The sequence below is a fragment of the Vidua macroura genome, chromosome 1, assembly GCF_024509145.1.
Source record: "Vidua macroura isolate BioBank_ID:100142 chromosome 1, ASM2450914v1, whole genome shotgun sequence".
NCBI lineage: Eukaryota > Metazoa > Chordata > Aves > Passeriformes > Viduidae > Vidua > Vidua macroura.
This window is the reverse complement of record NC_071571.1, coordinates 107,086,287-107,158,088: the sequence shown is the minus strand read 5'-3', so window position 1 is coordinate 107,158,088 and position 71,802 is coordinate 107,086,287. Positions and strand designations below refer to the sequence as shown.

Genomic DNA, 71,802 nt, shown 5'->3' with positions numbered 1-71,802 from the left:
GAGAACAGATCTTCCAAACCTGGAAATGGGCATTTTCTCCTGGGTGGTTAGAGCTACATTTTGAAATGTCCATTTGTACTTATTTGGATAAAAGGAATAGCATGAATTAAACAAGGCTTTCGAATTCATGACTCTGTTCTGCCTAATTGATGAATTTTTTTCATAATTTATTTTTCTGTGCAGATTGAAAGACTCCAGCTTTTCATGTCTGGCTGAGAAATGTGGATCCCTAACTCCTTCGCTATTTGGTCATGATTTGGGCTCCAGGCCTTTTGGTCCTGCAACTGCAATCACATGGCATATGAATGTATTCAAAGAATGAGGGCTAGATTCTCAGACACTGGAAAAGTGATAACTCCATTTCAGCCTCTGACTTTTGACATTTATTAGGCAAAATGCTATCCTTAGTTAGCCAGCTGACTCTCTAAAATGGAGGTCTTGAAGGCCATGAAATACCATGTAATGGTATAATGGCCATATAATACATAGGTAGAGTTGAAAGCAAAACTCCTTTGCAGTAGCAGCCAGCTATCTTGCAGCCATGGATTTTCCATTTCACACAACCATGCATGTGTGTGGAGACCTGTGAAAAACCTCTCCTGAGTTGCTCTTGATACAAATTACTTCAGTTTGTCTGGGAAAAGACGGCATCTGAACAAAGCTCCCTCATTAAGCCCTCAGTGATTAATCACTGTAAGTGTGTGGGAGGAAGGAGCTGAATACTCTGACACAACCCTACCCAGCTACTGAGCCAATGAACTGGGGGACTGGACAGGGAACAAGGGAACAGGGGGGTTTCTGCCCACATCTTCATCCCTGAGATTTATGAAGAGAAGGTTTGAGGTACGAAAAGAAAATGCCAGAGGACAAATAGGAAAGATTACCCAATGCAGTCTGACTAATGGATTTGCACGGTAGCACTCGCGATCCATGCTCTTGGAAGGGCATCGGCCGTGTGGAGGGGAAGAGGCTGACATTTGGAGTTTGCCAGCTTTGTGCTAGCAACTGAGCCAGCACCACTGTGTGCAGCGGCCCAGCAACAGGGCTGCCTGCTCACACAGAGGTGTCAGGTGGGAACAGCAGAGTCTGGACCTGCATCCGTACTCCTGACCCCTGTGAACAGCCTTAACTGCTCAGGCTAGGGCTGTTCATGTGGCTGCGTATACACATACCACTAGAAAGAGGCAGAAGCAAACATTACCAAAGGCAAAAAGAGAAAGCCTGAGAAGTCTGGGATCTGGGTGGATCTCTGGACCAAAACTGCCTTTGGGATGTAGGACTTAGCAAAACTGGTTGAAGTCTCACCGCAAAGGCTAGTGAGGACTCCCGCATGCTGTGCGGAGATTGCTGCCTTCTCCTGGTGAGCCGGGCAAAGCACAGCTAGAGAAACCAGCCCAGCACATCTCAGAGTCTTGTTTTGAAAGGCCTTGTTCCCTCAGACTTTCATGCCCTTAACATGGTCCATTTTCATGTTTTGTGTAAAAAAAGAACTACCTACAAACTTGCAATACTAAATTCAGCTGCAAGTATGCCTTGGATTCTATTGTTGCTCCACAGAGAATATCCCACCAAGTTTGCTCCCCCCACCCCAATATGACTAAGGAGAGGGAAGCAAGTAATACCCACCAAGGCATCAAGGCAAGGGAAATGAAGAGGGCTTTGGAAGAAGAAGGGTGTGGACATCGATTGGTTACTAAGTGCTGCTTTTCTGCCAGGGCAAACAGACAGAAGGGGGAAGTGGATGAGGGAAGCTTCTCTGCTGGAGCTCCCTGCTTGCTACAACTGCTCCCAGAGATAAGGAGTGGATCAAGAGAGATAGCACGCTTGGCTTGGCTCTGCTGGGCTCTATGGAGCTCTGCTGAGCGGAGCCCAGCCAAGCCCAGCGCGTGCAGAGCTCCCTGCGTGGAGTAACCCCACTGGCAGATGGACACCCCAGAGAATTTAATAGCGATTTTTCTCCAGAAGTACTCTCGAGATGAGTTTTTTCGCAAACAGCCTTGCCTCAGTAAGAGCATCAGAGCTCTTCTGGAGAGCCCTGCTGAATGCCAGGGCCTGGCTGGGCCGGCAGGAGTTTGGGATGGTGCCCCCAGGCAGTGCTGAGCCTCACAGCTCTGGCTCATCCCACCGTGGCCGTGGCGAGGCCGTCGGACCTGCCCTCACTCCACAGCCCCAAGACTGCCCAGCGCCCTCTGGGAGACCCGCACCCTCTCCCGTCTCCAGTGCTATTCTTCTGCCATGACTTTTTGCTTTGTGAGAGATCAAAGGAGAATAAACATCTCCATCTTCCCTCCGAACATATCCAGCCTAATATGCGTGGTATTTTTATTGTGGAAGGGAGCGATTTGTAAGAAGAAATGAAAATCTCCAGCGTGTCAGCTCATAGGAGCTAATGATGTTTACACAGACATACCACACTGATGGAATAGTCCCAACATCCCCTTCTGGGTTGGGGGGGGGGGGGGGTGTAGGAAAAAAAAAAGTAGCTGGGGAGGGCGAGGGGGAAGAACGGGGGGAAAAAACGGAAAAAGAGAAAGGGAGAGACAGCGGCGAGAGGAGTGACCCAGGCTCCCCTCCCCCGGCTCTTTCCTGCGCAGCAACCTGTACTTGACCCTCCCGAGCCTGGCTCTGCTCAGCCTCCATCCCGCCCCGCCGGAGCCGCAGCGCTGATACCAGGCAGCTGATGCGCCGCCTCATCCAAAACACACACTTGGGGGAGGCGCACGCCCACGCCAAGCTTCGGGGGGGCTCCGGGGCCGCGGAGGGACGCGGGGGGCCGGCACCCACCTTCCTCCCTCCCTCCCTCCCTCCCGCCGGGCCGGGCCGGGATGTGCCGGGCCGCCGCCGCTGTTTGCCAAGCACTACAAGTGGCGGGGGAACTGGGTCCACTTCAGGGTGGAAATATTTCAAATGCTTCCTGCGACGGAGATGGGGGAGAGGCCGCCCGGCCAAAATTTGCGGGAGGAGAGACCGCCTGCCCCCGCCCGGCCCCCTCAGCCCCTCCCAGCCGGTCCATCCGCACCCTTTTGAAGTCCAAATTCATGCTTATTTGGGTGAGGTGCCTGGATCACCCTGGGAACCGGGAGCCCTGGGTGCCGCTGCTCCCTTTGCTTTCCTATCACGTCCTTTCATCCCTCTGTGCACCCATGGATGCCTTAGATCACCTTTGCTGGGGGCACACCCCAGTGGGTGCCAGCTTCCTTGTCAAGAAACACGGGAAGGGATCCCTAGAAGACTTTATGCAGTTATAAAAGGCAGAGGAAACAGAAGGTGAAAGGTCTCAGAGTTTAAAAAAAAGGACTTTATGAGTCAAATTTTCACATAGTCAGTGTCTTTCAGCCTTGTTAGTTCCAAGTTGTTGCAGTGTTGTCTGATCCCTGCTATCCGTGCTTCTGCTGCAGCTCAAGGAGGAAGCCGGAGTGGATAAGTCCAACAGCAGCCACTCTCTACCTGCCCAACTGTGTGTTTTCCTCTCTCTTTGTGCTGGGGAAGAACTATTAAAATGCATTTCTCTGAGTCATAAATTCCACTGTTAAATATTTATTTTAAATGCCTGTGATTTACAGTTTCTCTTTCTTTCTTTCTTTCTTTCTTTCTTTCTTTCTTTCTTTCTTTCTTTCTTTCTTTCTTTCTTTCTTTCTTTCTTTCTTTCTTTCTTTCTTTCTTTCTTTCTTTCTTTCTTTCTTTCTTTCTTTCTTTCTTTCTTTCTTTCTTTCTTTCTTTCTTTCTTTCTTTCTTTCTTTCTTTCTTTCTTCTTTTCTTTTCTTTTCTTTTCTTTTCTTTTCTTTTCTTTTCTTTTCTTTTCTTTTCTTTTCTTTTCTTTTCTTTTCTCTTTTCTTTTCTTTTCTTTTCTTTTCTTTTCTTTTCTTTTCTTTTCTTTTCTTTTCTTTTCTTTTCTTTTCTTTTCTTTTCTTTTCTTTTCTTTTCTTTTCTTTTCTTTTCTTTTCTTTTCTTTTCTTTTCTTTTCTTTTCTTTTCTTTTCTTTTCTTTTCTTTTCTTTTCTTTTCTTTTCTTTTCTTTTCTTGTTTTAATTTTCCAGTCCGGTTGTTTCCTGAAGTACAGGCTTGCTTTTAGCAAGAGACCAGGACTCTGGTCTGACCTATTTCTCTCAGAGCTAATTCAAAGCCCCTGGTTGGGTCAGGGCACCAATGGAAATTTCAGACTGTGCACAAAACAGAGAAAGGCTGCAGGGAAGCCAAAGTAATAATTGATTTATTTTTTACAAAGCACTATGGTAAAACTGTGTGGAGTAGCTCCTCAGCAATGGAACTGCCAAACCCTACACACCTAAGGTAGCATTGATCACTTTGTAAGCCTCTGATGCTGGTTCATAGGCCCACCTTGCAATGATACTGCTAGTAGAGAAATTGATCCCAGAGCAGCTGGGGATTGGAGGGGAAATGTTTATACCCAAGCCTTGTCTGAACCTGCTCACAGAATGCATTGTAGTGTTGTGTTGGTTTTGCAAATGCATTTTGCATGTGAGATAGCTGCTTTTCCACACTAGGAGGTAAGAAGGTTGCCAATCTCCTGAGCTTTGGAGCCGGGCATTATTTAATTTTTTCCTCATTCTCAGCTTCTATAAAAAACACAGATTTTAAACCCAGCCTCTGTCTTGAGTTACTGTTGTCCTGGTGCATCCCTTAAGATACAACAAGAGAAACATATAGGAACAAAAGGCCACAGAGGATCTTACCACAGTGTATCCAATCAGTCCTCTGGCATGGCCAGGTGCAGGTGGCTGTGAAAATAGGTTTTGAGGGAAACAAGTATTGCCCAATTCCCCTGGGTCTCAGCATATGGCTGAATGGTTTTATTTTCTCTGAATTCAAGAAACTGTCCTCAGCATTCAAGCCTGTATTATGTTTTTAAAACAATATTGCTGAGGGCTGGTAACCACATCGGATGGCTTGGTTCTGAAACACCACAGAGTCACAGGGTGGTGAGCTTTGATTGTATAGGGGATGCAACCACAGCAACTTTTGTAGGCTGTCCAGTGCTTTCTGATTTACCTGAGTCTCTGCATATATTTGCTAAGGAAAAGCCTCTGGACTCTGGCTTGGGAAAAAAGAGCAAACTCATCTGGCACTACAAAATAATTGTTTAATTAGCATTGTTTAATTGCCATTAATAATTGGCATTATTCTTTTTCTCCTTAAGAAATGTCAGCAAATGTATGCCAAATGCCCAATTCTGTGATTGTAACCATTATAATAATGAATGCCCTTACAGAAATAATGTGGTTACTGGTCCAGTTGTCTGTCTGTGATTTAGTGCCTCATAGCTGGGCTTTGCACTTCTTTAGAGTTCTCCTTATCCTTTCCAGTTTTTTCAGATTTTCTAAGTAAATACACTCCAGAGTAAAAAAAAATGTCAAGTAGTCCTATTTTAAAGGTAACCCCTCAGTAAAACACACTTAAAATGCGATAGATGTAAGTGCTTTGATTTAAATCAGATCCCAAGGCTCCTGATTCTCCCTTCCTTAGACACATCGTAGGGCGTCTGTCCATGTGAAGTGTCCCAGTGTTGTTCACCTCACTGGTGAATAGCCTTGATTTTGTGCTCCACTTGGAAGGAGGTAAAATCACTGTAGTTTTTCTCATGTAAGAAGACATCATCCTGAATGAGGTATAGGGAAATAAACAGACAAAAAGCTCCTTATTAGAGAAAAATACTCACGTATCAAGTTTCTCTTCCATTTAGGACCTTGTTTTCAGTATGGAACCTGATGCTGGATGCTGCTTGGATTATTGTAATGGCTGCATGCAAGGCTGAGGAATACCTTGTTTCTACCCTCCCTATTCCCCACTTTTCCCCATTTTCACCTTTGTCTTCTATTTCTTTCACTGCAGGTTCATAAGCTCAGTTGTAACTTACGTTGTTGACATTACATGTTTGCCAAGTTTGGGTATTACAGCACTCATGCAGCTCCAGTTTCATTCAGTTTTCCCTGTGTGCTTTATCCCTTTTATCTTTGTCTCTATTAATGTGATTGCCCTGTGACAACACTTGCTGGAATACGTAGAGGAGGGCTGGAGCAACCCGCATTTCCCAGTGGCTGCTGAACGAACGCTGCCTTCCCAAAGGCACCGGTACCCTACCCCAGCAGGCGAGAGCAGGACAGCCCATGCTGCTCTCCTGCCCCCTTCCCACACAGTTATCCAGCTCAGCTCTGCTCCTGGCACGGATATGTGTGTCTTTCTTAGGGAACTCAGCTGGCCCTGTTAAGGATACCCCAAAGCAGCCCAAAAAACACAGACTTTTGCAAATGGGCAGGTTTGCCTTCTATTTATTTCTCCTTTTATCCTGCTAGTGAGGGATCATCAGCATGCAGACAGTATCTAACACTCCCAGATAAACTGCATCTGTACAGGCTCATTCAGACACAGGCTATAAATACCCGCTGCCTGTGCACCGACTGCCGCCACACTCCCTGGGTGCCTCTTCCAGAGCAGCCTTTCCAAAAAGTTTTCGGAAAGATCCTCGTGCAGTGCCCAGACCATGCTGGGACGAGACCTGGGAGCTGTGCTTAGCAGTGTGGGAATGCTGCTGTGGCACAGGCACCAACCACTCACCTTCTCCATTTGTACCTATATGGTGTCAGAGCTGTGATTTAAGTAGGCTCCCTGTCAGCTGGGACATAAATTACAGCCAGCACTCCAGCACGGGGCTCTGGGAGCCATTCAGGGCATTTCCCTTTCCAGAGATTTGTTTCCTCTGGGGCAACTCGCTAAAGTAATGCCTTCCTTCTTCCCACTGCCCTCGGCTTCATGTTAAAGACACTGTTAACCTGGTGCTGCCCTTCTCTTAATTCTGACATAGAAAAAAGGATCAGGACGTGAAGGAAGAGTTAAATAATTAATTTAGAGGTATCTCATTTTCCAAATCTTGCCTAATCCAGCTTTCCAGTTTAGCATTCATTTTCCCCACCCTTTTGTATATACCAGTTTCAGCCCTTTATCTCTCCCACTTCTAAATATTTTACTGGGGTTTTGTTTTATACAGCTGAGAGGAATGCTGTTCTGATAAAACAGGGCTATAATCTCCTCAGGCTGCATTTCCTTAGTTCCCACTCTTCATCTGTAGCTTTTAAACAAAAAATCTTTACTAGATGAAAATAAAGACGGTGAATTTCAGTGGTACATTTAATAATTCATAAATCAAATTAAGTTCAAACAGGTTCAAAGTTTAAAAGTTTAAAAGTTTTGCTGAAGCTTTAAAGTTTAAACTGTCAGAGACTTTGACAAAAAACTTTTCCTGTCTGGAATATTTAAGATTGCTAAACCATATTACATGCATGGCTATTGCTACATTTTTTCAACCATAAGTTGTCTTCTAAAAGAATATTAATTTTGCAATGTCTTCAAACAACTAATACATATGCAGTATAAAGAAGCATATTATTAGTGTGAAGATCACAGCTATATAACCTGCATATTACACACATTTTTTGAGGCTAACTTACTTTGGCCAGCAAGAAATCACTTGATTTATTAATGCTGCTACATGCTAGAGGGGTAGGAAAGGTCTCCTTTTAATGGCTTGGCCATTATAAAAGAAGAATTCAGACGAGTATACGTAACTGCAACGTCTGAAAAGCATTAAGTTTTATGCATGGTGTCCTTACAAACTTTGGAAAACTCTTTCTGTTCTTGCCTATACCAATATCAATATCAAAGTCTGAATGCCACTGAAACCAGTGAGTTTTTATGTGGTCTTACTTATGCTGACTTAATTTCATTAATGTATTAAAGGATGTTTTTAGTTACATTTTAATAATTTCCAAAGCATTTAAAGTATTTTCAGAAATATATTAATTTCATTTATTGCATTTCTGAATGTAGCTGTAGCTCTAAATGACATTCTGTGAAAGAAATATATCATAAATAGCACATTAGGCAGATGCTCCTACCTAAAAAGAGGAACCAATTTCCCTTGGGGAAAAACTGGCATGGCATCAGAGGAACCGCACCAGCATACAGTGGCTGTGGCCCAAGCTCAGCTCAGATGCAAGCACCACCAGTAAGCCTAGAATTTGACATCTTTCCTTCAGTAAAAATAACACACACTCTGTCATTCTTAGCCTCTAAAATTAATTTAGTTTCCATGAATGAGCTCATGAAGTAAGCTGTTTGTTATGGCAAAAGCAGAAACATTAATAGCTTTAAATGGCTTTAACCAATAAAAGTCTGATAGATGGGGCAAATGGAAACAGGCATCAAAAGTGCCTTAGTTTCTCAGGGAAATCAGGATTGGAGAGGACAAAGTAATGGAGAAAGTCCACGGTTCCTGATGTAGCGTAAAGTGGAAATAAGAAATGTATGTCTTAGAGCACTTGTAAAACAGTTATTTTTTGACTCTAAAGCAGACCAGTTGCAATGCTGAAAGTTCAGCAGAGAGCAGAGTCATGTTCTTCCATCAGTCAGGAGTCCCTTACTCCTTCTAGTAAGCGCAGATTTCTTCCAGCAAGCAGCAGGGAATATTCTGCACATGTCACAAGACTTGTCTCCAGCCTCTCCAACTGCCTCGCCCTGGCTGAAGTTAACTGTGAATAAAGGATACTTTCCCAGCATCCTACTCCAGTGGATTTCCATCCCCCCCAGGGCTCACTGGGTTAACATGTGAACTGTGCTGTGAATGAACTGCAATATGGGCTTACAAAGTGTTGTTTTGCCTACCAAGAGATCATTCACAAAAAAAGTCAATAAAAGAGAGATACAAATGAAGTTTTCAAACAAATGAAGATACTTCACCAAATGAAGTTTTTTAAAACATGCATTCATGGAATAGTGTTCAATCAATGCAATTAGAACCTTGGCAAGCATCCAGACCTGGGTGCCCACAAGTACAGGTAATGAGTAGTAGTGACAGAACCCAGAATGCAGAATTAGGGGTTAAAACTGAACATATCATGAGGGATGTACTACCAAAGTGCAGCCCAGAAATCCCTCCATGCTGGGCTGGAAGATGCCTGTGGGCAGAAAGCACTTGCACAAGGTGGATTCAAAACTTAATCCACCACCTCCCTGCCACCCAGGGAGTTTAGACATCCGCCTTAGGGTCAGTGATAAGAGTGCTGCTACCCCCACAGAGACCTGTTGAAGCTGGGTGCCTGCAGCTTTTCAGTTATGGGTCTCTAGCAGTTTAGTACGTTTTCCATGCCACAATTTCAGGCTTAAAAGCTTGAGATCTCTTTGCTCATTTTGGAGATGCCACTTCAGCATAACAACATGACTTGGCACTGTCTCGCCCATAATGATTTTGATCTCATTTCAATGATGGTTTAGCATCATCAACTTGGAACTGACTCACTTTGCTCTGCTAAATGCGAATGAATTGGTGAATGACCCTTTTATAACTTGCTGCCTGGGAAGAGGCAGTGGTCATCTTATGACAAGGGTATAAATGAATCACAATTCATGATTTCTGATAGCTAAAGAGCAAACATAAATAGGTTCGATAGAGCTTTGTTATTTCAGGGACTAAATGGTATGGCCACTACCCCAGATGCTCCATGCTGATTTTTGCAAAATGAAAAGCCTCCACATGCCCTGCAGCGAATTGAAACACATCAGCCATAAAAACAACGCTACAAGATATCTTCTGCCTAATTTCTAGGCCACAGCTCTTTGGGGACTTCTCTGCATTCTTCTGGTGACTTGCCTCTTTAGTACCCTCCCTACTCTGCACATCTAGGGAGAAAAGGGGCTCTTTACTGCACAAAAATGGGTAGGGCAGCATCAGAAGGGACATTTTCACCAAGGACCAAGCTATCTTCACTTGGTGAAAGGGGGAACCCTTATATTCCTTTTTCAGATTCCATCTTATTTGGTTCCTACGTTTAAAAATTTAAGGCACCTTGTGTCCAAGGCAGAACCAGGAGAGTGCACTTAAGTCCTGTGACAGAAAGCACAGAAAGTGTGAAAATAGCTGTAATTGTTAAGAAGTTCTGACAACATGACTTGCAATTGTTACCAGCCTGTGCAGGATTCTCAGGTTGGGATAGGGATCCAGTAAGGTCGGGGTTATCAATTTATGCATGAGTAAGTGTTGGCCCCAAGAATTGTTACACAAATTACTTTTGTTCAGCATGTTGGATGAGGAGACTAATCTGGTCAATCTTGGAAGAACAAGTAAGGGAAGTAGCTTCCTATGTGCTATCCTGGGCCCTGGTACCAGGCTGAAGAAAAGAGAAAGCAAACACTTGTTTGCTGGCTCAGGAGTGCTCAGTTTCCTCTGGGAAGTGTTTTTCAGGAAGCCTGGAAGCTCTATCATCATATACTCCCTGCTTTTAACGCTGGTAGCGCCCACCTAATGAAGTGTGATGCTGCAGGAGGACAGGACTAGCCCCCCTGCTGGCTGCATTTCCCTGCCTATTTGCAAGGGCCAGATCCAACGGATTTCACCAGGTCCTTTACCTTCTTGTAGCAGTGGTTTTGTAATGCTCCCCAGCTGCTGATGCAGCAGGAGAGCAGCAGGAGCCAGAGCCAAAGTGGTCCTTGAGTGAATGTTTTTGAGGAATTCTCCTCAAAGCTACTCTACTCACAGTCGCCGCCGCTGGAGTGAGTCTGGGAATGTTCCCTGCGTCCAGGTAAGGAGCAGGAGGAGCTCAGCTGCACACTTGCTGCTGGAAAACTTCACAGTGCACAACTCTCAGCTGGCTCCTGGCATTTAAAAGAGTTGAGGGATGGGAGAGTACGAAACTGATGAGGCTGCTTTGGATGTCCCATGAATGTGTCCTGTTGCTCTAATGTCCCAGCAGAAATTGGCAATTAACTGAGAGATTTATGTGATGTGGGCTTTGGAGTGTTGCAGTCTTTTCTGCACATTCTGAGACAGAGCTGTGCCTTCTGACTACTTTCAATTGAGAAAATGTCTGAGGTCTTGCTTTGCAAATGCTTAGCCTGTTTTAATATAGCAGACCTCTGGGTTTTGAAGACAAAAATGTTTCCTGGGAAGAGTTTTGATTTTACTGGGAAAGGAAAGGGAAGGAAAGGGAAAGGGAAAGGGAAAGGGAAAGGGAAAGGGAAAGGGAAAGGGAAAGGGAAAGGGAAAGGGAAGGAATTTTGCATTTTGTAACTACTAAGGTGACAAAGCCAAACAGAAACAAAATCCCCAATACATTGAGAAAAATCCATCAAATCTGAGACAAAGAAGAATGCAGCAAGAGAGTTTTTGGGATCTGGCCCTCAACCACAATAAAGCGTGGGGTGTCTTATTATACCAGCTTAAAGTATAGTATTTTAGCAAGGAAATTGTATGTAGTGGTCTTGAGTTAGGGTTTCATTTTTTTGGTATATTACTGCTGCAGGGGAACCCTACTCATCCCCAAACACCCCTCTGTCATGAGACATTGGAAGAAGCTGAATTAAGCAGAAAAAGGAGCCACAGAATTTTTGTGTGCAATTTACTTGACTGAGCCATCAGAATGAATAAGGAGGTGTCAGTGAGCACAGCACGGTCTGAACTATCCCACCAGAAATACCCTGACCTGTCCCCAAAAGGCTGGTGCACAGGGAACAGCACAGAATTTCTCTAAGCCCTCCCCAGATCAGTAGAATTCATCCCTCCATTACATCCTGGGGGAAACAAGTACCACCATTTCATTCTGAGTTTCTACAGGAGAAAAAGGATCCCCTTGTGTTTGCGTGCTGCTGGACTTTTCCCTGGGTGTATTTGACAAGGGGTTTGTACTGCCATCTGCCTGGGAGATTTCACTGCTGTGGAAGGGTGGGCAGGCCTCAGCATCTTCAGGGAGGCCACTAGGACAGTGATATGCTGCCCTTCTCCCTGGCCCCAGCCTTGGCCTCACACAAGCTCAGGAGGTGCTCATCCAGCTCTCTGCCAAGCTGCTTCATGGAGCTAGACCAACCTGATTCTATTGACTTGATTTGTTTTCCAACCTGTGAGAAGACAAGGTGGCCCAGGTCTGCCTTAGGTCAGTTTAGGTTGCTCTGGATGTGTAACTTTAATTCTAGGAATGCAATTGCCGTTCCCATTTCATTTTTTTTCACACCAGTCACTTTTCTGTAAACTAATATAATCTCTCTCAACACTTGTCTGTGTTCCCACTGGATGCAAACAGATTTCCAAACACAATTCTCCTGAAGATTGCTGGTTTAACCTCACTGCAGTGCTGCCAATTATAATGACCTTTGTCCCACATGCTGAAAATAACCTCCTGAAAGCAATGGATTCCCTGCAGAGTCGTGCTCTCTACAGCATTATCAGGATCTTTCTTGCAAAGGCCACCAGCAACCCCAGGCATCCAGCTACATGAGCTTGCTAAAGCCAGTGACACAAAACCAGGGGCAAGCCCTGGAGCTTGTGTGTCCTCAGGATCTGTCTCCTATTTTTTTCAGGAGAGTTTTGCCAGATATTCTAGCCAGGGCCTGTGGTTTTGGAAGAGGAAACATTATTTGTCTCATAATACAGACATCAAATACAAACATGGGAGCTGCAGTTCCTGGCATGAAAGCTTTCTGCAGCAATTTACTATCCAACATCCTTATAATTAATGAGGGCTGTAACTACTATTTTTAGTACAGCTAAAATTTGCTATAAGTTATTAGAGAGAGACATGTTGTGTAATATGTGACTAATGTACCATTTCACCAAGAATTTGTATTACATTGCTGAAAATTGCAGGGAAATTATTTCCAGAGTATTCCAACTGCTTTGAATGCTCTTTGAATGTACAGCACAAAGCAACCTACAGCTTAGCTGGCTTGGCTGGGTAATTATGTCAAAGCCTTCAGAAAATTAAACTACTATAATGTAAGTTCAGTCTGCACCTTGCAAGAAAGATGCAGCCAAATGTATTTCAGGTGTGACAAAATTGAAGTCATTGAAATTAACCGGGCCAAGAGGTGGAAAGTGTAAGTGGGAGAAGATTACCAAAGGTAGAATTGATGAAATAAGATGTTTCATTTACTGGGGTAATTAGCTTGGCTGTTAAAGCCTGTCTGGGGTACCAGGGCCAGAGGCACTCTGAGCCTGTGAGTCTCGGGCAGAAGTGGAAGCTAATGTGAGGGGGAGGCAACTGAAACCCATGTGGGTCGTAGGAGAAAGTCACTGTCTCAGCATGCATTTGGTTTGTTCAGAGCAGTCTCACCTCTGTCCCTGCAGAGGTGGCTAAGTATCTTGCATGATTTTCTTCTTATCTGCCTTTGTCTAATTGCACCATCACACGTTATTCAGCATCAAGTCCCCATCTTGGAAAATGGAGAGACAGAATCTATGTATGTACACTCTGTGTATCTGACCCACCATTTCAGTACAGATACATGCAAAAACAGCCTTCCCAGATACATGGAAAAAAACCTCAACAAAAACCTCCCTCCCATACCCTCTTCCCCAAGCAGCAACCCCAAGTAACACCCTTCTTTTATAAGAATTAGTGTAAAACATTTTTTCTCTCTTCTCTTGAGTTGGGGAACATTCTTCCCTACATAATGATGTTGTTTTCTTGTCTAGCAATGTTGTACACACTGTCACAGCTATTTGCTATGCAATTCAATTCATAAAAGTCAGCAACCTGTTGAAGTGATTAGCTGTATTTGCTTAGGAGACGCCCGGTACTGGAATTGCAGGGAGAGTGCATTACAGGTCAGAGTTACAATATTGACCAGGATCTGGGGGGAAGCTTGTACAATCACATTAGCCATTCCTATTTATGACTCCTAAGCTAGTTAACCTTAATACAGCTGCTCTTAAGAGATACAGATGGGAAGTAACTCTGTATAAACTGCATACTGTATAAAGTTTATGTGCAATCAAGTTGAAGACGGAAAGATGGGGGAGTAGATCCTTGAGATGCAGATTACTTCAGCTGCTAGGCAAAAGCACTGGCCTTGGCTGGGGCATCAAGTGTCCCAGCCCAGACATCGACATGTTCTTGAGAGAGTGCTCCAGCAAGGAGTATAAGGTCACCAGCACTGGCTTCGTGCCTCGCTGCCCAGAGGAGTTTTGTCTGTGCCTGAAGAATTTTTGTCTGCATCTTCTAGGCACTTCCCAGCAAAGTGGTACAATGTGAGGCACATTTGGTACAGGTCTAAGAGGCAAAACATGCAGAGAATCTGTGTGACTTTACCTTCAGAAAGTAAGACAAAGGTAAAAAGAGCAAGTATTCATTATGGAAATAAAAAAAAAAGTCCCTGTGAAGGAGCACAGCCTTCAGAACACAAACTGGACAATAGAAACAGCAGTTGATTTTTCAAAGCATGAAAGTAACTTAGCAACGCATATTTATTTCCTGTTTTAGAAAAGGTGCCATGAAGGCATGAATTCCTAGGAGATGAATCATATATATAGAAGACATGCATTGTTTAGCTTTGAAATTACATGTGGAATACCAATGAGATCATTCTGTGTATGTTCTCCTCCATTCATACAGACCTGGCATGCTGATCACCTAGCAAGTGTGCATCCAGACAGAGGATGAAGCTGGAAAGTCCTTGAGAAAGAACATTTGATGTGTTTCCTCTCACATTTCTGTTGATGGCACAACAGGTAGCAGCTATAGATGCATCTTACAGAAAAGTAATTCCTGTCCAAGAGATTGTATTAGTACATGAGAAAACTTAAGTTAGAAATTTCCTCTGTGGTCTTTGTTTAGTAAGCAGTTACATAATAACTTTCTTCCAGGAGTTCAAAACCAAAAGAAGATGCTTATTACAGGGTTGTTTCTTTTTGGGGAAGTGTAAAGCTCTATGATTCAGAATTTATGTTTCAGGGAAATCAAAAGAAAATCAAATTTTACTGAGACAATTTCAATTTTTTTCTTTACATTAAAATCTTTCTGTATTCACAATGACTTTCAATTTTCAAAATCAGCAATGCTTTTTCAGAAAAAATCAAGTCTGAATGGGTATAGTTTTATGGGTTGCGTTGGTGACATTTATAGTGCAGCCATAAGCATGAGATCTTCAATGGTCTTGAGCAAGCTAAACTCTATAACTTGGTCCATGAGCGTACAAATATTGTTCCACCCGTGCTGAAAGATATTTATTGACACTTAGCAATTTATATGAGGTCATTGACCTTTAAAACAGGTGTCTTTTTGAAAATTTTATTGCTGTGTTACATTGCTTGACTAAAAATAATTAACTATCTACCTTGTTTAATGACATTGCCAAACTACCAACAGTAAGGTGAAACAGAAATGTGAGACCTTTTTTTCAAAAAGAGAAGCTTCTTTTAAAAAATCCATAAAGGTATAAAAAATGTCCTCTATTCCTGAGGGATTTGCATGGAACAGCAACTGCACTATTTACACTGCCTCCTAATCTTTAATATATTTTCCTCCCAACACCTTTGTGAGAGAGTGAAAGGACTTTTTTTTCCTTCAACAGATGGATATCTGAGACATGGAATAAATAGGAGAGGATGTGGTGTGGGCATGAACTGATTTGTGAAATACTGCAGGCATTAGTATATATTAACAGGAAAACATTCTGGAAAACATTTCTTGCAGCAAAACTCCAGGTATGTATCTGTTTTTTCACCCTGCAGGCAATACTCAAAGCAGCTCCTGATAATTACTTATTGCTAAGTGTCTTGCTTTTCCTGTTGCAACAATTACTAAAAACTAAAAATTCACCTGTCTACCCCTGCAGCTGTCTATAACTGGGGATGTCTGGGCACATCTTTAGTCCTCTCACATGATGCTGTCTGTGGCATCACGATGAGAAAATTCCCTGTGGCAAACACTTGACAGAGAAGAACAAAACACTGCAGCTTAATGGGTAAATTATGAAGGATGGAAGCACAGCCACAATAAGACTGTGCTCTGGAATTTTAGCAGTTGATAATGAATAAGTATGATACCTGACAGCTGAGTGATGCTGTGAAATAATACTGTTTTTAAGATTTCACAGAGGGCTCAGTCTCATTGGCTGTTTTGAAAGGTGTGAGAAAATGAGATCTTTTCACATTCTCCCCTTTTCAGAGTTTCTCTTTATAAACTTGTGCTTGCAGTGAAAATAACAACTTAGTCTGCGTTTTATATTTACCTTCTTACTTGCAGAATTAATAACCCAATTTTAAGTAACAAAGATTGATCCCTCCCTGAAAACTTCAATCTCCCTCTCTCCAATGGAAGATGAGAGATGGTTCAGCTCAGGGCAGAGACACAAGAAAGGGCCTGGAAAAGAAGACTGAGCATTTCTCTTGTGCCTTTCCTTGCCCCACAGCCCAGGCCAGCCATACGTGTCAGCAGTTCTGCATCCGGAGCTCTGCAGCCATTTAGAAAATCAGTTCCGTGGGTTTCTGGCTTGCTAAGTTCTCTGCAAGTTAATGTGCACACAATTTCACAGCTGATTTCAACCCAAGCCACTAATGATGGTAATAAATGTCTTCCAATTTTATTAAGTCAGATGTAATTGGATATTTCAAAGCAACTAGAAGAATGGGGTAGATTAGATCTATGAAAATATGAGATTAAATTCCTCTTTCACTTGTGACAGCTCTATTGGAGTATCAGAATTGGTGCCTGTGTCCTACTGATTTATCAGTATCTATTTAAGAGGAAATGGAATATCTGTGCACATATTTAACAGATCAGAGTACTTTTAAAAGCAGAGTTTGCCTTGTTCTCTCTCAAAGGAAATGGGAATTCATCACTCTCTTAGCACGTGCTCCAGAGCCTGCAGCAAACACTTTGCTTTGGGAGACGTTCCTTGTTCTGCCTGTGCCCATCAGCTGGACAACACTTGCAAAGTGAGAGGTGCTCTTTTGGCTGAGTTTAAAGGGAAGAAAATCCAGCCACAGGCTTTGCATGTGTTCACAGGAAATGGACAACATTGCTCTGCCTATAAGGCATGGTCTGAATGAAGGAGAAGGCAGCATGTGAGTATAGTGGTGGGTATCAAAACAGACTTTTGGATATTCTGGAGATACTCTGTGCCCCCTGCCTTCCTAAGCCATGAGTCTCCTCCCAGTGACTAAACACTAATTAGATACTGATTAAGAATAAGAGAGACCCCAAAGCCTGCATGTCTCTGAGAGAATAGAGTATTATTGACGTGAAAAACAGGAACAAGAATAAATGCATATTAACTTCAGGGCTAACAGGCTTTTACCTCAAAGTTACAGGGGCAGTAGTGACTGAAGTAAAAGCATGAATCATTTAGAAGATGTTAAAGGAAGTATTTCTTTGCAAGAGCCAAATTGGGTGACAGGATTAAATTTTGAAGGGGAGGGCTAATGTGACTGCCTTAAAATAATATTAATAGCTGTGCAAACCAAACCCATACACGTTTCAGAAAAGACCTGCATAGTGCCAAAAGCATATGTACATTTTAAGAGAGTCACATTTTAGACTCACAGAGTCATACCAGCTGGGAGGGAGCCCTGGAGGCTGCCTGGGCCAGCCTCCTGGCCAAGCAGGGTCACTGAAGCATTGAGTTGTAGATAGGAATCAAGGTTTGTCAGACTATTAGTTATTCTACTGAGCTTCCTAGAAGAATTAATAGAAACGTAAACTACAACTGGATAAGAAATTGTATTATTTAACTTATCCAAAATCAATGAAAGTTAGAAATTACTGAGCTTTATTAGGCTGAAAAATAAATGGAGCAGTAAGGCTAGTTACTTAACCAAGGATGTTGTGTGGTAGTGTTGCAGACACTCTATGCTCCTCCACACCAGCATTCTGCCCAGGTCTGAGATCCCACTGCCTGTAAAAAACACATAAAAGATATCAAAATGCATAATCAAATGCCCAGTGTCACTGTTGAGGCATCTGCATGACAGTCAGTTGGAGCAATTGCTTTCAGATGAACTGTCTGTCTTATCTAGGGGTAAGTCGTAACATCATCAAGTTACTTTCATGTTCAAGATGATGAATCATTTGAAAGAATGTCACAGATGGAAGTGAGCTTGGACCATTGCCTGTCAAACCCATTTTAGCATTCCAAGTGGGAAGGACTTACCATCACTTATATTATCCTTCAAACAATGATATAGCTGAGGTCTCTATGTACCAATTCAGCAGAAAAAACAAACAAACAAACAAATAAACAACAATTTAAAAAGAAAACAACCAACCCTCTAAAGAAAACTTATCCTGAAGGATATTGGTAGCAGGTAAATATAATATTCTGAATACCTGCCCAGCCCCTTGCAAGTTTTTTATTATTTCAAATTTAATAAATTTACAGCAAGTAAACCTTGAAATTATATAACTATTGGAGTTTATTTCTATCTTTCTTCATTTTAAACACTGTTTTGATATGGCATATGTACAGATTTGTCTTACTGACACAAGCAAGAGCATATTTATCCATTTGTGCCTGAGATAGGAATTCTTTTAAGTCCTATGCTGAATGCAGACTAGGTAAAATTTTTGCAGTAGTAGAGAAAAAGCAGCTATAGGACTGATCATTTAAAAGACTAAATGTTTGTTCCTTTTCCTTCAGCATGAGCTGCTCTAGCCAAGAATATTAACCTGAGTAACAAAAGGGATGGCTGAAGGGGAAGTGCAAGATGAGGCTTAACATCCTTCAGGCCTGAACCTAAAGTGCTTTCTGCAGCCACAGCTGCTATTGTTGCTAAAAATGCTGCTGTGAGTTCAGGGACACTGGAACCTTTATCTATATTGCTTTGTCTGTATTACTTGAAATTTAAGGAGAATAAATTACTGGATTTACAGTGTAAGCAGAGTATCTTGTCATATGGGAACATCCAGAAGATGTTCTCATATGCATCTTTATGAAGGTTCATATTTTCCTAGCTGTTAAGGATTAACAGCAAGTATCCTCTGAAACCTCTGAAGATGTTTGACTCTTACCCAGCCATATCACTAGACAGTGATGCCTGTGATGCCTGGAGGAGTGGGAAGCACTGGAGTGGTCAGCCTTGGTGCCATTGGCCAGGCTTGCAGTGCCTGGGTCAGCTGAGCCACGGGAGACCTCAGAGCAGAGAAAGTGTCTCAGCTCACGCAGCCCTCCATCCCCATGGGACGGTGCATCTTTCTCTTTCCTCTGGGTAAATGCAGAGTTTTTGCTCAGGCTCAGTTGCATCTTTATCAGTGTTGGTGAAGTGCTGGGCCAAGGACTGGCCAAAGACCTGCCTGGTGTAATTGTCCTGGTGTTGGAGCAGGTGACTGGCAGGGAAGGATCTCCTGGCACCCTGACTGTGATGCTGAATACTTCTGGGCTCCTCACAGACGTGCTGAAATGTGAAAAATGGTTGCTCATGAAAAAAATAGCTGACCTCCTGGTCAGAACATACTACCAGGGACAAATAGGCAACCTAATGCATGGACTTTTGTTTTCACTACGCCCTTGCACAAAATAAGCCCTTGAAGGCTCAGAGAATGTTTCCCACAAAGGCAGAGGGCAGCAGGTTAGTGGCTTCCTTCCTTAATGGGACTGTGGGGCTCCCTTGGTTGTGTCGTGGCAGGGGGCAATGGAGGAAGGAAGTGGATAACACACAGCCATCCTGCATGCACCCAAGGGGCACGGGGCAGGACTCAGAGATTCTGAGCTGTGAATGTCTGGGTTGGAGAAAAAAAGCCAGGTGAAACTGATGTCCAGAATTGCTCCCCAGAGCTGCTGCTGGATCTGTGAGAGCCATGCAGGAGCTGAGGCCCTCCTGCATGCCTTGGGCAGAACTTGCTGTTCAGCCATCCAGCCATCCAGCCATCCTGCCATCCAACCATCCATCCATCCTACCATCCAGCCATCCAACCATCCTGCCATCCTGCCATCCTGCCATTCTGCCATCCAGCCATCCAACCATCATGCCATCCTGCCATTCTGCCATCCAACCATCCTACCATCCTGCCATCCAGCCATCTAACCATCCTGCCATCCTGCCATTCTGCCATCCAGCCATCCAGCCATCCTGCCATCCAACCATCCATCCATCCTACCATCCAGCCATCCAACCATCCTGCCATCCTACCATCCTGCCATTCTGCCATCCAGCCATCCAACCATCCTGCCATCCTGCCATCCTGCCATTCTGCCATCCAGCCATCCAACCATCCTGCCATCCTGCCATTCTGCCATCCAACCATCCTACCATCCTGCCATCCAGCCATCCAACCATCCTGCCCTCCTGCCATTCTGCCATCCTACCATCCAACCATCCTGCCATTCTGCCATCCAGCCATCCAGCCATCCTGCCATCCAGCCATCCAACCATCCTGCCATCCAGCCATCCAGCCATCCTGCCATCCAGCCATCCAACCATCCTGCCATCCAGCCATCCAGCCATCCAGCCATCCAGCCATCCAGCCATCCTGCCTCTCGCCCAAGCCAAAGGACCAGACTGTTCAGTGAGTGGCCAGTAGGCTGTGGATGAAAAAATCCCAAGCAGGAGACAGACAAAAAAACTTCAAAATGGAGATAGTCAACAGATACTCTCATGTCTCCCCAAACCCTTCACGGAAACAGTTGTATCTACGCTGTTTTTCACTCTACCTGTGGTTATATACCTATTATATGTCTTAAAAAGAAGTTGTGGTGTAAAGTCAATGTATCATTTATTATCTTCTACACATAAGATTGCTTTCTATGTTCAGCCTTTCTATTAAATGAGCAGGGAAGCAAGTAACAGTCACTGGTTTTGGTGGGAGGCATGTATTTCTCAATATTATAGTTTTCTTTCTATTTTAAATAATACAGAGAACGGGAAAAATCTCTGCCCACAAAAATTGCAGTGAGAATTACAAATTAGGTATTATTTCAGTATCTAATTAGACTGAAATCTGAAGGAAATGAGATAACATCTAGTTAATGTGAATTCAAAAATAAAATCCTCATTCACAATTGTGGTATGCCTGTTGTAAAAAAAAAAAAAAAACAGATTAATTACAGGATTAAAAGCAAGGATGAGGAAGAAAAGGAGTGAAAGTTGCAACAAATGAACAAAAAAAGGAAAGATACTAAGCTCTTGTGTTTAAACAGAGCTTTCCACTAGGCCACAAGTTTGTGTGAGAGAGACTGAGAACACTTTTTTTTCAATTCATGTATCTCATGGTTCAAAGATGAAACACTGGAAACATGTGTGCTCTTTTCTGCCCTATTTAAATCACTTCAGGACAAATCCATCCCTGTTGTAAATGGGTGTAACTCTGTTCAATCCAGTGGAGTTGCACCTGCTTACACTAAGGCGAAATTTGGCTCAGATTGGATCCAAATTAACTCAACATTTGGAAATAAAAACGAGAAGCTTGGCATATTCCTGCATTTCATCTGGAATCTCATAAAGCCTGAGATTAGTTTATCTAATAGATTTACAACTCAAAAAATATTTTATTCTGCTATCAACTCAGTCCAAAACTCTCCCTTTCCCTACTCCCTTCATCCTTCCTCCCTCGCCTCCCTGGGCAGGAGGATTGGTGCTGCCTTGGCCCCTGTTGTCCTGCTGCAGCTGGTGGAGAGCCCAGCTAATAACAGCACATCCTTTTTGATCTCCAAAGTGCTCCACAGGAGATTTTTCCTGTTGGTAAGGCTGGCCCTTCTGCACTCATCTGCCAGCTTCTCCTCAGACTGTAAGGATGTGAGTGCCTGAGGACGAGGGATACTTCCTGCACCGGCACTGCCAAGGACTGGACAGCAATGTCTGGCATCACTGAGAAGGAGGAAGTCTGGTTTCCTCCCTTAATTGCTAAAGAACTGGTACAGAGGCTTGTGTGGGGAGGAAAGGTTTTTTGTTTTTTTTTTTTTCCTATCTTAGTCCATCTACAAGTTTTTAGGAGTCATAAGGGACAAGTAGTTAAGCCTGGAAACTTGTAAGCGTTTAAAGGGATGTCTTTCAAAGAAATGCAAGCACGCGGAAATGTCAGAGATCCTCCGCACGAAACCCACCCGTTCAGAACAAGCCTGAGTAAATAGATAGCCTGTGCAATGTGTTGGGAAAGTCAACAAACCCAGGGCTTCTCACAGGAAGGGGGAAGTGAATTCCTAAATCAAGGATTCTCTCCTGAGGAGACCAAGCCCACAGCTCTGAGAAGTGCAGAGTTACAGCCTCTTAATGCAGTTTCTTGCATAGCCCTCCAGAAAGAGTACTCCAAAAAAGCACCCTGGAGCCTAAGAGAATCTGGCTCAACAGAGCAGAGGAACTTGTGTTATGCTTGGAAAAGATTGGCAAGACGGATTAGTCTTTGCATTACACATTTGTTATGTTTGAACATTGCTATATGTGCACAGAGAGGTGTATGATATCCCGGCCTTTCAGGGACAACCATGTAAGCACGTTGTCAGGATCCAGGGAGGGCTGTGAAACCACTGGAAACACTTGCAGGTTTGGAAGGTGGTAGGAAACACTGCCTGGGGAAGAGGAAAAAACATATGGCTCAACTGGGAAGATAGTGGTTTCTCTTGGATTAAGTAGTTGCAGAATCACAGAATGGCGGAGGCTGGAAGCACCCAAGGGTTTGGGGTGGGGTTCATTTTCTTCGTTGTAGCTAACAGGGACTGCAGTTTGGATTTGTGCTGGAAATGGTGTTGATAATTCAGGGATGTTTCTGTTATTGCTGAGCAGCACATACACAGCCTCAGGGCCCTTTCTCCTTCTCACCCCACCCCACCAGTGAGGAGACTGGGGGTACACAAGTACCTGAGAGGGGACACAGCCTGGACAGCTGACCCCAGCTGTGATACCCTACAGGGGTATCACAGACCGTACAGTGTCATGCTTAACTTATTGAGCTGGGGGGGGAAAGTTGACCAGAGGCAGCTGCTCAGAGGCTGGCTGGTCAGTTGGTTGGTGGTGAGCAGTTGTTTTTCATTTGCATGACTCATCTTTTTTGTGGTTTATTTTGCTCTCGCTCCTTTTAATTTTTTTTTTAAATTTATCTTCCTTTTCATTATATGATTGCTATTATTGGTGTTGTTATATTAGTAGTAGTAGTAATATTATTATTGTTAAGTTGCTTTTATCTCAACCCACAAGTTTTCTCACTTTTACCCTTCTAGTTCTCCTCCCACTTGCCCTGATGGGTGGAAAGTGAATTAGCACCTGTGTGGTGCTTAGTTGTTGGCTGGGGCTAAACCACAACAGCACCTTTGGAGGTCACCTGGTCCAATCCCTCAGTTCAAGCAGGGATCAGCATCTACTTAAAAGCAGCTACCCCAAATTTTCACCCAATATGAGTTAGTCAAATGAACTACCTTGTCTTTGCTTGCATGCTGCTTTTGTCGGGGTATGTTTTTTACAAAAACTGCTTTATTAAGCCTTTTTTATCAAGCAGAAGACAGGAGTTTGTTGATAAGGTTGTCCCTGTCAGGATAAGACTGAACATATTATTTGTACAGTGGTGAAGCTTGGCTTTTCTGAAGGAAGCTGTCAACAGCTGCCATGAAAGCTACTTAAAAGAAACCGCTATTTGCCTATAAAAATTTTGTCAGCAATGAAGAACTTACTTTAAAACCACAAATAGCAATCAGCTCACCTTCCAGTTGCTTCTAGAGTATTCCAATTTAATGCACACTGGATTATTTCCTAGCAGCATGCAGCAAATAGCAGAGTTTGAATCAACAATGAGCTAAAGTAGAGCACATAGAAACAGAGGATCACACCACCCAGACCAGGGTAGTGAGAACTGAGAAACCTTTTACTGAAGCAGATGTAAATTCTTGTTTCATGAGAATAAGTGGGAATTTTGCCATTTACTTCAAACCACTGTGCTCTGATCCATTAGAATTTGAATCTAAACACAAAAACACAGCACTGATACTTTGGACACCAAGGAGAACAAGATAAATTAGTCGTCAGCAGAAGTGAGATATTACATATTTTTTGGCTCTGTTTGGGATCTTCTGGAGCCGAGAATTTTGATAAGTATGCTTACTGTTATATTTTACTTTTTGCAGGAAACAAGCTAGTTTTTCATTTTTCATTCAAATGTTCAGAAGTGATTTTTACACTCAGTAAATACACAGTAAGAAGGATGAAAAGTCAAGTCCATTGTGGTGTACCTTGGATGGAAGATTAGCAAGGATCAGCAAAAAATTTTGGAGAACATATCAGATTGTTTATTCTATGATAATCCATAACTGGAAGCTAATTCCTGCTATGAAAAAAATCAAGCACTTCTCATTATAAATGATTTCTAGTGTTTCTGAGTTTTCTCCCTGTACATGGACTGGTGGCAAGATTCAATTGGTGCAACTTATAACAGCAATGAATTGTGTAACACTATATAACTGGTATGTAAAATGCAGAAAGGAATTTGTTCATCTTGGCTTCTGATGACACTTATGTCAGTCACATCATCTAACTTGAGGCTGGGTTCTCTTGGTTTTAATATTTCCCCAAGGTGTGAAATAGAACCATCAAGTTTCAGCTGTCACAGGAGCCCAGGTTCCATTGGAACCACTTATTTTCAAGTCTGGAATTTACCCAGAAAGCGGGAATTCTTTTGTCTTTCCTGCAGATATCTGTGTGACAAGTCTATCAATGTGTACAATTGCTTTTGATTCCACATGCTTGTAAAAAATGAGCAATCCTCATAGCCGCCTGTGGTAGTTACTTGCTTTGTTTTGGCTAGCTCCATTACTTATTTTCTTTTGTCTCCCATTCAGAGAAAAATAAAATTGCTGATAAACAATACTAAAGGAAGTGTTCAGAGTTGTTCATTAAAGAAGCGGGAAGGGAGGGGGAAATAACAGAAGGTAATTTTATCATATATCTTTGACCTGAAGCAATAATAAATGTGAAGTCTGTATAATCATGGGTGATGTTTTTATATACGTATCATATTTTAGATTGGTTTAGGAGAGAAACACATAAAATTGATTGACTGGTGATGTGGCAGTAATTATGCAAATAGAGTAACTCGACCATAAAACACTTTAAAGACAAGAAGGTAGTTCAATAACAAGTAAGCATAAAAAAAATGTGGTTATTGCATCTATCCTAATGCCCTGACATTTCTCCTGCCAAAGCATGAAAGGAATTGATGTTGTGTAACAAAATTAAAACTTTATAAAATGCCAGATGAAGGTCATAAATAACTTTTCCTTATAAAAAACATGTCCTTAATTGTTGACTGTGACTTTCTTACAATTTTGTTCAGTCTTGGGCAAAGTTCAGTTTTATGAGACCAGCCTTGTGCAGCAAACACACCTTTGCTCTGCTGCTTTACTGCACCATTAATGTTTCGTTTGCCTTTGGGGGCAGGGGAAGGTAAGGGCTGCTGCTGTTCTAGCCTTTCCACGATGCTGCTCATATGAGAAATGTGAGGTAATAGTTCACTGAGTCATTCTGTGAAGTATTCTCAGTTGCTGAGAATAAGTAATAAGTAATGGCAGAGTATTCCCCCACTGCCCACTCCACAGTCCCTGAATTCTTGCAGCTGCATGATCATTATGCACAAATCATGAACCATTTTTGGTGGATGCATGAGAAGGGCAAAAGATAAAGAAAAAAAATAATCTATGAACAATGGACTGTCTTTGAGTGGAAACTCAAAGGGGTGGAAGAGTACCCATCTGAGCACAGATTTGGCCTTAATTTGACCTAGATTTGAGATGTGAGTGAAGAACCCTCCAACACCTAGGAAACTGGAGATGCTTGCCTGGAGGCAGCCATGCATTACTTTTAGCAAAGCAGAAACTTCCTGTGAGGACAGACTGGTGAGCAGCAAGCCAAAAAGGAAATGCACAATAGAGAGGGTTGAAAGCATCTCCCAAAACATAGTTCTTCCCAACCAGACATATCAGGAGATATATTGGAATCGCTGAGAAATCCTCTTTTTCCAGCTCGCCCTGTGTCCAGGCATAGGTTGAACATGTTCCTTATGAGCTGTAGCATGCCCTTGGCCAACTTGCTGCTCTCCCCAGCAGCAAGTCCCATGCCTTTGGGCAGGTTCAGGGTGTAGGACAGTCTCATTGTGCTTGTGCTCTTGGCTTGATGATTTTGGATGTCACTGAGAGACCTGCTGTGCACAAACAGAACAGTTCTGCAGCACAGGCTTCCTTATGGATTAAACCACTTCTGTCCATTTTCTCACAACTAACTCTCCCAAGATGAACACAGACTTTGATGGCAAAACACTGCATGTGGGCAACCACACTCCTCTCAAATAGCAATCAGCAGTGTCAATTTGATGTGGACCACATGCTCTTGGAGGATCCAGTTTTTGAGACACTAAAGACAGTTATCCATCAGAAGTGACTTGAGAAGGATCAACTGTCCACAGCACCTTCAAAAGATGGCTTAGGAACCATCAAATAGAGCAAATAGGATCAGGGTTCATAGCAAGCCAAAGGAAGTGTTGGTTCTTGCAGGAGGTACAGCAAGCTGTGCCTCAGGAAGGAATGGGACAAGCTCTGGACAAGAGATCCATTGCAAGCTACAAATTGTGATGTCTAGGAAAGTCCAAAACATTCTGAGCTGAAAATGGTCAGTGTGCAAGGGACTTTAAGCACAATATACATATGTGTCCTGTTCTCATGCTTCCCAAACATGTAGCCAGTTTTTTGTAAACAGGTTTTTTTGGACTAGAACCAGGACATTTGCATGGATGTTTTCCCTACAATTAAACTGCTAAATGTTTTTCTGCCATCTAGGTAGGATATATATAATAAATACATACATAAGCAGGATTAAATCTTGAACCTTTGACTTGCTCAAGTAGAAAATCACTCCTACCCCCATTACTTCACAACTAATTGCAGAGTCTAGTTGAAACCAAGACTGAAAATGTGAAGGTGAGGAACCTCAGCTGCAGTGCTGTTTTAAGGCAAGACCAAAATCATTATAAAAATGGTCATGATCATACAGTCCAATAGTCATCATGAAACCAATAGATGTTGATTTCTCCCACATGTCAAAACAGTGTTTTGCATACTGTAGAATAAGACTGACAGGTCACCAAGCAGCAAACACCGTGTCATGACGTGTCAAGGTCAATCTGTTCTGGGGAACCAGGAGCTCTGGCCCTGCACAGCTTTTATGGTGACTGCACATATATTTTTTTTACCCTATTTGTTTATCATGCAGGTTTCTGGAGCCCTTGTCAGGCATGAAGTCACACAGACAGATAGACAATTGTAACAATGGTTACAACTATCTTGACTTCAAAAAAGAAAGTAGCTCAGAGTTACCAGGTAAGATGAACAGCTTTGGTAAGGCCATGTTTTATGTTGTCCAGTTGTCCAGTTGTCCTGTTGTCCAGTCTCCAGTTGGACTAATACAGAATTAGCTTTGGAAAGATATAGTTATTTTCTAACACCAACAGCTGGTATAGCCAGGAGATAGTCCTTCAACAGATGACCCATCAGCCTAAGAAAAGGCAACATTTCAGCCCATGTCCTGCAGCTAGTCCAAACACAGAAGCATAATTCCTGATGGAGTCATTTAGCACTTAAAGGTAACTATTAGGCAAGTGAGAAAAAAAATGTCCATCTCTGATTTAAAAGCAATATTTGAACCTGGCACAGCAGAAACAATAGGCTCTTTCCCAAGTGGAGATCAGGTATATTTATTTTTCTGAAATATATGGGTTTGTGACAATCAAAAGCAGATGTTCATTAACAGGCAGGACATAGGTAGGTTTCCAAGGCATAAAGCCTGAGGAGGGCAAAGAGGCAAAACATTCAATCTCCTGCCTTGCACCTGAATCTGCCCAGCCCCTTAAATCAGTTTTCAACAATGCTTTTTGATTTTCATGTTTTTAAATAGCAGCTCTGCAGATGCTGTTCCTGCTGGCCTTGCAAAACAAGTACTTTGGAGATAATTTTGATTCCTATATCAGTGTATTTTCCATTTTCTTGCCTTTAACATGACTTGGGGTCCAGAACTAGATTTGAATTCTGATGGCTGAAGATGTGCAGACCTGAGAGACTTCTTTTATAAACTGACTGCAACCTTCAGTCTGGAGCTTCAGTCTTCATGTGTTCAAGATCCCATGTTTGGTGCAGAGGGATGCCTGTGAATGTGTTACTCCTTATATAGCTCTTTTATGCCTCCTAACAGTTTCAAACTCCCGGACTGGAGGTGAGTGATGTTGCACTAGACCGGTGCAACCTTATTTCAAGCAGGAACTGTCAGCAGAATCAGTGCAAGGTCAGCCACTCCACTTGTTCCTTTCAGGAAACTACTCCTCCTACAGATACACTTACACTAAACAAACCCCCTCAAATACATGTGCTGCAGCATTCCTCCATATGCTGGCGTCATGAAGACTTGCAAAAATGCCATGGCAGCAAATGTTAGCAGACTTCCAGACCAAATCAAGCCCCATTTTCCCTTGTACAAGGACAACTCCAAGATAACTTGCCAGTTGGCTGCATTTCTATTTCCAAACAGTGCAGCAGAGTATCAGCAAAAAGAAAGTCCCAGGAATGTTTCTGCCAGGGAAATTGAGTGATGGAATTGGTAACTGGGTTCAACACTCTGGCAAAAGAATTATTTTTATCAGCTGACCCTGAGTATGCCTATAAGATCACATTTTTAATTTTTGTCTACAAGTGCATCTGAATCTCAGTTCCAGACCAAACTGAGGTCTGCATGTTGCAGATCAGTCACTTGAGTACTTAATTTTTTTTTTTTTTAAGACAAAAGAAAAAGGGTCAATTTAGACTTATGGAATTCCCCAGATGGCACTCTGCATCCACTTTCCTTCATCAAAAAGCCTGAGACACCCCTGCCCTCCACCCATGTAGTTCCCAATCCCAGAAGACATATGGTCTCAGCCCCGGGAGGGTTTGTTGCCTGCTGAACTATGTGGCCTATGAGTTATCTTCAGTGGAAATGCTCATGAACCCACTCTGAAAAACAGCTCTGAAGGGGAAGGGATCCAGTTCCTCAGCTGCTGCGTTTCAAGGGTAATGGTCACCATGGCAGAATCACAGTTCCAACTCCTCCACAAACCTTCCAGCTACGCAATTATACAACGTGATACCACTAATATAAGGGTAATAATATTGGCTATCTGAAGCAATAATGACTAATTATAGGTCCAAGGCTGAGTCCTGGTTCTCAACAGCAGAGCCACCTGGATTCCTGATACCCTGAGAAGGAGATGGCAGAAAGAAGCTGGAGGAAGGTTATGGAAGGACTCCAGGGACCCCAGTGGGCCAAAGAGCTCCTTGATGTCCCCCCACACATGGGCAGAGAAGAGTTTTGGCAAGGTCAGGGAACAATGGGCATGTAGATTCCACTGCTGGCACAGACCTTGAAGCTATGTGAGTGGTAAATAGGTCTATCCCCCACATCCACAGGGGGTGCAGGAGCTGGAGTCTGAGCCAGAGAGTGGTCTCTGCATCCCCACCTCTATTCTGCTTCCATTGGCTGATCCCTGCTCTGCAGTCCATTGGACAGGGCTAACAAAGTTAAAGCAGGTATTTGACACCACAGACCTTATTTCACTGTGTTATGAAAAGTCACACAGGGCAGTCTTTTTTTCCTAGGCTCAGCATTCAGGGCAAACACACTGCTGTAATCTTTAGCAAATACATTTTTGCTTGCACAATAAATCTGTTCAGAAATCACACATTTCCATTCAAACTAGTCACTAAAGAGTCACGTGTTGGGGCCTATCTCTACTTTGTGCTGACACTGCATGGGCAGAGAATCACAATGCTTCATGAAAACATATCCCCAGTCCTGAGGCAGGGCTTGGCTCAGGGTCACATAAGACTCATCCACATTTCATATCATGTTTCCTCTTCTTTCCTCACCAACCAGTCTTGAAATATGTCAGTTCCGTGCCAGCAGACAAACACAAACCACAAACACATGCCAAGTGGCTGTACCTATGCTGGGAAATAAAATGGGCCAGGGAACAGTTAAAGGAGGAGCACTGCAAAGCACATCCTATGTCCCTCTGGCTAAGCTTTCACTCTCCAGAGCAGGAGGGCAACAATCCAAAGCAGGACCAGTCCCTGGCCCAGCTGCTTTTCCCTAGCCAGGGACAACAGCTGGGAAAATGCTGGGTGATCCCAACCAAAACCATGCCATGCCATGTAGTCACTAATAGAAGCTGTCACACACCACTGCCTGTGTCCTGGCACAGGTGAGATACTACAAGAGTCCCCAGCTGGGACATTACCCAGAATCTGAATGATACTCAGTGAATGTCTTGTCTGTGAATGACTCCTGTGAGATTTTAGGAAAACTACAGAGGCTTTCTAAATACTTGTTGATCCATAAAATGGGGATAATAAACCCCACTGTATGGCTGAGCTGTGGAGGGAGAACAGAGCACTTTCCAGCTCAAAAATAATAGGAAATCATGACAGGACCCTGGCTGGACAAGTGGGCTTATCCCATTGTGTTTGGTAATTTTTATTTGAACAGAGAGCAAACTCATTTATGTGAGTAATTGATAATCAGAACAGAACTTTGGCCATTGCTTTAAATTACAAATGAAGCCAGTCATCTGCACTGGAAACAGGCATCTTAAAGATAAACAGGAATATATAACTTTGAAATATAAAAATATGTTGCCATATTCTGAAATAAAGTGTTTTGCATTTTGCTTCTTACTGGTATATATCTTTCTTTGCTTCTTTCATTTGTGGGAGTGAAAGATTATTATCCATTCTATTTTTATGACCTACTTATTGCTGCTATCAGGAATGATATCACTAAATGAACTTCAGTAAAGACAGACACAACTTTCTTATACTGAAGAATCTAATAAATGGGGTGGAAAAAAAAATCAGGAAGTTGTTTTATTCAGTGCCGTGGATTTAAAGATTTAAAGATTCTCAACTCTGATTCTTCTAACTGTCCAGAAATATATGGGTGACAGACCTGTAGCTGGGAAGGAACAAATCAAAATACATGGGATGAAACAGAAGCATTGAGGGAGAAAAAGAGGGAAGGAGAGGAAGAAGGAAGGAGGGAAAGCAGGCAAGAAGAACCCACGCCTGGGCTGATGTTCCCTTGCTCACTTGTGCACCCTCCTTCCTTTACAGCATTTACAAGCCAGCAGCTCAGCTGGATGCAAAGCACCCCTTATTTTCAGACTTCAGTGCTGAAGATCCTCCAAATTTTGCAGCCCATATGTAGAGCTACTTAGAGATATGTGTGAGGAATGCATAGTTTAGCTGCAGTTCTTCCAACCTACCTGGCCTTCCCCTTATACATTAGATGTCCATTTAGAACCTGAAAGGAATATTCCCCAGGGGCTGTATTTCCACCTTCAGGGAAGATCTAAGTGCAAGAGATGTCTTGTGGAAAGCTCTTGTTTTCTGATTAATTCCCCAGCCCCATCTGGGCTGTACCTCTGAGTAACATGGATTAGATATGTGTAGGCTCGCCTTTGAAACTTGTGCAGTGTTTTGTGACAAAGCTTCTGAGCTTCACTGAGACTTTTGCAAAGGCTGGTGTATGAAATACTTTCAAATTCACACACTTCACGGGTGTGGGAAACCATAAATGCAAAACTGCATCCTCTGCTGCCATGTGTTCACAAAACTGCAGAGATGCTAGAAGAGGGAGAATGAATGCTTAACACCAGGTGAGGGTCAGCTGCAAAATATCTGTTTTTCCATGTGGAAGGGTTAGCTGGAGAGACGGTTAAAGAGCAGTATTCCATGACGTCAGTGGTGTTTATGACATGGCCTTTAATTACCCTTACCAGTAAATCAGTGTGTGCACTTTAGTACCACAAAGTAGGGCATACTTCAAGAAAATAATAGCTCTGCTGATTAGCTAATGAATATGCTATCAGAGAACTCAAGGAGCCTGTCCAGTACTGCTCACTTTAAATAATAATGCTAATTAAAAACATACTGCATGCCTCAAATCCGCTGCTTAACTTTTCAAATAATGAAATTGTCACATTCATTCTTTAAATTATCTGCTCTGTATTTCTTGATAGAAGGATGTCCTGTTCTCTGGCTGCACGCTTAATTCATAGAAGCAGAACAGTACACATAGAACAGAGGAGCGAATCTAATCTTATCTATGGCTGGAAAATGAACTTCCCTTCTCCCTAGGGCTGGGGAAGCCCTCTCCAGATGCACACTGTCCAAGCCTGCTGGCTGAGACACAGCCTCACTGCTCACGTGTCAGGGGCCACCCTGCAGCTGAGGGTGACACCCCAGAAAAGCAGAGTTGGTGGCTTCCCTTTTCTCCACTCACCTCCTGATGAGGATGAAGACAACGTGGCTAATGAGCTTAGGTGATTAAGAGAGCTCAGATAGCACTGCTGTGTCTCATCAGTGCCTCTACCTTGTCTGCTTACAGAGCTAAGACCCTTCTCTGCTTTGAGGGGTTTTACCTAAATGATCCATTTCATCTGGGCTACATTTCCTCTACATATCCCCAGACTCATATAGACTTTATAGGCCAGGACATGCCCTTCTGGAGGACGCTCTTTTGGGGGCAGTTGTCTTCAGGACAGCATGTAGCCACAGTGCCTGTGGGTGTCTATAAACATTCTCTGATGCAAGCAGGGCAACAGCAGACTATGCCAAAATTACTGCAAAACACAGTTTGGAAAAATTATAAATTTCCCTTAACTCCAATAAGAAGTTTGCTATCAGAAAATCTACAATAGAAGATAAAATAAAAAATTCATTTTCTCAACCAAAGAGGCTCTGCAAAATGTTTGTATTCCTGTCAAAGAAGCCTGGCTGTAATGAAAATTAATTTTTTTGAAAACCAGATACTTTCAACTCATTAACTTAGAACAGCAATTTAAATATCTCCCAAGGCTTCTGTTGAAAAGACTTGATCTTCTGATCACACTACAGCTTCTGGTTCATCCTGCTTTTCTGTTGTGATGCAGCTGTCCTTAATACTGAGTCTTCTCCCTGAAAAGGTATATTCCCACTGCCTTCCATTGCCATGCCTTTTATCAGTAGAGCTCTACCTGACCCTTACTACCTCACTTCCCTCCCACCCACCCATGCTGGTTAAGTAGCACACACATTTATTTTTAACCACAGGGAGTATCTGGTCTCCTTTCAACAGGACATTTCTTGCTCAAAACTGAATTTCTGGGCCCGAAGTGCAAGCTGGCTCAGAAGCAGACCTGAGGCTGGGAAGGATATGGAAAATCTCAGTCTAAATCGGTGGGAATAGAGAGGCAAGGGTAAGATTTCTCCAAATAGTCTATGGCTGAAGCCTCAGGGTTAACATGTCACTCCCATAGGTTTCCCCATCAGTGGAGCACATTGAAACGCAAGTGAAGCACCCTGGCCACCTCTTAGGCTGCCTAACAGGAACAGGAAAAGTAGAGTGTACACCAATATCACAGTGCCTCTGTACAGAACTGGTGTGAAATATCAGTTTCTTTCAGGTTTTCCCTGAGTTTTTTATATGTGGCTCATTTCAGAAGTGCTAATCCTTTACTTTAGATAAGAAAGTGCTTTGCAGTGTGACAGGTTTGATCCTGTTGCCCAATGCTGAAGTAAGTAAGTAAGCTGCCCAGTGCAGCTTGTATCCCCAGCTACCTGCACAAGGGGAAACTGCATGCAGTGGGATCAGGACTGGCTTATTCTGGAGAAGGGGTACAGCACACAGCTGTCAGTACCTATCCGTGTCCTGCCTGATGAGCTCTGACACAGAGTATCTTGTTTACCAAGCCCAAATCTGCTGGAATCTGTGTTTGAAGTTTCTTACATTTGCTGAAATTTAAAGACAACCTGTTTCCCCTGAATTTCCTGCTTACACAAAGCTTTCATTTAGTCCCAGAAACTTTATCACTACCCAGAGCAAAGCAAAAGACTGGGTGACAAAGTGAGAGCTCTAACTTTAAAGACATCGTTGGCCTCCTTCCACCTGGAGCACATTTAATCTTATAAATTCTTTTTTGAGAAGTTGTCTTTCAATTTTATGAGAGTCTCTGAAGTGTACAGAGTAAAATTATTCTATGCCTATTCTGAGTTTAGCCACATTTTAAAAAAAAACCTTGAAGGTATCACTTGATGCTTGCAATAAGAATAAACATTTTATTAGTGAAACTTCTGAGCAACTTTTTTTTTTTTCATTTGGTTAAAATAGTTATACTATTTTTCAGCCTCTAGGCTCTTGCCTTGATCTGGAAAGGAAAAAAAAAAAGACATGTCAAAGTTACAGGAAACTACAGAACATTACCTTATCATAAGGAAGGGAGTATTGCTTCTTTAGGACCCTGTTTCAGGCTGAAAGGTTTCTAATAGTTCAAAATAAAATTGCATCAAATTAATCTTGTGACATACTTCATTAGCTCTGTGAAGAAGAGAGGGTGTGCCTTATATCTTGTCCAAGTCATGGAAAGACCCAGGCATAGTGCACACAATACTGGGACAGGTGGGTCTCCCCAGACCTCACAGGCACTTTTCACCTCTGTCACTGATCTAGAGGGGGCTCATCATCCTCACTGTTCAATTTTTAATAAACTTCTATTCAGGAAAAATGGAACAATCACAGGCAAGTGTGGATTGTGATAGAAAAAAAGACATAGAGTAAAATATGTAATTTTAAGAAAATGAAGACACTGCACACACACGCACACACACATAGAAGATGGGGATGCCAGAGGTCCTTGCAGGCTCAGAGAAGGCCAGTTTCAGGTTCTTGGTCCTCATGCCCCCTGAGTCACTGTGAGCAGAGGCTGCCCATGAGCAGCTCCTCATGATGCTGCAGTTGAGGCAGGGCAGATCTCCCCTCCACCAGGCCTCCTTCCCTCTCCCCTCCCCAGAGCCCTAGCCAAACACACACATCCTCTCTTGCCAGGAAGGACACTCCTGGGAGGCACATCTGCCAAGCTTGTGCAAAACACCTTCAGAGTGGGAACACTCACCAGGATCTGTCTGGATGCTTTGGGCTCCTCTCTGCTGCAAAGGGATCAGACACATGACTAGCCAAACAGCAATGCTCATCCCCTCCCTCTCATGCCACAGACTGGGTCCTCTCTAAACAAGGCACAAAAAGCAGTGCTATTTTAAGTGTTATTTATTCCCATGAGAAGAACAAGTAGGGTTCCAGCTGGGGTTCAGTGCACTAATTAAACCTATCATTGCAATATTTTTATTTTTTTTTTAATTGCCACATTTTTTAAAAATTGCCACAGGGTCTCAGCAGCCCCTGTCTCTGTGCTGTGCTGTAAGAGGGGACAGATTTTCAAGTCTTGTTTGTTCAGCTTCAAAACTTTTCTTCTATGGGACTCAGGGTGTATTTAGGAAACTGTAAAGATGCAGGACAGTTTTGGAGAGGAAGTAGGACGTTTTAGATATGCAAAAAAATAATTACTTATGCTGAAACTGGGTCAAAACGCCACAGTGTTTACCACGGCTCTCAGGAAGAGTGCCATGGGTTTTTTAATAACAACAAAAATTCAAGATCTCAGCATTGGGTCTCATCCCAAAAAATAATATGGTTTCAGACCAAATGGAAACTAATCCAGCCTATAAATCATGATGCAGCAGATGCAACATGCTGAGTCCTGAACCCAGTAACTTTTGGTCAGCTAAAGCTGATCTTCCAGACAGCTTTGTTGCAAAGGCAACAAGGGATTGAGCATTAGTCTTCTTCCCTTGCTATTGCTCCCATCACTAATTATGTTCATGGTTTCAGCTGAAGTTAAATTATCTTTTTAATTAATCCAGCTTCACCTTCTAGATCCTGTTATGTCTTTCTCTGCAAGGTCAAAAGCCTCTTAGCACCTATCATTTTCTCTCCACGAAGGAAATTACTACACCAGTCACATTTTAGTCTTCCTTTAGATACTCTTAGCAGACTGGTCTTTAAATTTATCAAGACCAGATATTTTCCTCAGTTCATAAATTCTTTTAGCGATTCTTTTCCCTACCTTTGCCAATTTTTAAACACCCTTTTCAAATATGGATGCCAGGTCTGGATGCAGCATTTCAAAGTAAAATTGCCTCCTTACTCCTACTCACTATTTTCCTGATTATTTGTTCAAGGAGTACATAAGCAATTTTGGCTACAACATTGGCAACTCTTGTTTGATTGCACGTCCACCCAGGCACCTAAATTTACAGATCAAAGGTTGGACTTGATGATTCTGAAGGTCTTTTCCAACCTAAATGATTCTGTGATTCTCTGAAATTCTACTCCACTCTCCTAGACATACCAACTTCCATCAGATAGCTTTGAGGAAATATTAAGAAGTGTTTCCAAAACATGTTACAAATATGTAGTGAAGGCCTCAAGCCTTTTGCAACATATGGAGCAGAAGGCACATGAAAATGTTCCTCAAGCCTTCAGTTTCTTTCTCACTGGCCCACTGCAACAACCCTTGCCCTATATTTTAATACTGAATTCAGTGTGTTTGACAAAACTGTGGAATGTCCAGTGTATACAGACTTAGGAACTGGAGGATCTGTGAGGAATGAAGTTCATGACAGCTGGATAAAGGAAGATCTGGAGCTGTGATCACACAGGAAGAATTGAAGTCCACTTTGGGTTTCTACAGCCTGTGCTCAACTAAGGCTCACAATATCAAGGACAGGATGTCACTCCAAAATACCTTCTTCTCTTAGAAAGGAGCAGAAGTTATATTATTTTTGTGCAGGAACAGACACTAAATTACCCAAGTTCTACATGGCAAATGTTACTGATGCATGGCTTTGTCTAGCTCTGCAGCAGCAAAACAAAAATCAGCTACTTTGGTGCCTCACTTCACCCCCAGATTTTTGCCCACTGATTATTCAAAGGAAACAAAACCTACCTGCATTTCTGGAAACAGCCAGGCACCCTTTACTCCCTTTGGGCAGCCTGTCCAAGGCTAGTTCTCTTTGCCGGGGATGGTTCTCCAGGTCTCCAACCCAAGCCTGGCAGCTGCACCCACTCATACCACACCAGCACACACCCTCACTGCCATGCTGAAAAATACCACTCTGAGCCACAGTAGAGACCTCATCTTATTTCAGGCACTTTGAACAGAAGAAAATATGATTATGGGTGAGGGTGTCAGGAATACTACTAAAACAGGATCTAGGACCTAGGGAAGATTGGAGGCCAGGGTAACACACATGGACAGGAGCAGTCTGATCTTGCAGGGCCACTCAAGCAAATTTGAGTCTTCTAATATTGCTTGATGGGGAACTCTGAAGCAGATGTCCTGGGACATTTGGTATTTAATTTTTACTCTTTCCAGAGAAAAGGTGCTAACCTGAAAAGTAGCCATATTCCTTTTCCCCCCATCTCCAAATGTCAGCTCTGAAGCTTCATTCTGGTACTAGAAAGATGCTCTGGGGTCAATTTGGCTTGTTCAGCCTCACTGGTAACCAAAACTCATGGTCAAACTCTTTCTTTGCTCTTTTGCAGCCCAGCCCAGGGCTGTCACTGCAGAGAAGTAGTGATAAGTAAGGAAAGTTTTTGGCCAAGCCATCACATCACAGCAGGAGCAGTGATATCAGCAATATAAGTGCCAGAGCAAAGTCCAGCTCACACACTCAGAGTTGTGCTGGCTCAGAAGGACTGAAATGCAAAATAATTATTAAAAAAATAAAAAGAATCTTTATTTTGTCTATGAGTAGCAGCTCCAGCAATCAGTACATTTGGAGAGCAGATTTGGTAAGTATAGAAGTACATTGTCACAGTCTTTTTCTACGTAAAATCCTAACACAGAACCTGGCTTTGACATCCTCAGCACCTTTTCACTAAGGGAACATAGTGCTACACTCCCTTTGACCCTTACAGAGGATTGAAAATCTAAAAGCCCTGCTTCTGGTCCAAGGAGGCAAAGCATTCCATTCTTGATTTTTTTGCTGATAAGAAGTAATTGGAAACCCCTTCCCTATGAAATATTGGGGGTTTCTAGGGTTTGTTTTTTTTCTCCTGATATCACCTAAAAGAGCATTTTCATCCTCAGATCCAAGAAGAAGGTTTGACATAGGGCATCTTTATATGCCCTCTGCAAAACTTACTATCTGCAGGAACCACCCTAAGAAGACCCTGGGCTAAGGTGGTGCTGAGAAGGGAGCAGGGGCCTCCTAGGAGCCCTCTTAAATTGGTGCCACAGGGTTTCAAGGCAATGTGGTCTTCCACAGTCCACCAGCAAGAGCATCAGCAACCAGATAACATTTTCTGCTGGGTCAGCAGCCTGAATCTGGAACACGCTGGTCTAAACTTCCTGTTTTATGGTAACTCTGAGCAATGTAGCTCTGAAACGCCCAGCAGCTATAGGTTATGTGTTAAGCTTTTCAAAAGTGAACATCACCCCAGCAAGAAAAATGGAAGAAACAGGGAAACAGGAAAGGATGCTGACCCTAGATAAGTTTGAACACTCTGCAACACCAGTTAGCAACAGCTTTTTTATCCATTTAAGTGCCAACACTTGTAAAAGCACAAATAAGGGCATTTTCGCCAGTAGATGCTTCAGGAGGAAAGATATCCACCTTCTTGTCCACACCTTTTGCTTTTTTAAGCCCAGTATTTCTCTGCATGGCTCAATTTGCACTTAGATAGGTATTTATTTCTGTAAATCACCAGATCCAAACCCACATGGCCCCAGGGCTAGCAGGGCTGGGGTACCTGGCTACATTAACCCACAGGTGGTCAGGACGTGAGGTGGCCCAACAGTGAGCATGGCATGACAACCCTACCAAGAAAGGCGAGTGATCCCCATTCCTGGCTGGCCACAGCAACTCAAACCCCAGGCAAAAGGCTCAGCCTGATCCCCTGTTGCTAGGATCAGTTTTCCTCCTGAGGCTGTGCTGCAGCATTCATCCCACGGTCCTCCCAACACCTCTGGCTTAAGGAGGTGGCCTCAACTGCCAGGTTTGGAAAACCAAGAGGCAGATTCTCAGCTGGTGCAAGTCAGCATAGCTTCACTGGAGGCAAAGGAGCTACCCCAATTCACCCCAAAAGGTCTGGCATGGAGAGACAAAGGGACACACTGCAGCCACTCCATGGGTATGGAGGCTGGGCTTTCCCAGTCCAACAGTACTGCTGACATAGCTGGAAATCACACCTGGCAATTAGCCTGGCCCCAATGAACTGAGCAATGAAGAGAACCAGTCCTCAGAGCCACCAAAATGTTTTCCACTTCCCTTAGTAGCTAAAATTTGGTGTCTTCTTTTTTCATCAGCAGTGCCTTCAGTTTTTGCTGCCTTTCACCTTTGGCCACAGAAGGATTGGCCACTCAAAGCCTCTGCCACTCAGCAGTTACATCTGTATGGGTAACATCCTGATATTTGGCTACTCAGGGAACCTGGGTGATACCCTTCAGCTATGGTGTGAAGGGCATGATAGTCCTCACAGGGCATGGGCTCAGTTCCCCAGACTTCCATCACAAAAACCTCACATGTGGCCATGGGGAACCTGTGTTGGTAGGTGGAAGCCTTAGTTTTACAGATCATCTGAAGATGTAATGAAGGGAGTTGCAGAAAAAGCACACAGGGCAGACTTAGATAGGCAGAGCAGGCACCTCAGCTGGAGACCTTCCTTGCAGCCATCAGACATGCCACCTGTACCAGGTACATTTCCATAGCTTTTAATGTAGCTTAACAATTGTGTTAGAGACAAAGGAAAAGGCACACTGTACAGAAAAAAAAAAATCCTAAAATGATACCCTTTTATTTGTAAAGCTCTGATGAAACAACTTTCCAAATGACGTCCCACTTAAAAACCAATGAAAACCAACCTAACTATGCATCAGTCACACTATACAGATTGCATCCTACATTTTCAAGATGCCTAGATATCTTCTGTAGTATTTACATATGTATCAGTTAGGTAGTAAAGTCTCATTGCAATTTGCTTCTTTCCACCACACACTTATTCAATGGCAAAAAAAAAAACCCTTGGGGATGCATTTGCATTTTTGTACAACACTTCGGAGCAAATGGCTAGGGCAATTTTCCTGAGAGAAGGCTTGTTCTTTGAAACTCGTGCTTTAACAGCTGGAAATACAGAAAGTGGATGCATTTTTGTTGCACTAAAAAGCCTAAGGATGCCTAGTTAAGTTTTTCTTTTAAATTATTTACGTACCATTAAGTTAAAATGTTTACATTCATTCATTCGTATAAAAACCGTTGTTAAATCTTATGCAAATGATTTAACACTGATTGCTGCAACGCAAATTGCACTTCTTTAAAAAAATTATTGTATATATGGAAGAAAAATATCTGATTGCTACCCTGTTTACAAATTTTGACTGACTCTACACAGTTCAGCCAGGAAATATGGACTTTCATAAATCTCAGTCACAGTGTACTTTAAAAGTTATATCGCAGTCTTGAAAAGTGAGTAAATATTTTAAACCAAAAAACACCAATCCCAAAATCTCCTTAACCAGATGGACCTTGTGGGACTTGTACCAAACGTTGTGATTTCTTCCAGGGACATAGCTGGGCTCTGAAGAGCAGATCAAGGCACACTGAAGATGGAGAGCATAGAAGGAGAGGTCTGACGGGGCAAAGACATCAAATTTTTGGTGCGAGAAGTCTGCGTCCACTCAAGCTGTAGGCACTTCTGACGCTCATTAAAAAGTATCTCACTATCTCTGGTCATTAAAGTCTTTGCTACTCCCTCTCTGACACTGACAACTTCCACCAAATTCTTAGGGGAAAAGGCAATGAGAGAGTGAAAACAGCTATATAATCAGAAAGGCAGCGCTGCTGGGTAACTTGAGGGTGTATTTCTGGAATCTATCAATAGGTGTGGGTTTATCTCTTCTTTTTTGTTGTTGTTTTTTCTTTTCCTTTTTTTTAGGGGGGAGGGTTGGGGGGGAGGGTTTGAAGGGGTTTTTTTTGAGAATGTAAAGCTGCATTAGCTATCCCCGGTGGTAATTTGCTTTCCCTACATTTTTCTCGCATAGATGAGGAACTGGATGCTTTGGCAAAGCCTCTTTCGGAAGTAGAAAAAACCCTCTGCCACCAAGGCTCAAAAACTGGAATGGTCTTTGCCAGCACTCTCACTGCCGCTGCGACCGCTCCACAGAGGAAACTGTGTGCAGATGTCTGGGGGCTGCCACGATCCAGCTTCCCTCACACCAGGTCACGCCAGAGCCAGGGCACACCAGGGATCCTGTCTCACGGATGCTGTCACTTCGGCCGTGGAGCTCAGGCTGACTCCTGTGTACAGCCCGTCTTGACCTGAATACTTAAGGCTGCTGCTTTCGGGACTGGTGCTCTCTCCTGGGCCAGACATCACCGATGAGCTCGCCTGCAGGGAGGGGGAGAGCAAAGAGAAATTCATTGAGCAGGTGAGCTTTGCACTCACTGGGGCACGAGCGAGAGCACAGCGAGCCTGAAGCACAGCCATCATGACATGATTTCTGTTCAAAAACAGGGTTTGCCCTCTTGCCCCTGTGTCTTGAAATTCTGAAACAAAAAAAATGTCTCAGCATGAGCCCAGCCACCCAGCCCTGCTGATGGGAGTGATGTCTGTGTTTGGAGAGGTAGAAACAAAACCATGTGATATGCAGAAAACATGGAAATCAGCTCATGATGAAGAATGAAATGTGCATGTGTCCCACTGCCCCCTACTGAAAAGACACAGCTGCCAACACCAAAAATGTGATCTGGGAGTGGTGGCAGCGCTAGTTTTTTGTCCCCATGGGAGAAGCCAAATATATCCTAATTCTCCAGGAGCAGATATGGAGCACTTTCTGGAAAGCAGCTTTCTTTGGGCTCTTCCTGACCCTTCAAAACACCAGCCAAAACCACTTTATCCCTGTAGGACTGGCCACTAAAGGAGATGCTTTTTTAATCTCCAGTGGAGAAACACTATGCCTTTGAAGCAGGAGTATTTTTGTTCTGCTGACTGCACAAGACAACATGCAGGGAAACCCTGGTAGGCACAGAGATGAACCTCTGAACCACACTGGAATCAGTCCATTTATTTTAACAGAGAAATGGAGAGTTAAAAAGACAAAGGAACAATCATTTTTTCCATGAGGCTGAGCAGATCCGCTAAAGAGGAAAAATTCACAGTGCCAGACAGAGAAGGGGCAACATTTTCACCTGATAAAGGAAATGTTTAGGAGCTGACTTCATGCAAAATTAACTCTTGGATATGTCAACTTTAAAACCTTAATTTACTTGTTAATGGATAGTTTCTGGATGAAATTCCTTAAAAAAAAAAAATAAAAAGGCTATCCTAAACTGTGACTGCAGAAGCTTCCTGCCTGCTCTTTTAGTACGAAGTATACATATTTAATCATTTTACAAGAGTAGAGCTCTTGGCTCTCCTGGAGCTGTGCCAAGCGAGCAGTCCTGACATAGGAAAAGCAAGGCTTCATTAATTGAAAGGTAATTCCCAAATGGTATGGAGCAGGGCTCTTGCTGCTGTGCTTAACCCAGGGAAAACCTCACCTTCTGAAAGAGATACTCACTGCTAGCAGTCATTTTTGTCTGAAATAACCTGGGCTCCAATATTTTCTTAACCTTTTATTAAAATGATTGACCACCACTATTCTTCCACCCAGTCATCAGCCCTGATCCGTCTCCATCAGTCACTAGCCAGAAATGCAGAGAAGGAAGGGAAAAAAAGCTGTCCCCCAAAACCAGCTGAAACAGCTCTAATCCTAAGAAATAAGTTTCATCACTCCCTTGAATATACAGTTGTCAATCAGTGACAACAAATCTTTGTATCCCCTTTCCCTGTGACTGTGCATGGAGAATTCAGAGAGGCAGATTCCATGCTAACCTTTGTGTACAGTCCTGATCTTGCATCAGCCTAGCTTTTCAAAGCCTTCCTTTTATTTCTAATGCCTCAAACATTTCTGTTAGCACAATAGACATAATTTTTAACAGCTTCAGTCTCCCCACAATAGAAGAAGGGTTTAAATTAATTGAGCACTGTTTGCTAAACCTGAGCTAAAAATACTAGGAACTGCTTTGAAAGCTCCCATTTGCCCATATTTCCCACTGCTGTTCTGGTAGGCAAATATCTTATCAGTACCTGTTTTTTCCAGGCTTGGAAACTGTAATTCACCTTTTCCTGATTCAGTCCTACAAAGGTGGGGAGCAGGGACCCACAGTTTCCATATGGGGTTATCAGGTACCCCTCCCTCGGGCACCCCAGAAGGGAGGACATGGAGGCACGTCCTGTTTCAAGACTGCCCATCCCTGCCTGTCCAAGGCCGGATTCTGGCTCTGTTGAGCCAGGACGGGCAGGACCCGGGCAGGACTGCCAGGCCTGGAAACCCCACCCTGGTAATGTCATGACAAATCCAGGCAGCTTGGGCAGCTCCCAGAGTGAGACATGGAAAACAAACTTCAGCTCATGAAAAGGACGTGACGAAATCACAGTTCTGTTCCTGAGCTTCCCTACCTTTGCTCTTACTTTTCCAGCTTTAAGGGATGAAAAATGACAGAAGTTGCACTTAGTTATTAGAGGACTTTTTTCAGCTGAAATAAATAAGCTGAACAATGCTGATGAAGTCCATGGGGTCTAATTTACAGCTACTGGTTCTACCTATAAGAAGGTGATGCCTTTATTTTTATTGGTGAAGTCTGATAATAGATAATAGATAATCATCTGAAGGTCAGCTTTCAGACGAGAAAATTAATGAAGGCCACTGGGAAGTGCCTGCCTCTTAAACAAACAGGGAGGTTGTGTTTGTATCTGCAAACGTTCTTCTTTTTACCCAAACCACGAGGAGCTGGTCATGGGTCAGCCCCCAGGCAGGTGGTCTGTATCTGAGGTGGCCTTTCTGTAGAGGGCCTGCCTACTATGTACAGAGGAAAACCTCTGCCAGAGCCACAGAGACAATTAGATTGCACCCAAACCTGCCATCAGGACCATAGAGGCAAATTAACCCCTACTAAAGCTGCTCCACATCAAAACCAGGCTGCTCTGGCCAGCACTCAGGGAACAGCAGCAGCAGCTCTGGCTGAAAGACTCATGCTTTCTTCCACCCACTCTTTCCTGTACCATCTGCCCACCACAGAGAGCAGGGAGAGGGGATGAACACTTTCCCCTCTGGCCTTCCCCCACACCTCTGCAGCCAAGAGGCAAATGTGCTGGGCAAGGACAGCTGGAGGGGGTGGCAAAGGGCCTTGATCAAGACCTTTGGTCTATCAGATAGACCTTTGCTCTATCCACTTAACACGTTCAAAATGCTCCATGAATTTTGGACATTACATTAAGTCAGCAATAAGCTGAGTCTCAGCTGAGACTCTCTTCCTCCTCAGCCCAGTTCACTTTCACAACACTTAAATGATATCTACAGTCAGTTAAAATACATTTGCAAAGAATTCTTTCACACATGAGGTGTTATGGCAAAGTGGTGGAGTCCTTAATTTTCCAGCCTCAGCCTCCCTGCAATAACTTCCATCCCCACAAAGAGCACATTTTCCCAACACTGTCACTCCCTGGAATCCAAAGAGCAGGTCTTGGCACTGCAAAATGACAGCTTTTTTTACTGATGTAACGACCCTCTTAGTACAGAAAGCTGTCATTTCTTGCTAGTCCAATTGATCCTTTTGTTTATACTGCAGACGTGTAAGTTTACATATCTTCTAATCTCTCCTTTGTATTATAGCAACATAAATCTGTGGTTAATACTTCATTAATTTCCTAAGGGAGGCAACTTCCAGCATGGCTTGGAAAACTGATGACCCACTGCTGTCAAGGGCTGTATGAATAACTGGCTTTATTGCTTTGGCAATAAAACAAAACTAAGCAGAAGGTATGCGTCCATGTGCATATAGAATTTTGGGATAGAAGCAAAAATACTTTTTCCTTGCTTTTCCCCACTGAAACAAAAAAGCTGGATTGCTTCCTTCTGTTTGATATAAAAATGAAATGCCTTTTTTTTTTTTGATACATATACACAGAGCAAAGAAAATGACTCAATGTAAAAGAAAAGGACTCAGTGTATGAAACTGAGTGGGGAGAAGAAAGTAGCTTCCCATTTTGTCCAGGACTGAGCACTGATGCAAAAGAGGTAGGAGACCAAGAAAAATTTAAACTAGCGTCTAGAGTATCATATCCCCCAGCATACTGCCCTGTTCGCCACGCTCTTTGGTATTTTAGGTTGCCACGTTCCTCATGCCTCCTGTTGATCTTATTCCACCTGGTTTAGATAAATATTTACTCATACCAGGACTGAGGCACCGTGTTCCCATTTTCCAGGTGAAAGTCCTACCAACCATGCTGGTGAGCCTTTCTCATAGAAACTCTGTTCCAATGCCGACAAAATTATTCCATACAACTGGAATATTATAATCAGATAATCTGAAGGACCCTGAACATTCGGCTCCCCTATATCCAGGTTTTTAGCATATTGTTTTAAGAGGTTGAATCTCTGGTTCATCCAGACTCTGGGACATATTCTATGGAGGCTGATTTCCCTGTAGCCAAAATGAATGTCCTACCAATTTACTAACTAAACAGGAGCAAACAACACCTCTAACGAGATCACGAATCTTCTTCTGACAGAAAAAAAAAAAAGAGAATGCAAATGCAGGAGAAGCCATTCATCCAATCCAGCCCCATTTGTCCAGCATTTTGGAGACAGTTAAAACTGCATTTTTCCTGCTAGCTCACCACATGCCGAGGCCGCCTCAGTCAGCTCTCTCATTTCCCACCCTACAAAACTGAAGAGCCAGTTCTGAACCACTTCTCAAGGTAAACCTCCAAGGGAAGTAAGCACTAGTTTTTCCTCCTAAGTTTTTCTGTGGTGTGAGATTATGGTCCTTCTGAGAAAACTCCAAACTGGAGGCAAAGGACACAGGAGAGTCTTCTGAAAGAAGAGTTCCCCTGGTACTGCTATGTTTTTCTGACACCAGCTGTGGCTCAAGGAGCCTCTATGTCCTGCCATAAAAAGCAGATTTTACAGCAGGTTTCAAACTGCCTTTATCCTAATAAGGGAATAAAGTCCTTCTGGTTATCACACTTGTTGGAGTCCCTGCATGGAAACGGATGGGTTTGCACTGCAGACCATGCCCTTCATTTGGCAATTTATTTGGTGGAGCGTTCCCCTGTACAGTTTCAGCAGCATCAAAGGGAGAGCAGGTATAGATGCAGATGCAGGCTGTCTGAAACCTTCAAATCTTTTTATGGGGACGCAAGGCAACTTCATATATCATTCAGCTGGACCCTTTCCATATTAGTAACGCAGGACACCCAGTACTTATACTGCTTAGGAAAACAGAAATAGGCCTAGATCCTAGATCCAGATGTGAATTTGGCAAATAGCCTCTTTACAATGGGACAACGAAATATCTCCGATCCAAACACTTCTACACTTTGGGATGTTTGAAATCAACTTTGCCCCCACAGCAATTCATTAATCGTATCTCTTAAATGTTTAAACTTCAGCTAGAACGTAAAGTCAACATTTAAGGTTCTTGCTAATTTGTCTCAGAATTGGCATCATATAAGATTTCCTTTGTGAAATGGATAGTCTCAAAGACATTGCCAAGAGTAATTGCTGCCCTCCTCTTTTTCTGCCCTCCCTTCTTTATTTTACTTTAAAAGAGATAACGAAAGGTAGGGCAAAAAGTGAATGTTACTGACACAAATGAATTCTGCTGAATTTCATTTCCATTAGATTTCTACATAACTGGAAACTTTTTTGGCAACATCCCACAAAAAGCATAATAAATTGCTTTTGTACCAGTAGAGGAATTGTCTCCTCTGTTTCATTTAGCAACAACATTGCTGTGAGTTTCACACAACAGTTTCTAAAACGTCATCAGACTTCTCTGCCTAATGTCAATTTGGCATTTTCCCCCTCTTCACAGAAAAAAGGCTAGAGAAGCAAAAACAGAGCAAAACAAAAACAAGTTGCCATACCCGTTGTGTAACACACGGGAACGAGCCAGGTTTGCTATTCAAGCAGGTGCCTGTTTTTCGGCAACATCACCAACACCCCTGTCGGGAATCAACATCGGTCTTTTCAAAGTGACCAAAGATTGCAGAGCCTGGATTCGTCCATCTGAGGGTTTGTTTTTCCCTTCCTGACACGAGCTGGAGAAGGTTATTCTTCTTGTCTAAAGCCATTGCCTATTCTAGAAATAATTACAAACCTTTGATCTATCAATGGATCAACTCAGAAGGAAAAAGAAAAAATAATCAAGGAAAACAGAAGTCTAGCACAGCATCTTTGCTTCAGCATGTGATCAGGTTACAGGCTGCCTTGCTCTAAAATGCTGACATCCCTTCACTCACAACAGCTTAAATGGGCTTTATGAGTGCTCAGTCCCTTCCATAACATTTAGATCCTTTAGAAATTATTTTGCATCCTTGCAGCTAGTGATCATGTTCCCAAATTATGTCTGGGACAATGGGAGCCCATCTTAACAGCCACCACTTTCTACTTTAAACTTCCAGCCTCCTGAGTCCTCATCCCTTTGAATTACAGATGCTTGGGCAAAGCCGGGAGCCTGAGTGAAGAATGTGACCATGCCCATGACATATCCTGACAACTGCTCCCCTGAAAATCCTCTTTTCATTTACATACATCTGGGACTGGGGCACAGGGGTGGGACATCAGTAGCCCTTTACCTAATTTGGGATGGAGTCAGAGGGATGCCCATAAGTCTGGTTGCCACTGCAACTTCCTCTCTTCAGTGCATTTAACAGCCCCTCTCCATCATTTCCGTTCACTGAAATTTTTCACAAGGGGGTATTTGCAAGTGCTTTGCATTTGCAAGGCACATCTGATCAAATCATGGTGGGGAAAAGGCTATGCAGATGTTACCATGCTGCCTGCTGCATATAAGGGGTCAGATTTTCCCAGCTGTTACACAGGTGTCCTCTCCCAGTCTGATCTACTATAGAAAAATCAGGAAGAACTGAAGCCCTGTCACTGGGGTTGCCATCATGCAACTAAGAGCAGCCTCAGGGTCCCTCCTGGGAGTTGTTCCTAGTTGCTAACAGTTCTCAAGGAGTCTTTCAGCCCTCAGTCCATGCCCCTGCACCCCTCTCCTCTGGTACCCACACAACTCCATCTGGCAAAACCATATTAAAAATGGTACTACTAAAATTATAACATCAAGATTATTAATAACATGTTTGATGTGCCCTTCTAGGGAGAAATACCACAGAAAGGAAGTCAGGTTTTAGCCAGCCAAGAAGGCAGCAGCATAGTGGAAATGAGATCTCATCTATATGGCCTCTCCTTCCCCGAGCAGCACACGGCTGTGCTGCCTCTAGTCTAGTCTGGGATTGTGCTTCCATTTCTACCCATTACATAAATCTCACCACATTGCTCAGGATCACTAGTTCTGCTTAAGGTAACACAAGGAAAATTGAAGGAAAATTTGGCTACATTTTTTCCTTTGCAAATATCAAGGGAGAGCCTAAAACAGAGCATAGTATTTCCTTGGGGGAGTCTGAAACCCAATTCTGAAACTGCAATGGTTCACTTTTCACTTCTTAGTGTTTCTCTTTTTTTGATGTGATCTGTTTATTTTACTGGATTGACAGGGTTTTCTCATGTCAAAGACAAGCCCTTTTAGTACTATCCTCGTCTCCAAATCCAAAATCCAGTGCCTCTGAAAATGGGTGGCCCTGTCAGTCCACAAACAATCGCATTTGCTAAAAAATGAGTTTTTCTTCCCCTTGTACAATAAAACTTTGTACATCAGAAATTAAACTATTGAAAGGAATTTGAATGTAGGAAATCCAAAACATACTGAAAAATAGCTATTATAAACAACGTCTTCTTTTCATTAATAAAGGACTAAAGAAAGCCACATTAGAAAAGTTTCTCAAAGAAATTATGTGGTAGATTAAGGGATACAGAAGGCTGAGAAGTGAGTGTGGATATGGATACATACAGCCAAGGGGTTAGAAATTAATCTACATTAAGCTTCACAACTTTAGCAGTAGTTTTTATCACACATGTTGAATGAAGAAAGGAAGTTTGAGATGCTTGGAGTACATGATGTAAAATAAGGATCAAAGCTAAAGCAGGAGATGATCAGCACTCCTCGGGCACTCCTCTGGAGCTTGGTGCTGCCAGATGCTGAGCATCTGGCCCCTGAAGAACCCTCTGCGGGCAGAGGGCTGAACCCTCATGCACTGCAATCAGCAGGGTGCTCCAGCCTGGTTTTAGCTGAGTTTGGATCAGGGTTTAATCGCACATTTTAGTTTAAAACAAAAGCCTGTATGATTTACTTCATACAGCAGGATAATGTTTTTCTGGGTTTTACCCTTTGGGATAATGCATATATATATATATATATATATATATATATATATATATATATACATGTATGTATGCATAATTGTTTATTGACAGGATCAGTTGGCCATGTTTTATTGTCTTCTGTCCAAAAGAAAACCTTTGAAATGAAAGAACCTGAATATTTAAAAACAAAATGTCTGCGGTTAAGCTGCGGCTAACTATCATAAAAATTATATAGATCTTAATCAAGAAAGTTTGCAAAGTACTTCAGCTTGTCGTTCTGTTTACAGCTATATGTAATATCCTCCGAAAATCTTGTTCTAGTATCAGCTAACAAAACTGGAAAGTTTGTTTAGATTATTGTTCTGCTAGATAAGATAAAAGCTGTGATAACATTGCCCAGTGATCAGCCTGCTTGCAGATACAGACACTTACCCCGGAGGCTGCAGTCTGTGCGCCGGGAGAAGCAGTTTTGCTACAGTCATCTGAGTTAGTAGAAGACGTAGATGTCGGAGTCATAGGAACTGCAGTAGTACTGTTACCTGAAAATTGGGAATTGTTATTAAAAAGAAATATTTTCCAGACAGAGAAGAGAAGAGAAGGAAAAAAAAACAAACAAACAAAAAAAAAAAAACCAAAAAAAAAACCAAAAACCAAAACAACTACAAACTATTGCAGCTACACTTTCTTATATTTTATATTTACCAGAGCATGCCTTTGATTTATTTATATTCTTAGGTTTTCGCTTCCTCGTCTGAATTCCTTCTTTTTTCATAGCAAGAGGCCGAGGAACCTGAAAAAATTAAATTTCCATACCAATCACAGAGTTGCATATATACTCAAATCAAAATACACTACAAGACCAGATGTGATGTTACAAATGTCTTTATAGCAAGTCAATCTTCTCTGTGCCACAGTACTAATTCTAAAAAACATTTGCATTTTATTTGGGCAAAACAATAGTTTGATTCAAGGGGAGTTGTAGCTGAATTAAGAGTGTAGGGAAGCTTTTTCCTCTATGCAAACTTCATATTTTTTTCAACCCCTCAATCAATCCTCAGGAAAACAGTGGAGAATTAGGGGAAACCAGCATCATTTGGCAGTAAGCCATAAGAAATTAAATTGGATGGGGTATATCTGATCCTTGATTTATTATTCCAGTCAGTTAGGAATTATCTCCAGTGCCTGATTCTGGAAAGAAAGAATGTATATGAGAAAAAAACACATGCTTATCCTGTGGACCAGCTCTGCAAACCAGATCATCACGAGGAAATGTCTTAGAATGGAAGCTTTAGAATAGAAGAATTGACTTGGTATTTGTTCCTATAAGCAGGTCTGCCCATAATACAACTTTATGGTATCTAAATTTATATTTATGGGGATAAATTTATATTTAAATGTGCTCAAAAATCATCTTTGTGTTCATCACAATGATATTCACACTACAAAAACACTGGCTTAAAATATACTTTAACACCAGTTCGAGGAAAGACAATTCACGTGTTCTATATTGTTATAATATTTAAAACTGTGACATAATTTACATTTTATTGAAGACTAGACCACATCTCAATCATTCCTAATGCCCTTGCTCTTCAAACACTTATGCTTGACTGTAACACAATCCACAGGGGTCTCACCCAAAACATGCCCTGTCACATTCAGGACAGAGCTTTTTTTTACTCTATTATTGCCCAACAAAGGCTGAAATTGCCTTTAAAGTTTTTCTGGCATAACTATGGCTTGAATTACACCCTTTTGCTAGCATAGCTATATCTGTCCATGAAAAACTGTCTCATTAAAGGTCTAGGGATTTTTTCCCTACTAAAGAGATGGTTTAAATCCCAGTGGCAAAACCACCACTGTTGCTCATCCAGAGGTGGTTTCTTTATATAAATCTATTGAGAGAGCTACAGTGGCAAACACATAACTAAAAGCGTAACAAAAGCGTAACAATCTGAAAAAAAGCTGAAGTGGTACAATCATTTTCTAATGTCACACATTCTTCTGTTGCTCTATGCATTTCGCTGGTCATTTTTTTGAGGACCACCCCTTCCCCAAAGCAGCATCAGAGCTGGCAGGGGATCTCCCTTGGTGAAGCAGCCACTCACCCCATGGAGTTTCATGTAGAGGCCGCAGGCATTGCAGACGGGCTCGCCCTCGGCGTTCCTGCGCCACAGGGTGGTGGTCGTGGTGTGGCAGTTGGCACAGGACAAGCCCATCCGCCGCGACGAAGGCTGGAGGCAAACACAGGCAAACATAAACAGGTGAGCAGCAGAGAATGATTTACGTCTTTATGGTTCATAAAAAGTCCTTTAACACATGGCGCTTTTTAACACGGGAGCTTTTTTTTATAGTATCTGTCAGCAACAGCCCAGAATTAGAACGGAATTATCCTCATATCAGAGTGGAAAGACGGTGTGAAGAGGTACCGAATGTGTTTCAACCCTGGGCAGTCACAGCAGAGGCAAAATTCTCATCTGGGAGCTGGTGACCAGAAGTCTGTTCAGACCACAAGGCACTGGGTCTTTTTCCAGCAGGACAGCTAGGATATATCTCCACTAAAGCTCCATCGAGCTGAACAGAAAGCACATATCTCCCGTGCCGCCTCTCCAGCCAGTTCAGTGTCCTCTCCCCTGTATGGTGGGTGAAGAGGCAGCTCTGATCCTGTCACTGATACTCCTGACCCATCAGAAAAATCAGCCACTTTAATCACCTGCCCTCGGTGGCACCACATCTGGGGAAAACTTTCCTGGGCATCCCGGGGGTAACACATACAACAGCATATACTTTCATAAAAAGGTCTTTTTATCATCACCCATTTTATTGTCGTACAAAAAACAACATGCCTTGGGAGCGTGTTTTACAGAGCAGAGCCTCCCTCGGCCAGAAGAAAAGCTGGTGGGTGACAACAAGGTTCCCACTGCGAACAAGCCATTTATGACACTCTTCCGTGGAGTTTGGAGCCAAGATGAAGCAACTCTCTATCAGAAATAACCGTATAACCCAGAGCTTTATGGCTACAGGCTGTATATCATAAGTGAAGGCAGTCCTCATAAACATGTGAAATGAAGGTGAATGGGTTATAAAAGTCCCTGTAACAACTGATCTCTTTTACGTTCATCACAAGCAAAGAATTCCAGCTACATCATAAATCTAGTCTTTTTCAAAGTATCGCATTGTCAAAAAAATACAAAAAAAATCTGTGCCTAGCTCTGTGTCTGGCAGCTGAACAAGTTTACATGGAGAAGTCAGTTTTAGAGGATTGCATTAATCTTATTCTGACCATAAAATGCCCATAATTGAAATTACTAACTTAAGGGTACAATGCCCTTCCTCTTGAATCATTTACTGCTGGGTTGTTAGACATAACTGGGTCACCTTTGATACCACAGGGCTGCCTGCCACTGGGGAAACCGATAAAAATGTTTTGAGAATGAAGAATATTCCAGAGTAATAACTGAGTTTCTTGAATATTGTCTGTTTGAGTGTCTTTAGCAGTAAGCTCTCATTTTACACCACAGCTCAGAAAGAGCTCCAAATTAAATGCAAATTTTGTAATCTTGAATCAGTGATCCATTATTAACCGCACAGAAAAAAAAAGCTAACCACCCAGCCAAGTGTTATATAGGCTGAAGTACACAAATACAATTTTTAATTTTAAAAATCCAAGGATCACAAAAACAGAATTTTTGACCTAGTTGTTAAATACGCAAACAGCACTCAAATTGCATCCTCAACTCAATACATGTTTTACGTGATCATGCTGAGTAAAAGAAAGCTGGTCATAACACACACGCTTCATTTTCTTTCTCTGCAAGTGAAATGCTGTCAGCTGTTTCACTCCGTTAAATCTTTCTCTTTCCTATGCAGCCTGGTCTGAACCTTCATACATTTTATTTCAATAGATTTTGCTCATTCCTGTAACTAAACAGACATGGAGTTTTGGCATGTTTTGAAGCTAAAACGACTTTTCTGATGCAGGAATTTTATCAGAAACTTCGGGGCAATCTAAACATGTTTAGCGTTTTCAAAACATTTTCCCTTCTCACCTACATATTTCCAACTGTATGAACACAGAGTCATGGTTGATTTATAGTTATGGCCAGGGTACTCGGTAGGGATTGTTACACAGAGCTATTTCAGAGTTATTTCGCTGAGGTGTCAGACTGAAATCGGGCTGTAGTTCGACTCTGCTTTAGTCTTCTCACCCCCACCCCTCCCTCAAAAAAAAAAAAAAAAAAAAAAAAAAAAGACTACACAGAAATGCTAGAACAGGGTGTCAGCTACTTGAAGTCTGCCTTGGGCCAGGGTGTCACAGCAAGTTGGGCTCTGACGCTGGATACAATCAGCAGATCTGGTCCCTCCGCTGCATCTGTCCCCACTAATGAGATAACACCTTGTGTCACGAAATTTACTAGACAATCAGCTAGAAAAAACCAGACACCGAGCAGCTGTAAACCTCTGGTTTAAAGTTAAATTAACTCTTTGGATTAAAGAAAGGTCTTTAAGCAGAGGTGGGTTGGTTCCCAAGTGTTTACTGTCTGTTCCAATCATCGAACAGATGATCTGTTTGGGTCTTGTTTCCCCTCACTCCCGTAAGAGCACTAAATTCAAATGGCTGTGAAATAAAGAACAGTAGGTGCTTTAGCCCATGGAAAACAGCAAAACACAGAGCAAAGCAGCTGGCATGATTGAAAGGGGCTTGAAAGGCTGATGGGTTTGATACACTGTCTCCATACACAAGGGTCCAAACATCAGCTCGGATTATAGTGGTGATTTATTGTGGCTCGCTCGGTAACAGCCATTACTGAAGTGCGTATTCTTTCTGTCTGCTGACCTCCACCCAGATTTGCTAAACATAATGTGCAGTTCCCGCTTGTTAAATTTTCTCCTTGCCTATTCAGTGCCAGCCTGAGTTATAAACAGGGGTTCTGGTTTGTACTATTTATTTCCCCCCCTAGTTTTAGGAGTATATTTTTAGAAAAATTGCCACTCATTTCTTAGGAGTAAAACAAAACAAAGGGTATTATCATTGTTTAAACAATTGGTTTTCTTTGAATTATATACAAAACTTGCTTACATTCCCAAGGATCGAGCTCTCAGCAAACAAAGCAGGTCTGGAGAAATTCCTAGCCCTTTGAACAAACATTTTCCAACCTTGATTTCTTTTTTTTTTTTTTTTTTTCCTGTTGGAAATGTCCAACATCACCAGCACAAATTTCTTCCAAGCCACTGAATCCCCCTCACAGATGGGGTTCATAGCTCAAAAAGCCAGGCTGGCCCATGCCTGATATGCAGCTCACAAGGGCTCAGAGAGAGATTTTGCCAGCTCAGAGCCTGGAAATGGGTCCGAAGCAGTTCTGAAAAGGTTGTCAGCCCTGTCACCCCTCACGGTGACCAGTTTGGCCTGTAAACCTGGTCAGGAGCCCCTCTACAGTTTTGCAGTTTTGCACCAGGCTAATACACTGATTGCTATCTCCCATCTTTGCCCCAAATTTCTCCCTGGCTACAGGTGACTGGGGTTCCTTGAGGCAGAGCTCCTCTCGCCCCCCTCCTCCCCTCCCTCCCTACTCACCACTCTCTTTTGGGGCTTGATGAGGGGCCGGCTGAGGCCATTCATTTTGGTGTAGAGCCCGCAGGCGTTGCACAGGTAGTTGCCGGTGCCGTCCCTCCTCCACAGCGGGGTCTGGATGGAGCCGCAGTTGACGCACTCTCGGCTCTCGGACAGGTCCTCCAGCAGCTCTGGGGACAGGAGCAGAGGGGAGAGGCGGTGGGGCACGGCCGCGGAGCCCGGTGTAGCCCCGCGCAGCGCGGCCCCGGCCCCGCCGAAACCCGGGCCGCGAGCGAGCGAGCAACCGGCCCTCGGAAAAGCAATTCCCCGGCAGTGACGGCGGGCATGCGGTGATCTTTTGTATAAAACCCCTGAGTTTTTCCTTTCCCCTTTTTTTTTTTTTTTTTTTTTTTTTTTTTTTTTTTTTTTTTCTATTTATTTAAATGCGCCAGACCCGCTGCCGGCCCCGGCGGAGCTCTTGCTCTCCGAGCCGGAGCAGAGCCGGTGAGCCCCGGACACCGACCCGCCCGCCGAAGGGCTCAGCCCCGGCCCGCCGTCCACTCTCATCGGGATCTGACCCTTGGGAAATTCGGCTGGGGTCCACTCGAGGGGCGAACCCCCCTCCGTGGTGCCCATAAGACGGAAAGGGAGGTGCACTTGCCTTTAGTGGGGAGTGAGGTGGCTGTCAGAATAGCCATTTCCAGAGCCACCCTGGGAGCTGGATATAAGCAGCTGTCTTTTTGCCCAATATTCCCCAGGGTCGAAGCTTGGCAAGAACGTTTCTACCCTAACTCTTATTTTAAATGCCTTTCAACTAGTAAAGCTTCAAGTTTAGAGGCAGCGTTTGGAGCCCTGGTGTGCCAAGGCAGCTAGGGGTAGCGGCTGCTTCACCTCGGCTGTTTGGTCAAATTAGAGCTGTTTGTAGGAAACAGAGGAAATGGGAAAAAAAAACGGTATTGTGCCTCTTGCTTTCATAGTTACTGAGCACTGAGGGGGAAAAAAAAAGGTATAAAAGCACGGGGGGAAAAAAAAAAACCTAGAAAAAAAGAGAGAGAAAACCCACTTATAAAACCTAGTGCTTTAACCCATGTTAATCCTTGTTCTGATTCACCTCTCCATATTTCCATATTTCGGGGGAGGGGGGGAATGAATTCTTATTTTACATAGACTGTGCCACGTTGTGCAGAAATAATAAAAGGAGATGTTTGGATTTTTACAGCAGCTTTCGAGTCGAGTCTGGGAATGTATGTTTCAGACTCAGAGCTTCGTCACTGATTTTTTATTTCCTCCCTCTGCTACCTGCCTAAATTCATCATTGGGTTATTCTCGAACGTTTCACTGCACAGCGAAAGAGAGCTCGCAAAGGTCTAGCAGCTTCGGAGACTGGGCTGCGGTGCTGCGGCAGGCTTTGAGCCGAGAAAGAGACGGCCTTTTGGCCCGCACCCACCCAAATACGTTTCTTTCCTCCCTTCGTTTGCGAATTATTAGGCGCTAAAGAGGAACGGGCACACGGCACAGTCCAGAGAGCACAGTTCAACTTACGTTGTCAGCTCCTAGCTCTTAGCACATCGCTAAGATTTATTAATCTTTGCACTAAAAGCACCATTGAAGACTGTAACCAGAAAAACGTTTAGGACGTCAAGGACACTGGAACTTAAACAGTATTTTGTCTCAGCTATTTATTTTATAGCATTGCCTTCCTGACTGCAGAAGGAAATTCTGCCGTGACAATATTTCCCGAGCATTTTCAAATATTTTTCCCCTTAGAGAGTGAGCACTACACTTTTTTCCAAAGAAAACAAAATAAAGTTTTAATTTTAGATGCTGTTTAAGCATCTCTACGAGTACCGTTAAGAAAGCTTTAGCAAACTGTCTAATATTTAGCTGTAAAAAATACATTTCGGCTACAATTTTTCCACAATTTTGACACGGGACAACGCGGCTTTGCTGCCGCGTTTTGCCTCACAGGAACAGAAAATTCGCCTGGCCCAGGAGCTCCGGGCTGCTTGGCCGCGCGTTACACCGCATTGCGGCTGCCCTGGCACCCGTCCTTTCTCTCATGGACAGGCTAATCCCTACCCGTCCAGCCCCCAGCACTGGTGGGAGGGAGGCACAAGGGCAGGAGAGACCCGCTGGAACAGGGGAAGATGCTGTGCTCCTCGGCTGCCTTGACACTCCTGCCCCAACCTCCTCCAGCGCTCGGCTCCTTCACTTCTCTGCTCCTTCTTACTCACCCCTCTTCTCTCTTTGCCGTGAGATTTTCCAACCCCACGTCTCTCCCGACAAAATCATAAAAAAAAAAAAAATTTAAAACCACCACAACAAAAAAACCAACTAATTTCTTTCCTCTCCATCACCTAGTTTCACACTATAACTTTTGAAAGTTGGGCTTAAAACTCAACTTTCTTGTTACCCTGAGATGTGGCTTCTCCTATCACTGCTACAACTGATTTTCTTCTCTCTGTCATGATATTAAACACCAAGTGGGAGGATTAAAATAGTTAAATCTACGGGATATCATCAACAGACGGGAGGAGCACTGTGTGTACAGCCCTACAGAAAGACGAAAATCCATGGGGCAATTTTCTGCAATACTGCAATGAAAGAGAAAATCACGATGTCTATAAAATATATGCACCTGGTGGGTAGCTTATGCTTAAAGTAAATGATGATCAAATCTGTGTGCATACACATATTTACATAAATATGTGTATATAAATAATAAATATATGCATAGCATGTATATATAAATACATATACATAGCCACACACACCTCTCTATAAACCTCTATTTATATATACATAGATTTATTCTAAAGCTGGAGAGACTGCAATAATCGTTAATCTTTCTACCTCTGACTAAATCATTGCAGCTCAAACTCCACTTCTACAGTTGATTTAATGACACCGAGAAGCTCCCTAACTAAACCAAAAAATAAGGATGGGGCACCTCGGAAATGAAAGCAAAATCCCATCAGGAGGTGCTGTATTTTAGCAGCAGTTTACAAATTAGGTTTTCTCATTCGTATACGAGGTTTTGCTTCGCTGCTTTTCTTTTTAAATGAAGCACCGAAGTGTTTTATAGATTAAATAATCCAAAATGGGTTAAGTGAGCCCCTGCAATTTTCCTCTATGATACAAGAACGATTAATTTGCAGTGAATTTGTCACCGTTTCTTGTCCAGTTGACTGTATTTAGGGGAAGCAGGAATGTATTGGTTTGGAAAAATTAAAAATTAAGTTTACACCGGGCAATTCGTTTTGGGTTCTTTGGGTTGGTAACCCCAATTGCCGTACTCCGAACAACACCGCTTTTTGTAGGTGTATTTTTCCCCTAACTCAACACAAACGACGGGAGTTACCTCCACTCCAGAACAGCCACGGTGCCGGGACCGCCGTCCTGACACCGACGGCGGGGCCGCCCCTCGCCTGCCAACGCCGCGCCCGGGCGGCCCTGCCGCCGCTGCCCCGCGCCCCCCGCCGCCCCCACAGCGGGCAGCCCCGGCATGCGGCGACCCTCCCTGCCCTGCCCTGCCCTGCCCTGCCCGCAGCTCCTACCTGCGCTGGGTGCCCGGACGGGGATGGGGGCAGCCCGGCCCTGGAGGCAGTGCAGCATGGAGTTCTCGAAGGGCGCCGTGGGCCAGGCAGGGGCGAGCTGTGGCCCCACGTAGGACGTGTAAGGCCCCGCGTAGGAGCCATTGAGCGGCCGGGCCAGGGGGCTGTACTGGTCCCTGGCACCCAGGCTGTTGCTGTAGGCGCCGGGCTCCCGGGAGGCCCCGTTGGCCACCGGCGGGCTTGGGGAATAGGGGAAGCGGCCCGAGGGGTGGGAGCCGCCGCCGCTGCTGTACGAGGGGCTTTCCGCGGCCGGCTGGGACCAGACGGCGTGGCCGCCGCCCGGGTGGCTGGGCTGGGCCGCCCCGCTGCCCTGCAGGTACGGCAGCGTGGGCAGCATGGAGCCCACGCGGGTCGTGGGCACGTAGACGGGCGAGCTGGGCGTGGAGTGCATGAAGCCGCCCGGAGATCCGTCGTAAGGCGTGGGGCCCTGGGCGGCCGAGATGGCGAGGGTCTGGTACATCTCCTCGGGCTGCTCGGCGCCGAGGGCGCTCAGCTTGGGGCCGCGGCTGGACCAGATCAGCTTGTTGGTTTGGTCTAAGTCCGCAAAGAGCAGGATGTCGTCCCAGCTGGGACGGCCGGAGGGGTGGGGGGTCCCGAAGTGCACGTAGGGGGCGAGCAGCGACCTGCCCTCGGCGGCGGGGGGCGGCGGCGGGGCCGGCCGGTGGCTGCCGTCGGTCTCCGGCCGAGGAGTCTTGGAGGATCCGCGTTCACCCTGGGAGCCGGAGGAGGAGGAGGGCGAAGGAGGAGACGGGCGCGGCTCCCTGGTCGCGAAGGGACAGGAGGAACCGCCGGCGTCCGCTGCGCACCGCTTCACCGCGCACCAGCCGCCTTCAGCCACGGCCATCCAGGTCCCCTTCTAGCCGCTGGGTGTGGATGGGGAAGGGCGAGGAGGGGAGGAGGAGGAGGAGTGGAGGGGGGGATCCGCAGGGCAGGGCGGGGAGGGCGGACACAAAAGAGCAGGGAAGAGGGGGAGAGAGAAATAATAATAACAAAGTTTGCAAACAGGACAGCCCGTCTCCCTCCCGTAATGAGATTCATCAGGGCTTATCTGGCCCCTCTGAGCGCTTAATCAGTCATGTCGCCTCGGCGCTGTTGTCCCTCGCCCCGGCGGAATGGGATCAGGCAACCCAGGTCAAGACGAGCCGGGAGACGCCAGTCCCGCGGGGCCAGGGCTGCGGCTCCGGCCCCGCTTTCCCCACCGCGGGAGGGCTGCTCCCCTCTCCCTTCGCATCCCGGGCTGCGGATTTGATCATGAAGCACGCCGGGGCAAAGGTGGGCGTAAGGGCGTGGGGACAGAGGGGGGTGAGGGGCATTTTTCCCTGTCTCTGCCCTTCCTTGGCTGCTGTCGTTGTTATGATTATTTCAATGAATGAGTCATTTGACTCAGTTCCACCGAGAAAACAATTAGTAAGGCGATCCCTTTAAGGTTACTTCGCCGGAGAGCGATGTTAGCTTTTCCGCGCATCGCCTCGCTTGTTTGCCTATTTCCAGCCCAAGGTCACGGAAAGGAGGAGGAGGAGGGAAAGGCCCCTGGGAGACGGGAGATGCGCGCGGGCCGGGCCCGAAGTGTGCGCGGCGGCGGCGGGACACGGACCGACGCAGGGTGGGATGTGCCTGCCGTAGGGGCCGGATCCAGCGGACAGCCCTGGCTGGGGGCCTGCCCCGAGCCCCAGCACACCTTGCAGCGGTGACACCCGTCCCGAGCCGAGCGGTGTCAATTCGGAGCTGCCAGCATGAGGAAGGCCGGACAGACAGACACACACAGAGACCCCGTGCCCAGCCCCTAGGAGAAGGGGTAGAAAGCGAAAGGGACACACAGAAGTGACAGCAAGAGAGGCTCTCCGTTCTCAGCCCACCTCGGGGCACTCCAGATAACCACAGGCACAAGAATACAGGACACACACACACACACAGAGCCCCCTCGCAGATAGGCACCAAATACGTCTCTCCCTTCTGCGAGATAACTGGGAGATAAGGCTCCGGCAGATAAGAGCTCCAGGCAGCGGCATCGGATGTTTGCCCACACAGTCTCCCTCGGGCTCCCCCAGCCAGGGGCAGCCGTCGCCGCGCCGCGTTCCCCTCGGAGCGCCCGAGGGCGGAGAGGCAGCGGCAGAAGACCGAGAAAGAGCAAGCGAAACCGCGGCGAGGCAAGGAAAGAGAGGGGCCAAACCTGATGCCGGTGCCCCGCATGGGGCCGGGGCGCGGGGCCGCGTCGGGCGGTAAATCCAGTGCGGCGGGGACGAGCGGCGGCGGCGACTCCGGCGGCGGCGGCCGGCGGCTCATGTATAAAAAGGAGAGAGGAGGCGCCTCTCGCAGCCCTGCCGGAAAACTGCAGGCAGCCGGCCCTGATTGGGCTCGGCCAGCCCTAAACAAACACGGGGCTCCGCAGGGGTGCCAGTCCCGGGGCCAGCCGGGCCGCCGCAGCCCCGGGGGCGGGGGGGGCACCTCGGAGTGCCCACAGCGGAGGGGCGACGGACCCCTGCCCTTAGAGCAGGAACGAGCAGAGATACCTGCCAGATACCCCAGTCTTTTTTTTCTTTTCTTTTCTTTTCTTTCCTTTTTTTTTTTTTTTTTTTTTTTTAATTTATTTTAACCCAGAAATAATACACACTCTTCCCTTCTTCCTGGATAAAATCTTTTTTATGGTGAATATTCATAACTTCTGTAAGGTTTTTTTTTTTTCTTCTCCGCACCTCCCAGCATGTCAACGAATGTCCCCTGGCAGCGGCCCCGGGGGAGATGTGTGCCTGGCTTTCGCCCTAAGCAACCAGGCGAGCGTATCCCTCCATCAAATCTCCTTAGTTTTTGCTCGTCAGAATCTGAGCTATCCGAGATGAAAAAAATGTGGCTCCTCCTTGAGTTGCCCCAACCATCAAGTTAAGCCAAAGCAAGCTGTGGGATGTGTCCATCCCAACAGCTGGCGGTAGGCATTTTTCCTCTGTTTCTTTCTTATTACCCCCCCGCTCCTCAACCCTCTTATCTCAGCTGTGTACAAACTGATATGGTACTTAGCAGGAAAGTGACTGGAAATTAAAATAACTTCGTTCACCAGAGGTTATCAGCTGGATATCTGTCATCATCAGTTTGTACAGAAAGTCATCTGCGGCAAAGGGCTGGACTAGAGCACAGCCGGGCTCTCGGCAGCCGGCAGGCATGAGCCCTCCCGACAGAAACCGAGCCCAAACCTGCTGATGCGCGGTGCTGTCGCTCCTGGGGTAGGCACGGCTTTTCTTTCGGTCTTTCCAGGCGAGGTGAACGGGAGGTGAAGAATTTGCAGTACTGGGAGTACGGTAAAACGCTGGCGATCCGCTGTAGCGATCCGCTCTGCCGGCGTGGGTGAACAGATTGTGACTTGGAAGTTTATTGTGCGCGTTAATTTTTGTGGTATAGCGCGGCAGGGATTTGATTGGAAAACAAACACTTTCCCGAGGAACTGCTTTTTTATTAAATTTTATGATTAAAGGTGATATTTCTTTCTTGTCAGTTGTCTCTAAATAATATCGTTAAATAATATCGGTCACCCTGCCAGGCTGAAGTGACTTTTTTTCCTTTTTACTTTTAGGTGCATTTTAGTGAGTGCAATATTTAATAGAAAATAAGCTTTTGCAAGCGAGGGCAGTGATTTGTTTTCTACCCGGCTAGTCTTCTGATCCTAGCTTGAAAAGTAAAACATTTTTGCCATAGTTTTTACCTGCAAATGAGAGACAAGAGCAGTGGAAGCCGCGGGAGTCGATGCCCACGCTGCTTCTCCCCAACTTGGGTGCTGCCACTACAAATTTCTGTGCTGAGAAGCGCCGAACTTTAAACCCCGCGTTTCCTTTCAGTCGTTTGGATGCCCCTTCTCCGGTTAAACACGAGGGTATTTCAAACACGTGTAAAGGTGGATATAAAGCGAGAAATTCCGTGAGGGTTTTTTTTCAAGTGACGGGCTTTGCTCTCTGGGAGGGGTTTGCCGGTGCTCATGTAAGCCCATGGGGGGAGGTGGGGACCCGCCTGGGCCTGGAGGGTGCCTGCCCGAAAAGTGAGGATGGCTGGGAAGAACGGCCACGTTGGCCTGGCAGGCGCCTCTTTCCCTGGCTCCAAAGTGACCCGTGTTTTACACTCAGGCGCCTTGTTTTTTTTCCCTGCCGATTAGCCTGTTTACGTTATAGCCGGGCTGCAAGCTTCGTTTTGTTTCCTCCGATAAACATGATAAGAAAACTCGGCGTAAATTGGGACCAGCGTGGGAAACCATTCCTAGTCACCCCTTTCCTCTCCACTCCTTTTCGTTTCGGGTTTGCTGTCGAACGGCTTAAATCATAGACTCCTAACTCTTCATTACGTCACTCCTTTCCCAAATCCCGTTCTGCTGACGTAGCTTTCACCCCGGGGCTCCGGGAGGCTCTCAGGTGTCTCCTGCACCATACCTGGGTTAGGTACCCGGGGGTGCATGTGCAGGGACATTTTTGAGGGCAGGGGGGTGCTCGGTTGCGAGAAGACACCGCCGGGGAGGAGGTGCCAGCGAGGTGACCATCGCTCCTGGTCGTTGTGGCCAAAGAGGGAAGAAGGCAGATTGGGGGGAAAAAAAAAGTTTCGTATCCAATTAAGGCAAATTCCCTCGCGGGCACTTCAACCTCCCAAAAAAGGGTTGGGGGCAAGCCGTGTGCAAGCGCAGAGCTGTTGCTCCTTCCCCCACTCTCGGGTCTCTGCAAACGTGATCCCTTAGCAGGGGTGCACTAGGGAGGAGGGAAGGCTCGGTCCGGAGGCTGGGAGGGAACCCTCGCTGCCCCTCGGCCCGGACAGTCTCGGAAGCACCGGGCATCGCCCGGCATCGGGCCCCAATGCTCCCGTGGCGCCGCGGCCGTGGGGGCCCGGTGAGTTCGGGTGCGAGGCGGTGCGAAGGGTCACTTTGGTGACTATCGCAGGCTGGAGTGTATTCTTTTCCGAGACGTGTTTATGTAACTTAATGTACTTTAGAAACTGCTGGGGAGTTTAGGCCGGGCTGATAAGCGCCGCGGTTATTACGGGCGACGTGCTGGCACCTCTCCTCCTCTCTTCTCCCCTTCGCTTATCCGCGCTACTTAAAATATACTTTTATCAAGGCCACCCCACGATACGGACTGTTTCCATTGCCCAGCGGCTGTGACATTGAAGCGGACATATCGATCGGGACACCGGCGGCTCTCGGGAGCGCTCAGCCAGCGGGGAGCTGCCGGCTGGCTCTGAGCTTCCCGGCTGCCGGCCGTGGAGAACTCAAGCCCCCGCGGCAGGAAAGGCGGCCGAAGCCGGCGGATCAATCCTTATTCGCCCGGGAATAGATGTATTTCAGAGGGATAGGGGCCTTTCACATCACCCATCACCTCCGTCTTGGGCTGGATGGGACAGCCCAGGGAGGTGAGGGTAGTGGTCAGCCAAAACTGACCCCCAAAGCAGCAAGATCTTCTACACACCACAGCACGGGCAGGGGTGAGCACGGTGAACGTGCCCTTTGTGATAGATGAGATGTGTCCCACGGTGAGGACGGACCCCCAGACTACCAAGGATGAGGAGGGATTATTTTTTCTTCCCTCGAAATTCCTAACGAAGGGCTGCCGGGTGCTCAGAGGCCGAGCTTTAGCTCTAGCCGTCTTCGCTGGTCGCAGACAGCAGGCTCCGGGCCCCGTGGAGCAGGACACCCTGACCCGGCTCGCGGAACCTTGCCCGCTCCCTGCCGGCCGCTCGGCTCCCCCCCAGGCTGAGGCCGTGCCCGGCGGCGGGGACTGGGGCAAAAGGATATTCCCCACCGCAGTCAGCGGCCTCCCGGTCACTGGTGACCTTCTACTGCGTGCTTTTGGGTAGTTTCCACCGTGTCTTTAAACACTTGACTCTCAAATAAGCATCAGGCATCAGAGAGCCCGCACGGACATTTATGCAATATGTGCCCAAGTGTGTGGTTTCTGTGTGGTTGGGGTTTTTTTTGTTGTGTTGGTTTTTTTTAGGTGTGGGTTTTGTTGTTTTTTTTAATAATGATCTGCAGCTTCTTTTTATTTGCCCTCCTTCCAGTCTCTGAGGTCCGGCTGGTTAATGATTTCAGCCTAAAAAAAAAAAAAAAAAAAAAAAAAAAAAAATCAACAAAACGCGCGGAGGAGGCTCCTGTTGCCGCGTAACCTGACTCCCGGAGCCGGCGCTCCGCGGTACCCGCACGCCGAGCCTCGGCGGGGCGCGCAGAACGAAGGCGATGCCCTCCAGTTCTCGGGGTGACCGGGAGGCAGCCGAGACACACGCAATACCCTAAAGAACACGATTTAGCTGCTTCTGTCCAACAGGCGTACACACGATTTGTCTCTTTCCAGCACATACACAGGGACTTTGAAAATGAGTTAAGGATTACTTTTATTTCTCCTCTGCCGTTTTTAAAGGTGTTGAGAATAGGTGGCTAAAATGGCCTAATTCTGACCGTTTTATCAACGGGCAGCTCAATGCCTTTGCTACAAAGCATTGGGGCTGTGTTCCACTCACTGCTTGCAGTGACGAATATTATGTATGATTTTTAAATGCAGTACCCCTTTCTGCGCACAACTGTAGATAAATCAAGTACCTCGACTCTGTGTGCGAATCGGCTTTCACACCTAGTGAAAGAACCCGTTTCGAGACAAGGCCAGAAGGAAAAGCCCCCACCCTGGTTCCCGCCGCCCCGTCGAGGGGAACAGGGAGGCGTGGGGGTGGGAGCCGCCTCCGCCCGCGGCCGCCGTGGAAGCCCAGAGCCCTTCCCGCCGCCGCGTCTCCCGGGCCGGAGCCGTGGGGATCTCTGTTCCTGTCTGGGCGCTGGGGAAGGCTTTCAGGGCTCCCTTCTGCTGGATCTGAAAGGAAAACCCGGGGAAAAGTTTCTTGTTGCGAGAGGTCGTTGTGGGAGAGAGACGGGAGCGGCGGGACGCGAGGCACGGCGGAGCCACACTTCTCCTCCCCAGCGCTTTAGAGCCGAGCTTCTCCTCATCCTCCCCCTGTTCCCTATCACGGATGTTAGGCAATATCAAATCCGATCTGCAATTAGCTATCCTGCCTCCGCCCCCATGCCCGCAGCACAGACAGTTAATTCTTTCTCACTTAAACCCATCCCTCCCAAAAGAACTCCAACAAAAACTAAACTAAACAAAACACCAACAAAAATCACCCAAACAAAAAACATCACCGACTGTTCCCTGGGGTGGCTGTCGCCACTGCCGCACACCATGAAGGAAATATCGGTTTATGCATACATCGAAACCTGCCGGGAAACCCCCCACATAGCTGTCTTCTTACTTCTCTGTCCAGGAAATAAAATAAACCATCAGAACAGGTCACAATCTTCCAGTGAAATGCTTTCCACAGATCAAAATGAATATGTTCTCTTGGAAGCATTTTTCGGGAGTAGATCCGTTTCATGCATGTCCACGCTGAGCTCCGGTGGGGCCGCTCCGTTTCTCTTGGCATCGTGGCAACCTCTCGCCTTCCCTTTTGAAACCGCTTTCCTCCCCATTTACCTGCCTGACCGAAGCGTCTGAGAACACGTGCGAATAATAATCATATTAAACCCCCAAACAACGGCATTCGTAATCTTAGCTAAGCAAACCGCTTCCCTCCATCACAACTAATAATGTTTTAACTTGCTGCTTTCGTGTGAAATGTCAAAGTTTGGGGACTTTGTTCCTGCTTGGAATGAAAGTAGATTTTTAAACGTTAAAATAATATCTTCCAGAGCGAGTCTGACCAGTTCTGTACGTGCAAGCGCCACTAACTTGAAAAATCAAATCAAAACAACCACATCACAGAATGAGAGATTTCAGAGTTAGCAGTTCGGGGTAATTAGATAGCCTATTAATAGCCTTGCTCCTCGCTGCTATCAAAAGTAAATGGATGGCTCCTGCCTCGGGAAGGTATGAGCAAGCGTGCCACGGGAGGTGTGGAGACCGAGGAGATCGGGAGAGGTTTTCAACGAGACTTGTGGGGGTCCCATGGACAGGCAAAATGCGTGTACCCCCCTTGGCGTTGCCTGTCATCCCCACAGACGCAGGCTTCTCCCTCCTTTTGATAGATGGAGGTGTCGGAGGGAGTCGCGGAGGCAGGTCCCGGCCGGGCGGGTCCCGTCCGCATCGGCCCGAAGATAAGCGATGCTGCTAATTCACCTCCGGGGAGGCGACGCCTTCATTCCCTTTTGCTTTTCTTACCCTCGGTGTTAATGGCTTAGCGGACACAGCCCTCTATTTGCAGTTAGAAGTATAAATATATACGTTCGACGTGGGAATACCGCAATTTCCATTTCGTTCATGTAATCACTGCCAGTGTTTATCCATTTCGCCTAAGCCTCTACGACCAAAAAGGGCGTGCAAATAATCCGCACTTTTCCATTACTTTAGGAAAAGGTTGGGTTTATGCATCCGTTATTGCTGTTCATGTTGAATTTACAATTCAATAGTAAAGGACGCCAGTATCTGCAAACAGGCAAAAGAACAATTAAAAAGCCGATCGTCCCAAAACTAGGTGGCTGTAATACATCGTTCCCCTGATGGTATTGATTGATTTTAAGAGGTCACAGATGTCTGAACTTTAAAGAGTCAAACGACTTTCTTTTAATTCCAATTAGATGAGCAAGAAGCAGCATAGTCCAGTAAAGTTTTTTTCTTGCTGTAATTTCTTACAGGTTTTACATACACACATAGTAATAATTTCTTGTTTTGTCTTTCTTGATGGACAAAATAGTTTTAGTATTAAATATGGAATACAGTAACAAAGGAGATAGGAGTAATCCTAATGTTACTGAGATTTTAATAATTTTTTGTATTCTTAATATGGATAGAGTTAGCAGCCTTTTTCTGAGTAAGTAATTCTCAGAGTAAATCAATGTGATGTATAGAGTGACTACTATTTCCAAGGGTAACATAAAAATGGACCCATGCACTTTCAATAAACTCTGAAGAAAATTCCATGCCCCAGTGTTACAGGATAACTTCAGAGAGTTGCTAGCATTCATCAGCAACCAGGATGATACCTGGATGATGCATTTAGCACTTGCCAATGACAATCAAACATAAGCTTAGCAGCACACAACTTTAATATTCACCTCTGAAATAATAATCTAAAACCCCCCAACGACACAGTTTTAGTATAAATTTACATAGGTTATTTGCTTTGCAGCAGCATATTTTTATTGTAACATTACTGTAGGTTGTTTTTTCTGATAGGGTGTGTGAAAGGGGGCTTACAAAGAAGCCCTGCTTCTGTGTCCCTGCTCATTTATCCAGATCCTAAAACCGTCTAAGGCTACTCGCTGAAAGTTGTCCTTGTTCACGATGACTTAAACACGAAGAGCCAGTGCCACACACCTCCATGGAAATACCTCTTGCAGAAATAAACCTTGCCAGTGGATCACTTCTGAGGTTACCAGCAAGAATTGCTGCTCAGCCCTTCAAGTCATGGTTTCAACTTCACTAAACTGGCTTTAAGCAGATTCTTATACAAACTTCAGATGAATATTTGGTCAGCTAATGCAGAGTTTCTGCTATCACAGCTTGGAAGCTGTTGGTCCCAAACAAACCTAATCAGCACTAGCTCAGCAACTACCATAGCTCCTGTAATGAACTTAACAGTAAAGGTAATGTAGGTGCTCTCTGTTATGTCAGGCTCTGTCAGGTTTAACAGCACTTCTTTCTGCAACAGATGCCATGCCATCAGACACTAAAGATGGCACATCCAGCTCCATGGCCAGCACACCCTTATAAACTTCCATTGCCCTTAATTCTGGGGGCCAGTGACCCCAGCAGAAAGGACAACCATGAGCACTGACATCAGTGGCATCTCATGGCGTCACAGATAAATCCAACAGAGGTAGGGCTGTCAGAGCCTAGGAGTGTTGGGAGATGAAAACTCAGCAGTGCTTAGCTGGCTGGAGGGCTTTTCCCTGGCTATTTTCCGCTTTCCCCCAAATGCCCCATAGGTGACACCCTATGCAGTGCCACTCCCCACAGACCACCATCTGGGCAGTAGGGACGCACCTTTACCTACCACAAATCAAAGGGTTTCAGCTTCTACACTAAGCCAAATTCTTCCCCTCCAGAAAATTTTGTATCAATCAAATCATTTAATATTATTCAAAATGAAGATTTTTGTGCTGTTTTTTGAAGTATTCAGCCCTTTAAAGAAAATCAATTTAAAATTAAATATGCAACAAGGTCATCTCGAGAGGGCAGAAAAAGTGCTTTGTATTTTTTTTTTTTTCTCTTTCAGTTTAGTAACAGGCTCACATCTGGAGTGGTAGGAAAGGTCTGTCATGTCTGGATGAGAAGCTAAAATCTCAGCACCTCTTCCTTTCTCAGACACCAGAAACAACAAAACCTCCAGTTTTCTCCTTGGTCAACAGAGAAACAGAGAACAGAGAAAGCAACAACCCCTGAACTGGTTGAAACTGCTGCCTGTGCTCTCGTTGAAGGTTTTAAACTTTTTCACTTTAAAGGTAGGGGCTCGCATGAATATGCTCCAAGATATTTCTCTCATGGAATTGGAGAGGGGTGTAATTCAGCCTGAAACCAGGATTTATGCTGCACTCTTATTTTAGTTCCTACTGCCTAGGAGAATAGTTACTACTCAAATCACAAACTGTGTCTGTGGCCTGTGCTAAGTTTTCAAATTAAATTGGTTTTGGTTTTGATAGCTTCAACAGAATTGTTGAATAACATTTCCTTTAGCAGAGGTTGTCCAAACAAATTTACTTCATTTCTGCTTGCAAGAAGTGGAAAGAATGTATTTTCCTTGTGCCTGCTTGGAACTACACATACCTCTGCGGTCCAGAAGGTGACATGTCTTTCACAAGTGATTCCTCTAATAAGTGTAGAGAGGAGAAACTAATTGTTGTGACCTGTAGCTAGCAGAAGATTAAAAATATTCGGTACTGAAATAAGTTAACCATTGCTCAGCATTTGGACTTGTGGAGCACAGAGCTAACTAGGTTGAGCCTAGGGAGAGAATTGGAAAGCAAATTTCTCAGCTGGAAAAGGAGACCTCCTGAATTTAATGGTGTTGGACCAAATGAACAGCAACAAACCTGAAAGACCTTGGCTGAATGCTAAAGTATGAGTATGGACCCAAAACAGCACTTCTTCCATGTGTCAAAAATACACTGTTTAATAGACTAAATTATTTTATCATCCTCCATTTGGAAGGAAAAACCCACTGTGTGAAGCTCAAGAAGTAAATAAAACCTAGCGATGAAAAACTAAACTCTGATGGGAATTTTCCTGGAGAAAGGCCTGCTCAAGTTGACCTGTTTAATTAAAATACAGTAAAATACAATTTCCTTTACATCATTACATGCTAATGTCTACCTTAGAATAACAAATTTGTTGAAACCTGAGCAATATGGTTCATCTGTAGTAATAAAAAAATGTAAACAGATGCTTTTAAGGAAACATGCTAATATTTAAAAATAAATTTGGTGTTCTAAATGAAGAATACTGATGGTACTAAAAAGGGCAATGACTTATTTATTTTTGTTGATGTCAGTCATTCATTTGTGAGCCATCAAACTATAAATTGGGGTACTTTATTGACTGCAATATATACTGGATATGTGCCATATTATTCAAGAAAAACAATACACTGCAAAAACAATACAGAGAAGAGGTAATTTGTACAGAGTTCATGAAACAATTATATAATCTAATTACAAGACTGACTCATTATGTCCCTGGTTCTATTTATTAGAAGAGAATTGAAGGACATACTAAACATACTCAGAGTCTAGGAATTTAGATTTAAATCCTGCCTGCACACCCAAGCATCCAGGAACTTGTGTGATCCAGAGCATAGATCATGAGTCTCAAAAGAAGGATGCCTTGATGTAGGACTCAGGATACGACTTCATTTTCCTTGTGATGGAAGTTAAACTACTGCCCCATTTTCTTTTTATTCTTGGTTTTTCTCTTGAGGAGTGCTTTGAAACTCAGTCAATATCACAGAAAGACTTTTAATAACGTTAATGGCACACAAAAAGAAGTGCAATTAATTATTTATTTCAAAAGGCGACAGCAGTTTGAAATCTGCTCGTGTTTCACGTGTTCCACTGGTATAAAGCTTCTGGAGAAATGCATCAGGAACATTTGAATGCAAGTGAAGGTGTTTCATGTTCAAACAGAAACAAATCACTGAGGTGCCTTAACACAAGACATCACCAAGGCTTTGCACATGTCACTCACTCACAGAGAAGCTCATCTAAGCATGGGAATGACCAAAGCCAAAACAAAAGTAAGTTGCTGAATTATTCTGTGAATTTTCTTTTTGTAGCTGCACTGCAACTGTTTGAACTCTTTTCAGATGTTTTTTCTTAAACTTTTAATGCTTTTTAAGGAACACATAAATATTTCCTTTATTCATCATGTAAGAAACTTTATTAAATAAAACCTGGTTTTGCATCTCTTCTGATGCTTTTTTATTCTCAACTTACTGTGCATTTTGTATTTGAATAGATTTTAATGGGTGACATCTAACCATACCATAGTAAATTTGTGGCGGAGGCTAGTATTCAGAATGATTGCAAGGAGTATTTGTTTATAAAACAGGAAAAAAACTCAGTGTCTATTTGTTTTCATTAATGATAATGCTGGCTTGCATGCAATAATTTTTTAATGAATGCTATGAGAATCTAGGAGACAGAATAGCTAAAGGAGAGCCTGGGACACCTGAGTGTAGTTTTGACTCAGGTAGGGAAGTCATAATTCTGCATATTGGAAGGTACAATTCTGCAACACATTGGCCCTGGTGCAATCCTGGCTTCAGAAATCCTTTCCCCCTGCCAGGAGGGACTCTTCTGTCTGGAGGAGTCACTCCACTGCCAGCACAGCAATCCACTGTCTTCTCCCAGTTGTATTAATGGAATTCCTTGTGGGACCACACTGGAAGAAAGACCATTGAAGTGATTACAATTAAAAATAGCTCTTCCTCCGCTCCTCCCACAAAGAGTTTATTTTTAACTTCCACCAGTTCAGTGTGCTGATTTAAGCACTGCTCTACACGCAGTTGTTTTGGCACAGCTGAGGAGGTGACAAACTGCAGGCCAGAGGTGGGAACAAGCATCTGGGGCAGGAGCTGGCTGTAGCAGCTTAGCTGGCAAAGGCAGTGTATCATGGGACTATGGTGTGATAGTTCACTGTATGAACTTAAACTTTGCCTTTCCTGACTGTTTTCATAGCCATGAAGCATCTCCGCTCCAAGTTCCCAGTACAGGAGAGCTGGTCCTACCCCAGCTTTCCTACCCTAGCCTGGCTCATTTGCATCAGAGATTTACAGCCATGTGAGACATATCACCCAGAAACAGAGTGTATGTGAAGCCTCAGCTGAATCCTGAGGCTGATACCCTTAAAGACATTTAGACAGCTAACTTTCAGGCAGTGGAAGGTCTAAATGGGCAGGGCTAGGAGCAGGCATAGGGTCAGTGACAATGCCTTGGCCATTGGACAGCGGCCACCTACCTACCCACCCTCCCAGGTCTCTGCTCACAGCAGACACCTTTTATGTTTGGCTTTCATGCAGAGGATCAAGCTGTGTGTGGGACTCAGGACTGAGTGAGAACTTCTGGCAGGTCATTTGGGCCACACTTTAGGATTTTCCATGTTTTCTTACAGCACAGGGCGTGAGCCACTTGATGAAACCTTCTTTCTTATCTCTCCAACTTCCTGGCATTTTACAGACCTCAGGCTGTG

The 71,802-nt window shown here is 44.5% G+C and overlaps 1 protein-coding gene and 1 long non-coding RNA gene across 2 annotated transcripts; one reads left to right on the top strand and one right to left on the bottom strand.

The window, feature by feature from the left end:
• Positions 1–39,419: 39,419 nt before the first annotated feature.
• On the bottom strand, positions 39,420–60,368 carry GATA6 (GATA binding protein 6). Its single transcript, XM_053978335.1, has 7 exons — positions 60,288–60,368; positions 58,061–58,980; positions 54,528–54,694; positions 51,061–51,186; positions 49,655–49,742; positions 49,385–49,491; positions 39,420–41,028 (listed from the first exon to the last, which is right to left on the bottom strand). The coding sequence occupies exons 2-7, from the start codon at positions 58,959–58,961 to the stop codon at positions 40,861–40,863; spliced, it is 1,557 nt and encodes a 518-aa protein (XP_053834310.1). The 5' UTR covers positions 58,962–58,980; positions 60,288–60,368; the 3' UTR covers positions 39,420–40,860.
• Positions 60,369–61,237: 869 nt separating this feature from the next.
• On the top strand, positions 61,238–70,448 carry LOC128813622 (uncharacterized). The gene is made up of 3 exons (XR_008439104.1): positions 61,238–61,332; positions 68,336–68,561; positions 70,126–70,448. It is a non-coding gene; the product is annotated as an uncharacterized LOC128813622 (long non-coding RNA).
• The last annotated feature ends 1,354 nt before the right edge of the window (positions 70,449–71,802 follow it).

Excerpts from the sequence above, each read along its gene's own strand:
- GATA6 (XM_053978335.1), bottom strand. The coding sequence starts at position 58,961 with ATGGCCGTGGCTGAAGGCGGCTGGTGCGCGGTGAAGCGGTGCGCAGCG. Across the intron at positions 54,695-58,060 it reads CGTCCGGGCACCCAGCGCAG|AGCTGCTGGAGGACCTGTCC; the intron begins GTAGGAGCTGCG and ends TCCTGTCCCCAG. Across the intron at positions 49,743-51,060 it reads TCTACATGAAACTCCATGGG|GTTCCTCGGCCTCTTGCTAT; the intron begins GTGAGTGGCTGC and ends TAATTTTTTCAG.